This window comes from Natator depressus, chromosome 24 (genome assembly GCF_965152275.1).
Source record: "Natator depressus isolate rNatDep1 chromosome 24, rNatDep2.hap1, whole genome shotgun sequence".
Lineage (NCBI taxonomy): Eukaryota > Metazoa > Chordata > Testudines > Cheloniidae > Natator > Natator depressus.
This window is the reverse complement of record NC_134257.1, coordinates 3,541,254-3,592,328: the sequence shown is the minus strand read 5'-3', so window position 1 is coordinate 3,592,328 and position 51,075 is coordinate 3,541,254. Positions and strand designations below refer to the sequence as shown.

Here is a 51,075-nt window from a genome sequence, read left to right as displayed (position 1 = left end):
GTAAGTATTGGACAGACTTTGTCCTGGCCCTTAGCATGAGGGTGAATTTCAATCTCTAGACACATCTGCCATTGACATCACCAGAAATTCTGCACAGAGGGTTTGATTTTATACCCACTGGAATTAATGAGAAAGTTCCTGTTAATTTCAGGGTGGGAGAGAGGAAGATGACCCTTTTTATATAAGCAGAGGTGTCACACTGATAGCCCACCCAACCGAGCTAAACAGTAAAGCTGGTTGGGAAGTGCTTTGGATGGAAAATGCTGATTCATTGACAACAAAACCTTTTGTGGAAACACCTTGGTTTTCATCAGAAGGCTTCGCAGGTGCAGGGTGGGATTTTTGGTCAAAAGGAGAGACAGCAAGGCCCCAGGTCAGGCAATAGTCTGGGGGCGGGGGAGGGCACTCACCTGGATGTGGAAAACCCAGGTTGAAGTCCCCACTCCAAATCAAAGCACAGCAGGCCTTGATCCTTCATCTTCCACCGAGCAGGTCAGAGCCTTCATCACTGGTCTATGCTGTAGCTAACTTTTTGCAAAGCAGAATTCTCGTTTTCTGGCCAGCCGTATTAAGTGGACTGATTCCCTAGAGCAGTGGTTCTCAACCCGTGACCCAGGGCTGCTTGCAGCCCAATCAGCACCCAGCTGCAGCCCATCTGACATCCTCAGGGTCATAGAGGGTAGTATATATATGGTGTGGATGCAGCCTACATAACACACAGAGCTGCCTTTGTGGCCCATAATGGCAAATAGGTTGAGAACCACTGCACTAGGGCAATCCCGCTGGGTCCTTCTTTTGCTGCCTATAAATAGAAGCAGACAATACGTAGCCCGATCTATGGATTGTGTACTAATTATATCGATAACAGCGAATTCTTAAGTAATCGCTCTGAGGATTTTATTTTATTAAATCAGGCCCAGTTTTATTAAAATTACTGTTCCCTTGGGAACCCTGCTGTGCACAATTGTGACACTCACGCTTTAGGAACCCTTCAGTGTTTGTGATAACTCACGGATACATTTAGCAAAGTCACAAACACTCAAATCCTGCAAGGTAGGTAGAGACAATACCGAATGTCCATCAGAACATCCATAAACTTGCACCATCCCTTGCAGACCAACCTGAAATGTTAGCCATTGTCTTCCTCCTCACCTTCCCCCTCATCACCAGTGCCCAGCATCCAGGCACCTCCCCAGGGCTACATCTCTCTCCTCCTGCCCACAGGCTGGGATACAACTTTTATTATACATTATGCTGATGCCACTCTGTCTAATGCCTATTCAGTAGGGGTGTCTCCCCTCTTGTGTTTCCTCACCCTACTAATGTTGGGGTGTCCTTCTCCTACAGGTTAGTGTATTAACGAGCTCACCTTTTTGTCAATTTGTTCCTCCCTTACACATTCTGTTCCCAGTTCTCCAAAATTTAGGGGTGACTGTTGGGCCATTTATCTGTGCCAAAGTTCATAGGCTGCAAGCCTTGGGCTAACTGCTGAAGCCCGTGTCTGACAGGAGACATGCCTGTAGGGTCGTTGCATTACTGCTGAATAAAATAAATGCTAACGCTAGCTCTATGGGCTACAGACAGAAGTTGAAGTCCTATTGCAACCTGGCCTTGAGGCTGATTCTTGTCTTACTGTGCTGGTTTCAGCTTGAAATTTCAGCTCTTTGTGTTTCTAACAAGCGGAAATAGTCTAAAGGCAACTGCTCAAATTCCACAGACTTGGGCATCCGTCAGCACTTTCGGCTCCAGCCGAAGCTGTCATGTTACCGTAACGTGCGTTAATAGGCTGGTTTGCATGTGGAGACAATCTGCAGTGCGTGCCATTAAGGCTGATGCACTGGTTTGCTACATAGCAGTAAAGTTGCTCTCATGTCTTTGCACATTTCCATCATCAAAATATAATAAGGCACGTGGTAGGTGTTCGCTCTCCAGTCAGTTTCACAAGCTGGGGCTCTCTCTCTCAGCTTGTGGATTTCTGACTGCGGGTATCGATCTGACCGCGTGCGCAATGTGAAGACAACAATGTCGCCTGGGTAATGGTTAGTTCATAATAGTGTCTCTTCAGTGTTAACACCAGATCTTCCCAGTAACAGATGTGAACCACTTGGGGCTGAAAGTGGGTCCGTTCTCAGCAGGCATTGCAGATTCCCCATCGTTTAATTCGCTGCCAGTTCGCCGCTCCAGCCAGGTTCTAACTCTTGGAGACCGCTGGCTTCCAGCTACCGCATGTGGGAGCATCTTAGCATTCCCTTGTCACCGGCTCCCCTTGAACTCAGCAGCTTAAAAGCACTGGTGCGTCTTACCCGGCACATTAGCTCACTGCGTGAATTTCACTGCCATTGCTGCTGACATCAGTGATTACAAATAAGTGTTGTCTTGTTGTAGCCATGCTGGGCACAGGATAGTAGACTGACAAGGTGCGGGCGGTAATATCTTGGACCAAGTTCTGCTGGGGAGAGAGTCAAGCTTTCAAGCTAAACAGAGCTCCTCTTCGGGTAATAAACAATATTAGCTCCCCTTGTCGCTCTGTTTACTACTTTGACACTTCTGGGCCGTGCTGCTGAGAGCAAGGAGCTGGATATTACTGGACTTGTGGACTGCTCTGTGGGTGATGCACAAAGTCCCAGAGTTCAGGCAAGCATCCCTGTTCAGGAAAGAGAGCAAAGCCTGGGCTTAATTTTAGGCATATGCTTTCAAATTGTCGATGGAGCTTAATCACATGCTTAGAGTTAAGCGTATGCATAAGTGCTTTCCTGAATCGGGCTCTACGTTGCAATTACTGAGCCAATCAGCTACTGCCCTGTGCTACTACTGAGGGCATGATCATCTACAAGAGCAGATGGTGAGTAAAACCTTATGGCTGCTGATGCTGTGAAAGAGGGCAGGCTGAGGTTATCAGCCGGGCATTTCCTAAACTGCCTCTCCCATCTCACTTGTGAGCTGATCGCATCCGAAGCAGAGCGGCTGAGTCACAAGCACGCAGGCCCTGCGATGCCATTCGTAGGGTCACTTGAGCAGAGCCGTGCTGCAACTGGTCGGTCGGCCCACTCAGCCGGATAGCCAAGGCGCTGCTAATGGGGCAGATCTCAGCCGATGTGAATCAGCGTATCTGCACTGATTCCAACACAGCGCTGTTGGTTCACCCACGCAAGATGTGGCCTGTTTACACCTGTACCAGTGATGTGATGTGCAATGGAGAAATGTCCCCAGATTGGTTATTTGTAGCCAGAGCTTAATTTGTAATGGAAGAGATGCCGGGGCTCAAGCAATTTCATAACTGATGTGGCAAGCCCCCAGGTGCCAGGGCTATGACCTGCCCAGCCCCCAGGTGCCAGGGCTATGACCTGCCCAGCCCTGGCACTAATTAAGCACTGTTTAAAGCAGCTATATAGGATAAATGTTTGACCCTGGGGCCTGAAGTTTGACCCTGGGGTCTCATTTTCACCAAGGCCCCTTTATACCACTGGTGTAAATGGTGGATTCTATGTAACCTGAAGTCTTTAAACTATGATTTGAGGAGTTCAGTGATTCAGCCAGAGGTGATGGGAGTGGGTGGGTGAGACTCTGTGGCCTGCGATGTGCAGGTCAAACTAGAATCATGATGGCTTCTTCTGACTTTAAAGTCTATGACTCGGCCCGGCTGGGGAGGGCCGCGTTACAAGAGATGTGACTCCGTACAATGGCAGGCTGCAAGGCATTGTCTTGCAAGGACCAAATATTTTGGGGTTCCTCTGCACAGCTCAATGCCTCCAGCCCAGCACAGTCTCTATGGAGAGTGACACCGCCCCTGGGATTCTGCCCAACGAAGGGGCAGGTTAGCCGCGCTCCTTTGCATGGGGCTGCAGCCATTCCCGGCACAAAGGCAGCCAGCGTGCTACAGTATCCCGGCTGCAGGGGTGAAAGTAGGCTAGTACGGGCCAGCACAGTGTACCGCTAAGAAGCTGGTACCGACCCTTATGCAGCCGAGGTGAAAGAGCTGCCACAGTAGCGCCTTAAACATCGCTGCCCCTTTTGCCCCCCCCCCCCATTGGTGACCCTAGCGGCAGGGCTGCAGATGGGGGGGAGGGGCAAAAGGGGCAGCTGTCCCGGGGCCGGTGATTTAAAAAGGCCCAGGGCTCCCGGCTGCTGCTACTGCGGCAGCGGCCGGAGCCCCGGGGGGTGCAGGCCAGGCAGCGTGTGCCCGCGGACCAGTCAGTGTTTAATATCACTTTCATCCCTGCCCAGCTGAAGGAGATTCTGACTTGCAGCTGCCTGGACTCCGAGCCTTTCATTGGCCTCACTGGCTTGCTAACCTGTGGAGGGAGAGAACTTTGCTCCCTTCTATCCAGGGGGTGACGCTGGGGATTTCGAGGCCGGCTGCGCTCGCTCTGTGGCTGACAGTCCAGTACAAAAGGACCACAAATGAACAAACAGAGACGTCGGCGGGAGAAGTTGCTGGTGATGAGATGCAACAGAGAGGGGCGCCCACATCCCCGCCCTGCAGGGAGGGGGCTGCAAAGAAATCACTAGCTAGGCTGGGAGGCTTGTGGGTTGCAGGGGAGTGAATGGCGACTAAAAAAGAAATGGCCAGAGATGCGGCTGGTGTCAACTGCTGGAGTTCTGTTGACGTCAATGGAGCTATGCCGGGCTGTACTAGCCGGGTATATGGCCTGTTGACTGCAGTTGAGCTCCGTTCTTCGTTTATGCTAGTTTGAAGAGCGGGGCCATAAAACAAAACCACTGAAATGATTGCACTTCTCAGCTGAGACATAAAAGGGCTTTTGTCAAGAGTGGGGATGTGAAGCCAGGGGTCTGGTCGTTCTCGTGATTACAGTATGTACGCTCTTGTGGGGAACTTTCCTGGCTTCTGCACTACCCCGGTGAAGTGGGCTAGCGAAAGGATCTGAGTCCTCGCTCCCACTTCCTTTATCCAGTGGCCTCCCTGCCCTTGAGGACTCCCCTTCCACTCTCCTGTCTGGCAGAGTCCTTGTAACCCCAACAAGGCTGGGCCCAGGATTCCTGGGGGGCTCGACCCCAACCCTGCTGTGGTCACCTAGGACAGGGGCTAGGGTGTCCCCACTCCGGGGTACTCTCTCTGCCCTGGGCACTTCTCTGACCCACTGACCATTACGTACAAGTTAAAGCAAATGCAACTTATTTAATCAACAATTAATTTTAAAAAGAATAGGGAAAAATGGGAAAGGTGAAAGGAAACACATCAGCCCACTCTGTGGCAGGGAACATCACAAACAGTGTCTCTGGAACGTCCGGGCAGTTCACAGTCTGTTCCTTGTAAGTCCCAGGCCCCTTCTCCAGCCCTGGCTGTGCTGCAGGGATGCTGTGGGTTGGACACTCGCTCTGGTGGTGGCCACGTGCTCTTAGGCTCTAAGTGGTAGGACCCTTCTTCCCAGCAACACCCCCGCCCTGTCGGGGTTACGCTCCAAGCCTGGCCTGCAGAGCCCCTTGGCTGAGGCGTCTCCCTGTGCTGGGCCCGCTGCCCAGGGTCCCCCTCGCTCTCCCCGCTGCTCACCGCACCCAGCTCCGGACGGCTCCCGCCGCAACTCCACCGCTCGGTCTCTGCACTGCTGCTGCTGCCTCCAGCTCCCTGGGCTGCTTCTTTGGCCCCTCTGGCTCTGGTTGCTGCAGCTCCGCTCCCAGGACAGGTCTGCTCTGCAGGCTGCTTCTGTGACTCTGCTCCCAGCACTGACCTGCTTCCTGGGCTGCTTTTCTGGCCCCTCTGGCTCTGGTTGCTGCAGCTCTGCTCCCAGGGCAAGTCTGCTCTCCCTGGGCTGTGCCTCTGGCTTTGGGGCTGCAGCTCTGCTCCCAGGACAGGGTCTGCTCTCTCGGGATCTGGCACAGCTCAGCTTGGGGCCCTGCTTTCTCCTTAGCTCGGCCCCCTCTGTCTGACCCAGGCAATTCCAGGTCACACGGAGGATGGGCCCTCCTGACTCCCTGATTAACCTGCCCGCCCTGTCATTCAGGCTGACCTGGAGCATTGGCCTCTCCCCATTGTTCCTGGGGGCTGTCAGTCTCAGGGCCCTGATTCCCCATCGACCCTTCCCCCTTTTTAGTACCGGGAGCTAGAAAACCAAAACACCCCCCCTGAATGTTAGCAACAGTCCCCTTATAAGTAGCAACTACAGTCACCGGCTGAGATTGGGGGTCTATTGTACTAGATTCTGCATGAGAGTCGACGCCTAAAATGCTGTATTCATACACTGCAACTTGCTCAAGGAAGTGGTTTTTGACAAATTGTCACATCCTGCAAAAAGGGAATTCAACTCCTCTTTAGATTCTTTGAAAAGATGGCGACACCTGCCGCACTGCACTCCTCGTTAAAGTAACTGTTTTAAAATCGGTTGGCCTGTCTCTCATTTACACCAAGCCCTTTTTATCCCAGTGTAAAGGGGCCTTAATGCAGGTGTACCTGTAATTTAGTCCCGTATTAAGGCCCTTTTACACGGGTGGTGTAAGTGAGAATCAGGTCCTTTGACAACGTCACTTGATTAGAGGACATCCTGGTTTTAGATTGCCGCGAGGCTGGGGAAGATGGCGGCAGCCGGTCAAACCTTTGCATACCTGGTGGTGCTCAGCAGCTTACAAGGTACGCTTTTTGGATCTGGGTTGCAGATTTGGGCTGTGTGTCTGTTCGCGCGTGCTAGTGATTTGATTCTTTCTCAAATTCCCCTGCCTTGTGGTAGATAAGTTTTATCTTGGAGGGCTGGAGCAGGGGGAAAGGATATAAATTCTGATCCAGTGTTTTGCCAACATTTCTTTACTAAGTGGAGCACGGCTGCCTTGTTCCTTTCAAGTTACAGTTTTCAGGCTCATCACAAGAACAGGCTTAGAAACTTATTTTTTGTGTTTGTTTTTTAAATGAAAGCCCGTTTTTTCCATCACAGAGACCAAAGCCGAGGGGCTCGCACAAGTCGCTGCATCAAAGCTCCAGAGAGATTGTTAGAGCTCATTAACTGTATTTAGCTGGGTTGCTGGAACAGACATTTCCTTACCCTGCCTAGTTTTTCTTCACTGAAGTCAGCTAGAACTGTGCCCATGGGCTAAACCCAGGCCACAGACTGGAAAGCTCCAGAGAAAGCTTCTAGAGTATTTCAGTCTCCAAGGATCTAGAAGCTTGTCATTTTTTATCATTGACAACATCTGTTCCTGCACGCACTGAAATTAGGGCCATCAAAATCCACCCTTCTGGTCAGAAGGGGTTGTTTTTTTCCTCCTGCGTATAGCATTACAGTGATCAGGGGAATCAGACAGGGATTTGGCTCTACTTTCTCCAAAATAGGGATTCCGTTGTTGTCAACTCTTGTGAATTTGTTGCGAGTCTTGGTATTTTTCTAAAAATCCGCAGCTGCTGGAGCCCTGTGATTATGTAAGAATCTCACTTTTTTTTTTAAAAAAATGAATGCTAAATTTCTAGCCCTTGTGGTTGTGGAGAAAAGCTTGAAAACATGATCCATAAACATTCAAAACCCAGCAGGCACATAAAAAAGAAGCCAAAATTAATATTTTAAAAAAGGCAATGTCATGTGTGAGGGACCTCATTCGTGATTTTGGGAGGCACAGGGTTGGTAATATGATGGCGGCGGTGTGGGGGAGGGAAGGTGAAAGGCCCAACTTTTTAGAGGCGTTTCAGTGCCTTCAATGCTGGTGTAAAGGGTGGTGTATTTGTTAATCCTTATGTCATCCATTACTTGTCTAGGGCAGGTCACATGGTGTTTGTGATTCCCCCCCCCCATAGTAATGGCCTTTTATGGTAGTTCTTGCGTACGGGAGAAGATGGTCCAGCTTAGTAGGCGGAGTTGAAACAGCAAAATCCACTCTGTCACCATCACGCAGCAGCAACGGTGAAGCACACACAGCAAATCAAGAGACCATAAAGTGGTAAAAGGAGCTGAACTTCCCCCAGAGTCAGCAGCGGTCACGTGTAGGGCGTTTTGCTTGATCCAAACAAGAAACAAAAGTAAAAACAATCACCCCTAGCTCTTCTCACCCATGGATCTCAATGGGCTTTTTAAATGGGTACCGTTGTCCCAATTTCAGAGTGAGAGAAACTGAGGCACAGAAAAGGAAAGTGACTTCACCCAGCAGGACAGCCAAGTATAGAAGCCAGGTCTCCTGAATCCCAGTCCAGTGCTCTAGCCACTAGGCAATACTGCCTCCAGTGAATAGTGCACACTCTGTTTGCTAGATTACCAATTCAAAAGGTCCAACTTATAAATATGAATGTGTTTAACATACCTGATGTGTGTGTATGTCCGTCCCCTCCCACTCTGGTGATGGTGGGGTTAGTTAGTTACTCCTTTAGCCTAAGTGTGAGACTTTGGTTTTCACTGCTGATAATCGCTGACCCTAAAGATGACCCCTGCTGGGTTCGCTACTTGTGTCACTCATGAAAATGCTCTTTCTATGATTTAAAACAAAAAACTCCCTCAAAAGATGAAATGGCCTCTGAGACAGGAAATGATGGGGACAGGAAGTGGCTCAGCATAAAGCAGCCTCTCCTGCTAATTCTGGGCAATTTGTAGCTGGGGCGGGTCGGCAAAACAGGAAATGTAAAGGATGAGGCCATCGTATGTTGGTTATTGATTAGGACCCCAGAGAACAAATTAGAGGCAGGAGAGAAAATAAAAAAGGGTGCAATCTAAGCCCAAACTGGAAATAAAAACAACACTTTGCACTCCTGTAGCAACTTTACTTACCAAGGAGCAAAGGATGCAGACCTTAGCTGAGCCTTACCACAGTGATCTCTGGGAATCGTTATACAGAGGGGGAAACTGAGGCACAGAGAGAGGCAGTGACTTGCCCAAAGTCAGTGAGTTGGTGACAGTGCTGTCAGGGTGTAGCCGAACTTGGCAGGATCCACCTGTTAGAGCAAATAGGGGAAATATTGGTGCATGAATTAAATCTGCCCAGGCAGGAAGAATATTCTGTCCCACACATCCCGCTTCATGGCCGCAGTGGCACTTTGTGGGGACTCCCCTCTGCACGAACAGCTGCTGTGCATCGTGGGAGATGTAGGCTGGAGGAGAACAGGGGTGGGAGGTTCTGCACTAGCCCAGCTGGACACAGATGAAGGGCGAAACATTCCGTTTGGATTTTCCCGACAAGCCAAAGAAGTTCATTTCCCATGGAAAATGTCATTTTTTGCAGAAACCACATTTGCTGTTTAAACACCCAACACCGCCCCCTCCCCCGCAGATATTTCTAGGACCTCGCTGCCGAAGTAATCCCAATAATTTCAACATAAGAAAGCAGCATGGCAGAATCCTGCCCCTGGCAATAAACAGCCCACGCCCGCTCCCGAATGCCGGTTTGGGGCACCGACCCCAAGAAATGGGCGTCCCCTTCTTGCCAGTCTCCCTGATCTCTGCGCTTTGAGGCACAGGCAGTCAGTGTCCTTTCATCCCGCTGGGCAGACCTCATTTGGCCTGTGTCTCCCCCGCCACACCGGCCACCATTCTGCCCAGGGATCTCCATTTCCATTAGTGGTCTGACCTCTAAACGGCGTTTCTTCCCCTCCTCTCCAGCATTTTCTTTGCTTCTTCTTGCTCTTCCTTTCACTTCTCCCTTTGTGGGTCACTTGCATTTGTGCTAGCTCACCCCTCTGTGCAGGTTGTACCCCCAGGCCCCAGTTAGCTCAGGCATCAACTCTAATTTCCCCCAATGTTCTAGACAATCTCTTAGACGTTCGTCCTCGCTGATACCAAAGTCACAAAGCTCTGCTTGCTCCAGGCCCCCTTGGACACCAGCAGGCCCTTGTGCATATTATATTGTTGCTGGGAAATAAATGGTTCGACAAGCCTTTTCAGTACAAATATCAGAGTGGTTCAAGACCTAGTGGCCCACAATCAAGGCTCCGTTTTGCTACAACATAACAATACCTAGAGCGAGGGCTCTTTGCGGCTGTAGATCTGTGATACTGGGTCCGGACACCATAAGGGGAAGAACAGAAAGTTAGGCCCAAAAAGGAGCCGCTGAGCCCACTGATTGCATGGTGTATTGTTGTACTATGGGAGTATATTGAGTAAGGGCTTTTGTGAAAGCTTGGAATAGTCTGAACGTGATGGTCATTATGCGACATCGATACAGACTGGGGTTAAACCGGCCTCAAGAAACGCTCCATTGCTCATTTTGGGGGGGCCTAAATCTTCTGTTCTCCACTGGGGAGGGCAGTCTGGAACCTGATTGTCACAAGAACTCAAAGTCCTTCACAAAAGAGCCAGTAACATTATCCCCATTTTACAGGGGGAAACTGAGGCACAGCAAGAGGCATTTGCGCTAGCTTGTCCCAGTTCACCCAACAACTAACTAAGAGTAACGCTTGTTCCTTTGCTTCCCATTACAACCCTGATTTTTGTCTGTTGACAGCTTACGAGGCCACAGAGGTGCCGCACGATCAGGTGAATGGGATTGTCCGTGGTACGGTGTATCTAAACCCCAAACTGTCAGTCCCAGAGGAATACAATCAGATCATCTGGTGGGTCAATGAGACCCAAAAGATCCTAACTAAAAAATGGAATCAAACGTTTTACTTCAATGGCTCTTTTCATAATAAACTGCATTACCACGAGAATCACACCCTGGAAATTGTCCAGCTGCAGAAGCGAGACAGCGGCATCTTCCGGATAGAAGTGGAGGACACCCAGAGCAAGACGACAAATGAACGTATCCAACTGAACGTGTACGGTGAGTCGGGAGCGGCTTCTTCACACAAGGGTCAGGGATGGTGAGGTAGAAGGGCCCCAATAATGCACCCTCCTCTCTCCCTGGCCCGAAATGCCCACAAGGCAGGGGAAGGAGCAGGTAACAGCTTGGATGGGACAAAGAAATGGGCCAGATCCTCAGCTCAGGTTCTGGGTCCAATGCTCCATCGCCAGAGCTGTTCTTTCTGGAATCTTTGTGGCTGGGGCTTTAAGGGGATGGGTCAGGTACCGACCTTAATGACATTCTTGTTTTGGGACCTCCCACAACGGACCAAATGGGAACAGAGGCAAAAGCAGATTGCTGCCCTGCTGGCAGAAGGTGGGGTAATGGAGCCACCCAGACGTCTTCAAGGAACAGCTACACACACGTCAGAAAGCAGGGGAGACCAGCTAGTGAGAGCCAGGAAGGCCACCGGGGGAGGGGGCTCCATAAAAGAAATGAGTTGATAACCCCCCAGGCTAAGCTGGTAAGGGCCAGGAAGGATGGTCTTGTAGCCAAGGCACTGGACTGGCATCCAGGAGATTTGGTTTAGTCACTTAGGCCAGTGTTTCCAAAAAATGACTAAGGATTTGGGATGCCCCATTTTCTGGGCACACTTTAAAGGGACCTGATTTTCAGAAAGCGCTGAGCATCTGGGCTCTGAAAATTGGGATCCTACAGGGGATCCAGAATTGAGGGACACACAGTCACTAGTCACGTTTAAATATCTTGGCTTAAGGCCTTTGCCAGGGGTCTCTCCGTGCTTCAGGGTGTGAGGATATGGCCATGGAGTCCTGAGAGATGCTGGGGTGAGGGAGGTTATCTAAGCACCCAGACAGACCCTAGGGTCACATGCACTCTGCTAGGTGAGATGGTGGGTAGACAGGATGGGGGTTGGGGGATACACAGGGAATTTGGTACTGTTGATCTAATGTATGTGGTCCAAATGGGGTGTATTTCATCACCCCCAAAATGCTGAAGGAAAACGATGAGATCTGGAAAACATGTTCTCCAGTGGGAAACTTTTTAATGAGCTTATTCTAGTTAGCTTATCAAAGGGAAGGTAAATTGGTGACTCGCTCTCAAAGCAGTACTAACACACGGGGAAGGTCTCTGAAGAGCCCTCTCTTATCAATCTAGCAGATAAAGGTAGAACAAGATCCACTGGCTGAAAGTTGAAGCTAGAAGAAAGTTTTGTCTCATTTTGTGTTTGCATTTAACAGGGATGGAAATGAACCATTCACACAGCTCACCCAGGCATATGGGGGATTCTCCATCACTTGAGGTCTCCAGATCATGGTTGGACCCTCTTTCTAAATGATGCGCTCTCATCCAGCCACAAGTCAAAGGGTTGGAAGCAGAAGCCATTGTGTGAAATTGTCTGATCTGCATTACACAGGCAGTCAGACTAGATGAGCATCATTCAAAGATTCCAAGGCCTGAAGGAACCATTGTGATCATCTTGCCTATCCTCCTGGATAGCACAGGCCAGAGACCTGCCCCAAAACAATTCCTAGAGCAGATCTTCTAGAACAATGTCCAATCTTGATTTAAAAATTGTCAGTGATGGAGAACACATCACACTCCTTGGTAAATTGTTCCAATGGTCAATTACTCTCACCGTTAAAATTTTATGCCTTATTTGCAGTCTGAATTTGTCTCGCTAATAGACCCTTCTGTATAAAATCTATGCAAGCAACATCCCCAGCTGGTAGAAATCAGTTTCATTGGAGCACCACCACTTTACATCATCTGAGGATCTGGCCCACGGTTAGATCTCTGTCACGGTTTGGCCTGTTGTTGAATTTCTCTTTTCTCTATTTCCAGAGCCCGTCCCTAAGCCCAGTTTTAACGTCACTATCAGGGCCAACAAAGATGGATGGTGCAATGTCACCCTGGAGTGCACAGTGAACGCCGCCCAAGTGGCCTACCACTGGTACAAGAATGAAAAGGATTTTGTGGGCAAAAATAGCAGCACACTGGACGATCAGTTAAAGTCAGAAAGTCACGCATCTTACAAATGCGTCGTCCACAACCCCGTCAGCGAAGAGGCGGGCTTGGTCTATTACAGAAGCCCTTGCACATGGGATGGTAACATTCACTTTGCATTCATTTATCTTGCTGCGTCTATCTGGCTGTGCAGGTTAGCTATGCAGCCACTCTGCTTCGGTCTCAATTGCAGCAGGGCAGCCGTGGTTTTGGTGACTCTTGAGTGAGAGTCTCGTTCGCTGCTTCCCAGTGTGTATTCCCCCCCCCCCCGGGGGACCCCAGAGCAGTCTTCTGCTGACCTGCCCTGGGCTGTGAGTTGCTGTGAAGCTGCAGCCACCGTGGTGCCAGACTGGGGATGCCAGGCTGCTGGGGGTGCCGCGGGTGGGATGACGGATCCTGGCCACGCGGCATGATGCTGCCCAGGGTTGGAAGGGCTGTGCGTGCCTGTGACACAGGAGAGCCGCCTGCTGATGGGCTGTCGTTCGGGCGATGGGCTGAGTCCTCAGGGGGTCGAGGCCAGTGCTTTGGAGCTCGAGGTCGCAGGGACAGTCCCTGGCAAGGGCCCGACCAAGGGGGTCCATTAGAGGCACCAGTGCAGGGTGTGGTGTCTGTGTTAGCACAAGGCACAAAGTGATGCAGCGGGGGGGAAGGCACAGTGCAGGCGGTGTGTTCTAGGGGGATCCCAGACGATTAGCCACAAGGACGGTGCCATTGCAGCCGGGCACTGGGTTCCGGAGCCAGCTGTGAGGTTCTGGGAGCCTGTGTCGATAACTGGGGGGATCCTCTGGGGTTTGGGGCTGTCTCCTTGGCTCATTCTGCACAGGGAGGAGAGAAGTGTCATCCTGGGTGATTGAAGCAGCGGGGGGAGCTCTCTCTGCACCCACTGGGGGATATGGCGGGGGGGGCAGAGCTCTCAGGCCAGGGACAGGGCTGCTTTCCCTGTGTTTTGCTGTGCATCCTCTCCTTGCTCCCCGCTCCTTCGACCCCTGCTCATCCTTGCCCCTAAAGTCTACCGCCTCCTGTGGGTTTTCCATGGCAGGGGCGAGGCAGCCCATTTGTATTATTGTTAATAAATAGCCGGCAGGTGCTATAAATAACAGGCTCTTGTCTTGTTTCAGAGAAGAACTCAGCCGTGCCCTTGTCCTTGGCTCGGAAGACCGCCGATTCCATCCTGGCGTTTGGATTTCTCCTCCTCGTCCATAACTGGGTCTAAGGCTGCCATTCCGGTGAAAGCCAAGGGAATGCAACGATCTCCTCGATTGCCTGCGCTGGTCCGTTCCCTGGCAGACCTGGTGAAACACACAAGACCAAAACGAACTCCTGAAATAACTGTGTTAGACAGATATCCACCATCTTGGCCAGCATACTGGGGATTGAACCAGGGACTTAGAGAACTAAGGAGAAGATGATGTTGCGGAGACAAGGCCCACTACTTGGGTGCTATAATAGCCTCACTTTCTCTGCAGATGGAGGGGAGGGTGCGGGGAGGGATCCTGGCTGTTTGCTGGGTAAGAACAAAGGCCCTAAGTCAGTTTAAATTCAGGCTATTTATCCAAAAGTCCTTCCTTTATTTGTTGGGATCTGGAGAATCAGTTTAAAAGTGCAGCCGCTCCAGGTTGCGGGCATAGTTGCCAACTTTCATGCCATAAATAAGCACCCTGACTTTCACAATAAACCAAAAATCAAGCTAATCCCATTTCAAAACAAGGCCAAAACAAGCCAATCCCTAAGTACCTCAACACTCTATGTGACTAGGTCCCCCCGGCATGCAATCTGGGACTGTGGTGGGCCCACTGTGCACCCCTGACTCTCTCCCCACCTTGCCCCTGTTTGCCCCTTGCCCCCCTTTACGCCCCTTTGCCCCTGCTTGCTGGGAGCAGATTAAAAAAAAAAAAAGAAGCAACAAGCTACAAGCCAAAAACTAGCCAACAAGCAACTCGCAAGCCACTTAAGCCAAAGACAAGCCCAATTTCTGTGGGTTTTTTTTCACGGGTTGGGCATGACTGGTTGTCGGACCTCTTTGGAAGTGTTACAACCTGAGGGATTTTGCGTAACAACCCCCCACTGTTCTGAGTACCTGGAGAAGCTTTGGCCTCCCTTCCGGGAGGGAATTGACATACAAGCCAGAGCTGCAGAAGAGCTGGTCTCTCTCACCAACAGAAATGGGTCCAATAAAAGAGATAACCTGCCTCACCTTGTCTCTCACACCAACTTGTCCCTGGCACACAGCGATACATAAACTTAATTCAAGAAGGTTAACCTGTATTCAGTAGGGTTTGTCCAGGAAATTGCCACACCTGTGACAAATTATGAGGGACCTGGGAGAAAGGAAACAGACCAGGGAGAAAGAAATATCTGGGAAGCCTGCAGAGAGGTGAGGGTAAGGAAGGCTCTCTTCACAACTGGGGACGAGCTGGGAGAAGGGGACCAACATACTTCCTCCCAACAGAGGAGAGCTGCAGACTCCTGTTTTAAGGAGAGAGGTAACAACTGCCTGAATTAACCTGCTCCAGGAGGAGGGTGGGGTTTCTGCCACAAGGAGAGACTGAGGGGTAGCCCAGGCTGGGAACAGGGCTCATGGGGTGGGCTTCAGAACAACTCCAAAAGCCAGGAGAACCTCTGCTTTATTAAAGATGTTTGTTCTGGACTATTTGGCACCAGCTTTTATTAGGAATCTCGCCCCCTGGAGAGTATTATTGAGTCAAGAGGCCTGAAGTGGAGTTACTGGGTTCCTGAGAAGGGAAACTGAGGCAGGGAATGCCACACTTAGCCAGAAGTGGGTGATGCTGCAGGGCAGTCACACCCCAGGACAGTAACAAAAGGGGCAGAAGCATGAAAGAAAGAGTGAGCAGGGATCAAACAAATGCTCATGGCTAAGCTGCCAGTGTAATGGTGGTGCCCACAACTCACGCTGCTTGCTACTTCGGGGAAATCTCTCTGTCTAATTTCTGACTTTGGTGTGAAGTTATGAACTCGCTGTATGTACCTTTACCGATATGGAACGTGCAGCCTCTTGGCGTCTCTGTTGTCCTTTCAACTCCATGTTGGAGCAGTAGGGGGTAGGGGCAGTGGCCTAACATTTAACTTAAAGTGCTCAGCCATTGAAATGTGATCACTCTAGACAACGGACTGGCTCCAAACTAGGCTAGCTGGGGTGAGGTTGCCTGGCAGTGAAGACACCTATTGAGGGTGACAGGGGAGTCACCTGACAGAGGAGACTGGAAGGTTATAAAAAGGGAGGCACTGATCTAGTTGGGGATCGTTCTTCCTCAGCTCAAGAAAGATGGGAGAGAAGCAGTGCAACATGTAGGTGCCTAAGGTGTGAGCCCTGCCTACCTACCCGCACATAGATGGACCAGGCACTGAATTAGAGACCAGGGTTCTAGTCTCAGCTCTGCCTCTGGCCTACCATGGGCAAGTCACTGTGCCTCTCTGTGTCTCAGTTTCCCCTCCTAACTTTGTCTGTCTGGTTTCTTTATGCTCTGCAGATCGGGGACAGACTGCTTATAGCACTTAGCACAACAGGGCCCTGAGCGTTCTCGTGGCCTCTCACACTACTATAATACTAACAATAAAATTGATTGTGAATCGAGACCCTTTTTATTGGTTAGCAGAGCGTTACCTATTGCCCTCAGCATGTGAGTCTGTTTGCTGGATGCAAATAGCTGGTTTTGAGGAGCAATTTTCAGGAACTGTTCAGTTCCAGCTCTTTCTAATTGATGGTTAGTGACTGGTTGCTAGGTCCCATGATATCATTTTTGCGCTCTGGTTAGGTACCTGAAACTGTCTTTCAGAAGTATCTGGGATAACATTTTAGGTGACTAACCATTTACAGTAAAAGTCTAAGAATCTTTCAAGATTTGCAAACATTTTCATAATGACCTGGTAGTTCTCCAAATAATCATGACTAAGATAACAGTAAGTCCTACTGAATGGCAGACAATGCTGCAGAAATAATAGCATGCAATCATCTAATTAATTAAACTAAAGCAGACTCACTAGGGGCAGAGTTAAGGTTGCATGGACATCACCAGCTAGAGCATTTGCAGGCTTTCGAGTGCAGAGATGGGTGAAATATTTCAGGCAAAAAACTTTTATTTGACAAAAATGCAGATTTGGGCTGACCAAAACGATTTATGAATTCTGGTTGATTTTGGTGAATTCTTGCTCAAGAATAAAGAAACTCGGAAAAGTCAGAACAAGCTGTTTCCGAAACATGTTGTGGAATTTCCCTCAGATTTATTTTAAAAATTCTTTAAAATGTTTTTTAAAAACTCCAAATGAAACAAAACAGTTCAGGTCATGTGATAAGTTTCATTTGATTCAAAATTATTTTTTTTTTTTTGATTTGCTGAAAATTTTTTTGGGAGTCATCAAGTCCAGGTCCCTGCACTGAGGCAGGACCTAATAAACCTAGACCAGCCCTAACATAACCAACCTGTTATGTATTTTCCCCCACTATGGAATGCACGCATGGATGCTACACATACACACTCCTGTCTTTTGTGTGGTTCTGAATTTTCTCAATCAGTTACGCTCCAAACATCTTTGTCCTGCTCCTTCCCTATGTGTTTACATATTTAATGCCAGTGGCCCTCCATTTCTGGTCCTTCCTGTATGCAAACTGGTGCTTAGACTAAATAAATACCTACAAGGTCATGTTTCAGAGTAACAGCCATGTTAGTCTGTATTCGTAAAAAGAAAAAAGAAAAGGAGTACTTGTGGCACCTTCGAGACTAACCAGTTTATTTGAGCATGAGCTTTCGTGAGCTACAGCTCACTTCATCGGATGCATAGCTATGCATCCGATGAAGTGAGCTGTAGCTCACGAAAGCTCATGCTCAAATAAACTGGTTAGTCTCTAAGGTGCCACAAGTACTCCTTTTCTTTTTTCTTTCTACAAGGTCATGTTTTTTCTCTCTCCTTCTTTTCCTCTGGCAGGGAAGGGGTTAAATCGGGGGACTCTTTGAAGTTGGTGGGGAGGAAGGAAGCTGTTGGAATGTTCCATTCGCCCTGCAAGGGCGTGGGGCGTGGGGGAGAGCTGTTCTATAACACGGTTGTACAAACGAGCCATAAAAATAATCACCAGACTCACAAGGATAAATCACTAGACATGAGTGTACACAAATGTGAACTGAAATTGTGTGTGTGTTGGGGGGGGGTTAATAGATTCCTCTCCTCTTCATCCCCCCCCCCCAGTAGAGATGGTTCAGTCACCTGTTACAGGTGAGACATACCTGGATAGTGACTGCCATGGTAACTGCTCATCATGGGGAGAGGTTTGGCCCTATTAACCCTTAGAATGCTGGTTTGCCCCCGGGCAATTTCACACCTTGGGGACCAGCCAGTTCCTGAGGGTTTGGGAACAGGCCACCAGAGGGCGCTGTGCTGGGGTGCTGGCTTCTGGCCACCGGGAGCACCCGGTCCCTACCTATCTTCCCCCCTCCCGCTCCATCCATCGCTCTCCTGCGCCCCCATCCTCCAGGCTGTCCCCCTCCCATTGCAGAGGAGAGACGGGAGGAAAAGGAAACCGGCCAATGCCACACTGCTCCCCTCTTGCCCTGAGCGTGGCTGGCAGCAGCTCGTCCCTGCCCCCTATAGGGGAGGTACAGGGGGCAGTTTGTCTGTGTGGGCAGGACAGACAGGGCTTGGTATGCTGGGACTGTACAGGGGAGACAGCTGGGGGAGGGGGCGGGGGGTGGAGCTGCTATGGGGCTACATAAGGATGAAGGGGGGAGGAGGATTGAGTGGGGGAAGGAGGGGTCAGAAGAGGAGGGAGAAGGGACCAGTGTGTTGGGGTAGGGTGGTAACGGAGGATATTGGTGATATTGGTGAGAGCACAAGGGTATTACTCAATGGCTAATGCAAAGCATGGCCCAGTGACTGGGACACTAGCCAGCGACTCTGGGTCCAGTGCCCAGCTGTACCAGACGCTCCCTGTGTGACCCTGGGCAACCACTGAGTTGATTGATGCCTCAGTTTCCCCACCTCTGGTACCAAGGAGATATCAGCACTGCCCTGCCTCACGGGGAGCGGGGTGGTTAGGGTAACTATTAGAGACTGGGAAGAGCTCTGGTCCTAGGGTGATGGGTGGCCAGGTAAGTAGCTGAGACAGAATGTGAAGGTGGGTGTTTAGGAGCTAGCTCCCCCCTCCCCCAAAGTGATCTACAAGATGGCAACATCTGCGAGAGGCAGGTCTGTTGGGAGAGATTTGGGGCCCTGGTACAGGCCCCACCCCCTCTCGTTTAACCATATTTACACAGACATTAGAGAAGTTTGCGGTGGGGGGGCTGAGCTTGGGTCCCCCCTTTTCCTCCTGTCTCATCTGCCCTGGAGAGAGCTGCTCTGAGGTTGGCCACGGTCCTAGCCTAAGACAAAGTGGTGTACTGGTCTAGGCTGTCCTGATGACTTGCCGTGTGGACAAGGTGCTTCCTCTCTCAGGCATAATGCCAATCAGCTTGTGTTAGAGAACCTGGAGCATTAAGTAGTGGTCATGCAGCACTTTGAAAACCACAACACTAGAGATGGGCCGGGCCTAATCCAAACTCAGGAGCTTCTAGAGCCAAACTTTCAGCTCAGTAGGATGTCCCAGGTCTTGAACCCAGGCCTGGGTGTCCCTAGACAGCTGCTGCTGCATCCTGGCTCCGCCACCCAGTGTCTGCTGAAACCTGGAGTGCCCACAGGCTAGTAGGATGATAGCCTCAGCCAAGACTCCACGCACGGGAGCCCTGATTGGAGGATCGCCTGACTCCACTGATTGGTCCAACCACACTATTTAAGCCAAAAGGAAACACAGGAAGTTTGTCTGAGCAGCCAAGTGGTTTCCTGGCTCCTGCCTTCTCTCTTGTTTCCACCCTGCTCTTGCTCCATGTTCAGTTCTTGCCTTTCCTCCAGTTACCAGGCCTGGCTTCGACCCCAGCCTCCAATTTCTGACCTTGATTGTCTTGACCCTTGGTTCTGCCATTTGGTATCTGACCTTGGCTCTGACTCTGGTCAACTGGTAGTTGCTTCTGATGCTGACCCTTGGCTTCGTTCCCCAGCCTGGGTGCCTGCTCTGCCCACTAGACCTGATTGCTGATCTGACTCCTGGGCCAGGTCACTTACGGCCTGGTCCATAACAGTCGGTCCCATCCCAGCAACTCACGCACATTGGACTATGGCAGCAGGGCTAAAACCTTACAAAAATGGCCACTGGGTTTCTAATGACCCAAAGGGACCTTGGTTTTATGTGTCATCTTCCTCATTAGTTTAGAAAAATGAGGCACAGGTGGTAAAAGTGAGACATTCTGCTCTTGGAGAAGTAATGTAACCGGCTTTAATTGAGTTCCTCTGGATTTATGCTGGTGTGAATGAGAGGAGAGTCAGACACTAGGACTGACATAGCTGAAAGAGGCTGGATCAGAAAAGTTTGTGAAGTCTATCCACGACCTCCCGTGTCTTGATAAGTCACAGCGCCAGCCCCCATTACAGACACACTCAGCCTGGGCCCCTGGTCAGAGCTCAGGGTATTAGGGTCAGGATTAGAAGACCAAATGCAGCCTTGTGTACGTAAGTGCCAGACTTCTCCAAGAGCACTCAGCAGCTCCCACTTTGGCCCACTTCATTTGGGTGCTGCTGAGCTCTTGTGTAAATCCAACCCTCCAGCCTTCTTTTGTGAACAGCTGGGCTCCCAGATGCTCACCTCGCTTTCCTCTTTCCCCACGGAGAGGCCCCTTCTGAGTTGTCTTTTCCTCCTAGGACTCTCTGGGAATGTCTAGAAGAAGCTACCAGTTTGGTGTTAGGATGGTGATCCTGGGACTATGTTGGTTGCTTACATGCCTTATCCTTACAGGTAAAGTAAGTGTGTGTGTGTGTAGCTGGTTGAGAATTTTCCACTGGAATGAAGAAACAATTTCTGCAAAATGGAAACTTTCTGTGGGAATTCTTTAATTTTGTTAAAAGAAAAGGAGGACTTAGAGACTAACAAATTTATTTGAGCATAAGCTTTCATGAGCTACAGCTCACTTCGTCAGATGCATTCAGTGGAAAATACAGTGGGGAGATTTATATACACAGAGAACATGAGACAATGGGTGTTACCATACACACTGTAACCAGAGTGATCACTTAAGGTGAGCTATTACCAGCAGGAGAGCGGGGGGGGGGGGGGGGGGGGAGGAACCTTTTGTAGTGGTAATCAAGGTGGGCTATTTCCAGCAGTTGACAAGAACGTCTGAGGAACAGTGAGGGGTGGGGAATAAACAAGGGGAAATAGTTTTACTTTGTGTAATGACCCATCCACTCCCAGTCTTTATTCAAGCCTAAGTTAATTGTATCCAGTTTGCAAATTAATTCCAATTCAGCAGTCTCTCATTGGAGTCTGTTTTTGAAGTTTTTTTGTTGAAGAATTGCCACTTTTAGGTCTGTAATCGAGTGACCAAAGAGATTGAAGTGTTCTCCGACAAAATTGAAGAAAAAAAAATTCTGGTTATTTTGACCCAAATCAAAAATTGACCCAAAATGTTTAATTTCAAATCAGTTCAACAAACTGTTAAAATAGCATTTCCCTGTCAGTCAGTTGCCTCATGGGAGTTGTAGTTTGGCCCTCCATTCTCGCCTCTGGGCCTGGCTCCCTGGAGGACTACATGTCCCATACAGCAATACAGGCTCCCATCTTACCAAGCTGTGTGGTGCACCATGGGAGTCACATGATCCTCAGTACATTATGGGAGAGGGAGCCCGGCCCAGCCTATAGGCATCCAGCTCCCAAATTACAGCTTCGATGAGTCAATGTGCCTCAATGAGAAAATGCAGATTAATATTGAACTGACTTGAAACAAAGCATTTTGGGTCAGTTTAACCAATCGAAATGAAACATTGCCATTCAGGAATGTCTGATGTTCTCAGCCAACAGTGCTGAAACTAAATTCTTCAATGCTTCCAAACTGAAATATTCCAGGATTTCCATTCTGCAAAATAACTTTCAAATTTTGGCTTTTCATCTTGATGTGGGATGGAAAATGAATGTTGAAATATTGTCATTTCCCAGGGAATGGAAACTCCCAGTTTCACTCAACCTGTAGATAGGTGGAGGAACGTGTATGGGGATGGAGAGGTGTGCATGGGGATGGATGGATGGAGAGATAGATAGATAATATCGATCTGCATGAAATCAGACTCAGAAATCAAACTCACGTTAAAGAACTCAGTTCCATCAGTTTCCTAACCTCTCTCTTTCTTTCTGTGTTTCTAGATGCACGCACCACCAAATCCCAGGCGATCCAGCTGACTGGGATGGTGGGAGGATCGGTAGTTTTCCCTTTCAAAGTTCCCCCATGGGTACCCGTGGAGACCATCGTCTGGAATTCAGTCACAACCCTCGCCACATTTACCCCCCAGAAAGGGAAACTAGCTGTAGTTAAAGTGCTGGATAAACGCTACATAGGGCGGTTGAGGGTCTTGGACCATACCTATTCTCTGGTGATTAGCAACCTGAGCATGCTGGACAGGGGCGTGTACAGAGCGCAGATAAACACCGAGTTCACCACCACTGTGACGGAATACCTGCTGCACGTGTACAGTGAGTGTGGGGGTGGGATGGGGGGTTGTTTGCACCAGCTGATGGTTGAGCTATTGGTCCATGGAGTTGCTCCTGCTTTTCAGAGTTGCTGAAATCCTGGGGCTCTCCTGGATTTCAAGAGGAGATGCAGCTGCTGAGCATCTCTGGAAATCAGACCAGAGCGAGGGAGAGGAAAATCAAACTCCCGTTTCCTTTAAATTCAAGTGTCTGTTTCAAGAACTTTCTTTAAACAAAGACCCCTCAGGCCAGTTTCCTCCAAGGGTCAACAGGGAGCTAGTCAGCTCCTTTGAAGCTCTTTAATGAGTGCATGGCATTCCAGTGCTCAGTGTTAATGAGGGGCTCATGCTAATTTCTTGTCTTCTGCGGCTCAAATGTGGATATAACCGCCCTGTGGGTAGGTGTTTATTTCAACATAAATATATATTTTTAGAGAAATTTCCCATAAAAATATTTGTAACATAACATCTAGCCCCTTAGACACGTCCACATGTAGCGCTTGTCATCTTGAAAGAGCTTGGCAAATTGTGGGCCTACCCCTCCTATTGAAATCAAGGGCAAAAATCACATGGCAGCAGAATCACAAAGGCCCAGTGAAGAACCTTGCTCTGATATAGGGCTTTTCATTCATACGCCTCAAAGTACATTATAATGGTGGTCAGTATTGTTAGGCTTGGGGTCACTGCCCACAGAAAAACCAGCCCACTTGGGGCATGGTTACATGCTGCATATGTGGGTCTCCACTGCACGGACCTTTGAATCTCAGGGCAAACTTTCCTGGCCTTGGGGAGGCTGAGTGAAAATTTTCTGTGCAAACTGTTTTTTTTTTTGTTTTTTTTTTTGAGGGAAAACTAGATTGTTGAATAAATGGATTTTATTTGCCTAAAGTATCTGTTGGAAAAGTCACCACCCAAAAACTGAACATTTTTTGGTTTTCACCTGAAAACAAAGTACTTTGATTTGGCTGTCCTGCCATGGTGCCTCATGGGAGCTGTAGTTTGATGGCCTCACTGCCTTGTTCTCATCCACAGGCTAGGTTCCCTGGCCAAACTCTGTCTCCCATGACGCACTACCAACTTGCATGGCCTCCCTTCCCTAAGGTGAGACCATGATGCATCATGGGAAATGTAGTCTTACCAGGAAGCCCGGCCTGTAGAGGAGAATGGGGACAGGAGGCACCCCAGCTATATTTCAGTTTTCAATTTTTATCAAAAACTTAGAATATTCCATGTGGACCACCTCACCCCACCCCATCCCACGTGTATGCTGTGTAAAGAGATGAGAGGGCTGGGAACCTGTGGAAATGACCTGGGATTGCACAGACGGGATCAAAGCTACATGCAGCACAGGGAATCCTCACTGGTCCCTTTCCCGTTTCGTATTGCCTCCGACACGCAGAGAAAATCCCCGTCCCAGATATTGCCGTTGCCATCCTGAATGGAACCTGCAACCTCCTGCTAAACTGCTCTGTCGCCGAGGGAGCGGAAAGTGCCACCTTCATCTGGATGTACACCCGCAGGAGGATCAGCCAGACCAAGGAAGGACCCACCCTGCACATCTCGAGCCGTCCAAGAGCTAAAGACATGATCCACACCTGCCTGGCAAGGAACCCCATTAGCCAGGGCTCAAAAACAATCTCCATAGAAGACTACTGCGGTAACTTACTATCTAAGCATCCCTAGGATAAACCTGAAAGGCATGGGGTCCTGGAGTCAGTGCGGCCACGGCACAGCTGCGTGGGTTACGATCCCACTGCGTGAAATTCACCTCTGTGCAGAGAGCCAGCCACATTCCTTGGCCCCACTTAATCCTAGATGCAGGCCCCTATCCTTATGGGGCCATGGCAATGGTTCAAGCCTTTAAAACCCTGACCTGTGGGCATGGGCCAGGGCTTCATTACAAAGTTTTGTTGGCACAGAGTTGCTGGTCCATGCCCCTGACTGACAGATCTGTGCCAGCCAAACTCCCCGTGGAGGTGCAGCTGTACCGACAAACCAGTCCTCTTTGCTGATCTAGCTTGTGTCGTTCAGGGAGGTGGCTTAACTATACTAACAAAAGATCTCCTTGTGCTGGTACAAACTGTCCTCAATAGGTGGCTCTGCTGGACTAGTTATACCAGTAGAGCTGTCTCAGCAAATCTTTTCTAGTGGAGTCTGTCTCGCCAGCAGAGAGAGAGAGAGGGGTGGTCTGCTTCTCCATTGTCCTGCCCCTTGCCCTGTCACTTACACCAGTGGAGTGTCTGGCCTCAGGAGGTCCCAGATATCCCTTTCTCATTTGGTAGCAGTTTATACCCCTGGTGTAAATGCTTGCACCAGATTGTGAGCTGTTTGGGGCAGAGACTGTCTTCTTGTTTGATGTTTGTACAGTGCCTTGCACCACGGGGTCCTGGGCATTACCGCAAAGCAAAGAACACATAATATTCAGAGCAATAGGGAATGGGGATAGGCAGGAGCGAATAGCTGCTTTCGTAGGCGGAAAATAACCCCAGAAACCTAGCGATGCTCATTGCAGAGGCAAATGTTCATTGTGCGTTTGTCTGTTTCAACAGAAAGTGGCTCAGCGACATCCATTTTCCAAGCGCTGAAGGCAACGTGCTTCTTAATGTTCTTTGGACTCCTCTTCAGCATGACCAATATTGTAAAATAAGGACCACACGCTGCCTTCGAATGCAGACCGGAGTGACGGGAACACACGCAAAAGGAAGATTTGTTACTGAGGGGGATACAGAAGATCTCATGCCAACTGCATCCAAATGCCACCAACCCTTGCTGTAAGTTACCTTCTAACGCAAAGAGCTGCCGCGACAGAACTTATTACTGTGGCTTTTTAAAAAGCTACTGTAGATTAAAAGTAGCAAGAGAAGATGCTGAGGCATTTCACGTCTGCAGGCAGAAGGTGATAATCTCCTAATATCTCCTCCTTGTGGGCATGAAGTATCACACCTGAGATCCAGCCAATAGTGTGATTGTGTGGACTCCTGTTTACCAATAAAATGCACTTCTCAGTCAGGCCTGAAGTTACTGATCTGCTCATAAAGATGTGGGGCTTTTTTTCCCGTTATGCCAAGGCTCTGGGTGTCGCTGTAATTTATGCTCGTAGTGGAGTAAAGGGGCCTTAGTGTAAATGAGAATCTATCCCCCCAAGATCTTCAGCTAATAAAGACCTCTCTGCAAATCAATGGGCCTGATCCTCCCCTGGCTTGCACCCCATGGGCTTGACTCACTATTGTACTATGCCAGTGGTTGGTGACTACTGTGGTGTGGTGCAATCTGGTGGGCAGGAAACCCCTCCCCCTTTAACTGCCAGCTTCCTCTCTCGCTCATTTCTGCATTTGATTTCTCAGTGCATTTATCTGGGCAGGATGGGGAAGAAAGCCAATTAGGTGGGGGCAGTGGTGTTTCCAATCCCCCACATTCAGAAATCATGGGCCAGGCCATCCAGAACTCCTGCTTTGCGAATCACAAGGGTTTGTTGCTGTTTTTTAATACTCAGTGTTTGCCGGGGGGGGGGGGGGTTCTTTGCCTTCTGTGTTTTTCAGCTTTAGGGCTCTCGCTTTCAAGCCTTCCTCTGCAAGCACGGGGGGCGAGATCCTTTTTATTTTTTTAATGAAAGCCGAGATTCTCCGGAAGCCACCTTCATCCAGGAGCTGGGCATGCAGAAAACCAGGACAAAATCGGGAGAGTTGGTAGCACGGGCAGCAGCTTCCCTGATGCCCAAATAGTTAATGAAGGGGAGCAGAGGAAGGCCCTTCCTAAGTGGAGAAGAAGGGGAATCCTTTATCTTGGCTTTTACACTCTGGACTGCCATGTGGAATAGCCCTGGGAAACTTTCTTACCTGGCCTTCTCAGAAGCTCAACTTGGGCTCAAGGGGACAATGAAGTTTCACCCTGGGGCGTGTGGTTTCCTGGGTCTCAACTCAAGTCATCCGTCCCCACTCCTGGAGGTACACAGTGAAAAGAACATCAGCACTGAACAGCTCGATGCTGAGGGTGCATCCATGCAGCGAACGCTGTGCACGGGTTAGCCGGAACCAGCTAGCGTGGGTTACGACAGCAGTGAAGACAGAGCAGGGCGGGCTTCAGAGCAGGTCAGGAAGCAGTGTATGTGCCCAGGTTCTGTGCTGGGCTGGCACTACCCATGCCAAAACTGGCACGGTGCTCGCTTCACAGCCATTGTGCCCCGCGCTGGCTGGATTCAAATGAATCACAATGACAAGGTCCATAGCGGACGTCATAGAGTCTCTGGTCTGTCTCCCTTTTGAGAGTCAAAACTGCATAAAAGCCTCATCCCCTAGTGCTGTCATGGTGCCGTTACGATGATTAATCATCTCTGCTGTGGCAGCACCTAGGAGCCAAGACCCCAAGGTGTCAGGTGCTGTACGAACACAGAACAAAACGCCAGTCCATGCGCCCAAGTGCTTCCAACAATGTGTTAGGGACACAAGGCGGGCGAGGTCATATCTTTGATTGGACCAACTTCAGTGGTGCAAGGTGCAAGCTTTCAAGCTACACACAGCTCTTCTTGGGTCTGGGAAAGGTGCTCGGGGTATCACCGCTACCTACAAGGTGGCACAGATTGTTTAGCGTAAGGAGTTAACACCTGTTGCAAGAGACCCTTTGAGGTGAAGTGGGCCATTAACACCTCTGCAGCCACAGGACAAAGGGGGCTTAGCGGGCTGCAGATTGTTGTAAGAAGCCATAACTCCAGTGTCTTTTTAGTGTCTAGTGAAGTTATGAATTTAAGCTCCCAGGGCCCAACAGAGAGACAGCAACATCATACGCAGCAGTCTCTGCTAGTTTGCAGGCCCAGGAGACGATGTCAAGCTCTAGTAACATCTTGCAAGCTAATGACTAGCAAAAGTGGATCGATCCCCTATATCTAAGGATGAGTGAGCACAAATAATTATCGCCCCTTCCCCCCGACCCTCATGTGACCCCTCTGTAGAAGAAAAGTGCCACCGTTTACAATACAGGGTTTACTGAGGGTCAGCCTGGCCGCTGATATAAACCAGTGTGGCTCCATTGACTTCAGAGGAGTGGTGCCAGCCTACTTCTGGCACACAGATTTCCGGGATCAGGCATCACAGAGTTTCCTCAGCTGACTTTCTGAGTTTCTTTAGACTGACCCCCTACTTGGTAAGGCAACTCCCATCTTTTCATGTACTATGTATATATACCTGCTACTGTATTTTCCACTGGATGCATCTGAGGAAGTGGGTCCTAGCCCACGAAAGCTTATGCCCAAATCAATTTGTTAGTCTCTAAGGTACCACAAGGACTCCCCGTGGTTTTTTCTTCAGCTGCAATTCCCCTCCCTGCTATCTCCACGGCTAAAATTCTCCTCTGAGGCACAGCTGGGCCAGCAGGGGTCCATAGCAGCGCCTGACAAATGCAACCTGCCCGTTCTGTGACATAGGAGTTTGTTGTTGTTTCCTTCTCAATCTGATCCGGGGCTGCGAAATCTCTTTTTATAAACAGCTTTCCGCGGCAATGACTGGATTCCCTGAAGTGTGGGCTGGGCTACAGTTAGTACTGGGAACTCCATCCTTTCCACTAGCTTGGTTTGCCCTTTAGCCATTGGCTCTGACATCTCTCGCACAAACAGAAAGCTATGCTACCTCGGTGGCGAGAGGCAATGGTGCTTCCGGTACCCCAGCTGCTTCAGAGGAAGGTGCAAGGTGCCCCTAGTGGACAGTTATGGAATCGCTTGACCCAAGCAAACATTCTTTCCTAATCTCTATCATTAGAGGTGAGTTTATGCCCTGAAGCGTGAGGGTATATAGCCTTTCTAAAAGATTATGCAGCCTAATGTAAGGGTGGATAGTCTCTTTATCCATATACATGTCTAATCTATTTATTAATCCTGTTAAACTCTTGGTCACAATATCTTGTGGCAAGGAGTTCCACAGGTGAACTATGCAGTACGTCAAAAAACTTTTCCTTTCATCAGCTTTAAGTGAGTTGCCTTTCAGTTTAATGGAACATCCTTTGTCCTGGTAGTGTGAAAGAGAGTGAATGTTCCCAATCTCCCTTCTCTGCACCATTCATTATTTGCTACGTGTCTATCCTCTTCCCTTAGTCAGGATCTTTTTTCAAACTAGAAAGCCTCAAAGGAGAGTAACCCTCATCTGGTATAAATCGCTAACTCTCCATCAAGGTTTTTCAATCTCTCTTCCTAGGGAACTTTTTCTAAGCATGTTTGAAACTCCCTATATGTCTCCTAGATACTGTCTGAGACAGAGTGACCAGACCTTTACACAGCATGCCGAAGACCATTGGTTTATATAATGGCATTTGCGTGCATGTGTGTGAAATGCAATATTTTTAGCATGGCTGGTTGAAATGTTTGAGATGACATGCTTTTTAATCCAAAAAATGGGGTGGCAAAAAAGAATTTAGTTTTTACAACAAAAATTCATTTTTATGCAATTTTTTATTTTTCAGGAAAAAATTCAATGTGAAACATTTGAAAAAGATTTTCTCACTATTGTTATTTTTGACATTTTAAAATGCTTTTTGTTTGGAAATTGTGGGGAAATTCCCACTTCCTCTCCATGTTTGGGAAGGGGGGGGAAGTAAACATAAGTAAGAATTTTTTTCTCACTTTCTCTTACTTAAAAAATATTCTATTGGCAAAGTGTAAAAACCTTTCTTAAATTGCTAAAAAGGGAGACAGCATAACCCCTTCACTTACCTTTTTACTTTTCTCACACTTTTCCAGCAGGGAAAAAATTAAAAGAGGAAGGGAAGCGGGTTCTCCCACTTTCACAGTTTTACTTTCCTACCCGTAGTCTCTCCGCTGGAAAAAACGGGGACGGGACCAAAAAGGGGGAAACATCAGATAACTCAAAACAATTTTTGAATGAGAAAACCCCCCAAATGTTCAGATGTTTGTTTTCTTTTGGAATTTTTCATGTAAAACGAAAGTACACCTGGTCAGTTGTAATGCTCAGTATTATTTTTCATCCCACTGCTCCTATGGCCTCAGATTCTGTTTGCTTTTTTCACCTCTGCTCCTCCTTGAGTAGCAGCCTTCATTGAGTTGCTCACCGTGATATCTAGGTCTGTTTCCTGAGTGGTTCATAAGTGAGCTATAGCTCACGAAAGCTTATGCTCAAATATATTTGTTAGTCTCTAAGGTGCCACAAGTCCTCCTTTTCTTTTTGCGGATACAGACTAACACGGCTGCTACTCTGAAACCTGTCATAAATTTAGAAGTTTAGATTGTAAACTCCCTGGGGCTGGCACTGTTGTGAAAACTGGGCCTTCAAATTTACCTTGGTTAGGCGCTCAATCGTGAAGAGTGAGTGAAAGTTCCTAAGGAATCACAATAACCCGTCCCAACAAATGTAGATGGGAGAAGTTACAAAAAAGAGAGAGACTGAATTAGGCCAAACGAAAAGGCCACCTGATATAGCTCAAGGACTGTGTTAGATCATGCCTGAAAACAAGAAAAATTCTGGGCCAGAAATTATCGAACCAAAATTGGTGGCTTGGAAATTAGGCCTAACTGGTGGACAAAATAATGAGGGGACGGGATATTCCACTTTGGGGCCTTAAAGAGACTTCAAGAGAAAAACTGACTACAGGAGCCAGCTTCACCACCATGGTTGCCATCTCCTGGGACCCCGGGCCTTCATCATCCTGACCCTAAGATATGTGCTGACCAGAGAAGGACCCAGATGACATCACCACCACCACTAGCTCCGGCTGAATCCTGAACACCATCTGGGATGTGAGACGGTCTCCTTTCCCCCCACCCTCCGCTGCCCCAACAATATTTCCCTTTTCTTCCCCACATTTCTTCTGTTTTCTATCCCTCTCCTTTTTCCTTCTGTCTAATAAGGGTCAGCCAAGACTGCATATTTTACAACACTGCTGTGCCCTGTGACCACAAAGAGGCAGCTGATGCAATGCCCTAAACAGCCCAACGTGCCAGGTGGCAGCCCATGTACTGTGTCGGTGTTTTTCCAGCTGTGAGGTTACACAGGAGCCTCAACACCAAAGGCAGAAGCTGCATTTTCTGTTCTTTCCCCCTCCCCCCGGTTGTGTGCGTTTGTCTTGTCTTGCCTTCTAGGAAATGGGATCCGCCTTGAACACCACCAGGAACAATGCCAGCGCCAGCTCATCTCAACTAACTTCTCTTTTTTCCCCAAAGGACAGGTAACCGCAGCTTTCATACCATCGGAGACCGTCAACGCAGGCTTTCCTTCGAAAAATGAAACCGGGAACAAGAAATGGTGCTAAAATAAAAACTGTACTTAATATTTTAAATTTCAAATTCTTCCATACTTTTTCTTTCTTTCCCCTATCTTTAATAAAGTGTTAAAAGGAGGTTTAATGGGGTGTTTGCTATGGTACTAAGCAAGCTGAGATCTCTCTATACCAAACCCCAAACCTTGTCTAACGTTGTACAGTTTCAGGGTCATGTTAACACCTTTGACACTTTGGGCCCATTTGGTCCATCTAAATCAATACAACAGCCCTGTTCTGTGTTTGTATCGTACCTGGTGCTGTGGGTCCTGGTCCTTTAGTGGGGTACCTAGGCACTGTATAATTATAATTAAGGCCCCACTTGAATTGCAGGACGATTGTCAAATCATCGCAGCTGAATTGCGGACAAGACGTGGAAAAGGAATAACGGCCCTTTATTCATTGCAGTCATTTGGAAAAGCTGGAGAAGACCTATATGTTTAAGAAATATTTGCTGGAACAATATAAACACTCAAGTATTATCTTATGCCTGCTCATTTTTTTGATAACCAGACATTTTGCTGCAACTAGATTACAGCCATTAACGCGCGGGGCTGACAGTGGGAGTCTGAGTGGCTGGTGGCCGGGGCTCCCGCTCTCAGCTGCCCAGCTGACAAAATTGCAGCGGAAGCCGAATATTGCAGGACTCACAATTACCACAATATCGCAAATTCAGCAAGAACAGTCAGTACCCTGGAGCTTCCTCCCAACAAGTGACCAGGGAAAGGGCAGAATCTTTAGAGTGCCCAGGGGTTAGGGCATTAGCCTTACGTAGTTTCATACACGTTAAGGCCAGAAGGAAGCATTAGCTCATCTCTCCTGATTTCGTGTATATCACGGGCCATTACATGACACCCAATCAAACCTATATACAGCCCAATGATGCTGGACTAAAGCATTTCAGTCATCAAAAGACGAACCCATTGGTTGCCAAAGGCGGCAAACAGTGCCCCTGTGCCAGAGATGGTGATTTCCTGCAATATCTTTGGGGGATCTTACTGTGTTAGATTAATGTATCAGTGTGGGCCAGGGATTGTCTGTAATCCCATAGCGGGAGAGAGGGACCGCAGCCCTCCAGGCTCAAAGAACAGTGTGTATGTGTGGAGGGGGTGATGAGGCAAATGGAGGGTGGAGGGGGTGTGTGTGTGTGGGCGGGGGTGATGAGGCAAATTCACTCAGGTTGTAACACCTCCAGGGAGGTCCCACCATCGGGAGTGGGTGCATATTCTGGTTCAAATTGGTTTCTCCAGAGACCAATGGGCAAAGGAAGGACTTTTGGATAAAGAGCCTGAGTTTAAAGTGACTCAGGGCCTGCTTTCGGATCCAGCGTACCGAGAGGATCTTCTGTCCAAGGGGGTCCCCAATCCTTCCTGGGAAGGGTAGGAAAGACTTTGGCCTACAGAGGCCCTGTGAGGCTGCGGGGTAAGCTTTTAGCCACCAGCGAGGAACTGTTATTGTTTGATGTGTTTTCTCTGTAATGCTTTTACTTTAAAAATAAAGGTGCTTACTTATAAAGAGCTGAGCAGTAACTTGTGACTACTGGAAATTCATCTGCTCCTAACCTCTGAGGAGAAAGCAGAATGCAGGCGCTGGCCTGGTTAAGCCGTCTGGCTTGCTGGGCAACCCAGTGTAGTCAGGAACTGTGCAGCCTGGAAAGGAGGGCCGTGCTTCTCACAGGCATTGTGAGGCTATTTGCAGGTAAAACTAGTGTAGTGCTCAGAGAATATAGTGCATACAGCAGATGGTCTCAGGCTGGTGAGTCCTTTACACAGCTCCCACTTAGTGAATTCCTGCAGGCTGGCTTTTCACATGTTGGTCCTGCACTGGCTTAAGCAAAGCTGAGGTGCTCAATCCTGGTTTGTGTTGCAATAGGAGGAGGAAAGGCCGCAGCATCCCACCTAGAAAGAAGGCACAATGCCCTCGTGGGTCCTGACAAGACTAATGTAAACCCTTAACTCTGACCTCTATTTGGGGCTTACCTTAAAGCTCCTTGTTTTAAAAGCTTGCAAGAAAATCTGAGTTTTCATTTCTTTAAAGGTAAGTTTCTAGCCTTGTGGTTGCAGAGAAAATCTTGAAAACATGAATCGAGTGACTAGAAGTGCTGAAACAAAAGGCAAAGAAAAAGAACTGAATGGCAGTTATTTTTGTTTTTACAAAAATCTCTGGCTTTATAAGCCAGTCTTGTGATTTTGTGGGGCCTGATTTATGGGGTTTAGATGCTGATCTATTGACACGTGCAGTTTACATGGTTCACTCTTTATGTTCAGGGGATGGTATGTGTCTGTGAAAGTGTGAGGTTGAAGTTGAAGGTTTGTGGGTGTTAGAGGAATAGGGGTAGTGCTTCTATTGTCTAGGAGCTGACAGCACGCTTCATGGTAGGGGATGGTTAAGGTGACAGATAGTTGTTATTTTTGGAGAAGGGAGCTTCCTAGTCCAACTGGTCATTTCTTTGCTTTTCAGGAACTGAATTGGGTGGGTTTTTCTTTTAAGCAATCTTAGCTGTTACTTAACATTGGCTTTTTGTTTTGTTTTGTATTAACTGTCTAGCTATCTATATATCGACAGACATCACATTCTATTTAGCTGTGAGCTGCTGGAGAGCTGTGCAGTAAAGGATTAAGCAGTGTGAGTCTATATACTTTGAATACTTTCCACCCCAAAGAAAAAAGGAAAGACACAGCAGACCAAAAACAGGAAATATGCATGGTCCCACGAGAAGCTTGCGTCTTATTTGAATACACCTGGTCTTACTGTATGCTGTATCAGCAGACCTTTAAATACTAAGTCCACTGCAAGCAAAGTTTCATGCGTCGAGAGATGGACTGCAGTGAATGCATTTTGCTGATCATTTCTTTTTGCTGTGCTGGGGGTATGTACGTTTTCCTATGGTTAAAAGTCTTGGTGCAAATTGATTAGAGGGCATATGCTGTTCAGAGCTATATGTGACAACTGCGTTTATCAAGCATGAGGCAGATGCTGCTGTGCTTTATAGCCAGAATACAAACCTGCATTGAAAAGAGGAACAGCTTTCTGCAGAGGGTGTAGAGATCATATTGTTTTAATCTGTGGATGCTCACAGGACTGTGAAGGGAGCTGAGAACGAAGATAGAGAGATCCAGCAAGGAATCATTTTACAATGTATATTAGAGCTGGGTGAATAATTTCTAACAAATCCTTCGGTACCTGTCTCTGCCACCCTTACTCACGGTGTGTGTAGTGCCTGATTTCACAAGTAGTCCCATTGACTTCAATGGAACTATTTAGGGAATCTGTCACTTACTGTCATTCACAGGGAGCTGAGCCGCTAGGGGTCCTAGTCTGTGACTGGGGGTCTGAGATGCTACCACACTAAATAATAACAATTAATTAATGCCTAGGAGGAATGGGGTGAAATTAGCACCAGGGAAGATTGAGGCTGGCTGTCAGGTGAAGTTTACAAATGGTGAGCTCTGTCTGTCAGGCTGTTGAATGGGGGGTCAGCCCCAAAGTTTACATCACTTAAAACTAGATGGCTCAAAGTCTAGAAATGGATTGCGTTGCAAACCTCCATGGAACAGCTTGTAGGGAGCCAGCATGCACTGGCCAGGGTGATGCTGGTGGGACGGATGAAATTACCCTAATTCTGCAGGTCTTTGCGATCTCGGATTTCTATGCAGAGAAGACTCTGTTCTTTTCAGGGCTCTGGAGGTGGCTATACTGGCTGCTATATGTCCAGGGATGCATGTACGGTGTCTTGCTAAAGGGAGCGTGTGTCTAGTGGTTAGATTGGAAGTCAGCACTGCTGGGATCTGTTCCCAGTTTGCGGGGGATGTGTGTCTAGTGGTTAGAGTAGGAGAATGGGAGTCAAGACTCCTGGGGTCCTATTAGGATTTTTCTGTTATTCAGGGCAGGCGTAACAACTGTCAAAACTGAAGATTAAAAAAATTTTTCCTATTATTTGAAGATTGTTTAAAAAGCAAAGTACGTGCAGAACAATGAGGACGTGCCTCACGTCAAACAAAGCAACGGGAACCGGAGCTGAAGTTGATTCTCTCTCTGTAACTCTGTTATTGTGCCTCCATCTTAGACAGGGCTCAGTGAGGATGCTTTGCCCACCCCTAGCCCCTTCCATTCATGGGTCTCTAAACCCCTTCGAGGCATTAATGACAGAGGCGCTCAAACTCTTTGGGAGGGCGGCCAGTATATTATCCCCATTTCACAGAAGGGGCGGACCAGGAAGGCTGACAGATTGCCCATAATTACACACCCAGGCAGCAGCAGAGATGGACATAGGACCCCTGACTCCCAGTCCTCTGCTCTAACCGGTAACCTAGACACTAGTTCAGAGCCAGATCTAGAACCCAGGAGTCCAGACTCCCACGCTCCTGTTCGAGCCACTAAGAAACATTAACAATGCGCAAGACACCATCTATTGAATGGGCTGCAATATGGGGCAAAATGAGATGAGTTCAAGAAAAGGAGAAGACCATGAGACAGCCTCAGTTTGGAATTTCTCATTGGTTTGGTTGGTTCAAAACTGGCTCCATCCCAGGCGAATACAGGCTGTAACTTCCCCGTGGGTTTTCCTGTGTCGGGGGCATACCAAAAAAGTCCCAGATGGCATGAGATCCGCTTTAGACTTACTGCCCATCTCTGATTCCATCGGGAGCTTTTCCCTTGGAATGCTGCTGGTCCTGGACTCTAGCCAGGTTTTAACCTGGATTCTGTCTTACTTGGTTTTGCCTGTTGTCAGAGTTCAAATGAGATGCCTGCTTCATACTGGATGTGCGCTCTGGCTGGGAACTCTGCCCTGGCAAAGGGATTTTCGAGATGATCTAACAGGGCTTTTCTATCAGTCACTATTAAGATCCTAATCATAACACACCGCTCTGGGGCCTGATTCTCATCTACACTCTGTGCTATTAGCATAAATGAAAATCAAGATCTTTGTCTATTCCTGCCACATCCTGGTAACACACAGCTACATGATAGGTTAGCTATTTTGTTTGTGGTATTTACTGAAAATGAACAACCGTGTGTTTGCAAACTAGGCAGGATGGGGATCTGCTATCTGGGGGGGCAGAACCCCCCTTTGTTGTTTCTCTGCGTTGGGGCAAACCCCCTCCTCTCATGGAAATAATTCACAGGAAAGAGCAGGTGGTAAAATGAGTTGGTTTTGCTTCCAGTTTAACTGACAACAGCAACACAGTCAACGATGAGCTGTCATCCCTCACGACTAATGTTTCCTACCAAAACAAAGCTTTGGTAATCAATAGGATGGGTGAATGTGATTCATTGTACCCTAGGTAAGGGGTGGAAAAGGGCTCTCAGGGACTTCCCCCAACCAAGGAGGACTGACGCCTTCACAAAATTATTTCCAGGAGAAATGGACAGTGCTATGTATCCACACACACACACACACACACACATCAAAACAGGGAGGCTTAAAATTGTTTTTATTAACCAGTTTTTCCATAGCGCGGATCAGTCCATTGTCTGAGCACCTAATGAGAGTTCAGCCTTACAGTAGCCCGGTGTGAAGAAGAAGTATTATGACCCTCCTCTCACAGATGGGGGCCTGACATTTGCAACAGGCCTTTTGGGTGCCCAACTTGAGACACTTGAAAGGCACTTGCCTTTCAGAAGGCAGGTGCTCAGCACTCTCTGACAAGGCAGTTCCTCTGAGCTGTCTCACGTTTCATGGATTTTAAGGCCAGAAGAGACCATTAGATCCTCCAATCCCACAGGTCATTCAATTTCACCCTCTGACCCCTGTACTGAGCCCAGTAACTTGTGTGTGGCTAACACATTTCTTCCAGAAAGGCCTCCAGTCTTCATCTGAGACGTCAAGAGACGGAGACACCACTACTTCCCTCGGCACTTTGCTCCAATGGTTAATCGCTCTCCCTGTTAGAAATCTCAGCCTTATTTCTAAAGTTGGGTACCCAAAATCACGAGCCACGTTTGAAAATCTTAGCTGGGGAAACCGAGGACCAGAGCTTTACCTAAGGCCATGCAGGGAGTGTATAGCAGAGGCAGGAATTGCATGTGGATTTCTTGGTCTGCAGCCTAGTGCCTCAAACACAAGATCATCTTTTCCTCCCTCAAAGGCTCCGTTCCATCGGCTGATCACTGCTGAATTCCATCCGCTGTGAGATTTCATTGCAAACATTTTGCAGCGCTCCCTTCTTGAGAATTGAGCCCAGTCTAGTTTTAAGGGATTCAAGTGATGGGTCTCCTACGTGACCCCACAATCTAACAGACCTTGCTGAATGGAGATTTCCCTGGGAGACTCCATCGAAATTTCCCCTTGCACAATTTCAGCTCATTCCTCCTGGGCATTGTTCCACCCAGAACAATTCCCCTCCTGTCAAATACTTGTAGACAGTGACCTGTCTCCTTACCCGCATTGCTGTGGTGGTGAATGCCTGCAGCCCCTCATATTAAGGTTCCATTTAGGGTGAATGAACAAATCGATGATGCAAGCATGTTACAGACATGTGCTATAGATGAGTGGTTTTCAAGCTGTGGTCTGCGGACCCCTGGGGGTCTGCAGACTATGTCTAAGATTTCCAATGGGATCCGCACCTCCATTTGAAATGTTTTAGAGGTTCACAAATGAAAAGAAGGTTGAAAACCATTGCTCTACATGGTCCTAAGCACATCAGCTGAAGGTAGTCTAGCAGGCTGGGCTGTGTAATCATCCATTCCAATAGGTCATTTATTAAAACAACGGATTCCTCATTTATTAACCTTTTATCAGTTATTTATAGCTAACCCTTGCAACAGTCATTTTTTTCCCTCTGAACTTATTCGGATTTGTCATCTCCTTCCTGAGCCCACAGTTCCCAGAAAAGAGCACAGTAATCTAACTAAGCCTCATGTTGCCAGGGACTGTCACCTCCAGCATGGAGTCTGTCTCAGAACTGCTCTGAGTCAAGCAAAGGCTTTCCCCTTTGTCCTGCACTTAAAGGCCTCCTCAGAGTCCTGGGGGTTTCGAACGTCGGCTCCGGATGCCTTCAAAACAGGGCAAGCGCCGCTCATCAATGCAGATGCTTTGATGCTTTACTGAGTCAGGGTCTCTTTGCACGTTCTGCTCTGGCTTTGCAACGGGGCCTTCGTCCGACTCTGAACACAGTTTTTATACTGGTTTAGCTCTTTCATTTAGGGCTGTGAGTTTGAATTCTACCAGTGTAGTTAGACCAGTGCCACCTGGGGTAATTAGACCAGTACAATCCTTAGACCAGTATAACTTATTCCCCTTCTCTGGAGGAATAACTAGCCCAATATAAAGCACCTTTCTACCTGTCTAACTGCATTCACACTGGGGGGGATTGTATCGCTTTAACTAGCCCGGCATCGTTAAAGTGGTACAAGCTGTGAGTGTAGACAAGGCCTTGGTGTGATTAGCAACTGGCCCCTCAGCTAAGCAGGGGAATGATGAAAGCAGCAGGGAGATCATCATAGAGCTGCCATTTTTTTCTGACAACCTAAAAGCACTTGAAGAAAACCGTTGCTGAAAATGAAAACTTTTTCACTTGTGTCGATTTTTCAAGGGAACACAACTCATTTCCTGTCAGCCCGCGAAGGGAGCGGGGGTTCTTGAGACGCGAAGCAGCCCACGCGTTGACCAGCCGGGCCAGCCCCTGCCGCCCTGACCTTGCCGTGCAAGCATTGCCACTAATTTCAGCACGACAACGGGCCAGATCCTCAGCTGGTGTCACGCGGTGTCACAGCGCTACATCAACTTACAGTAGCTGGTCTCTGAGCTATAGATATCAGTGGAACCCTGGCCAAACAGCACGGGCTGGAGGTCTGGCTGCCATTGACTTCAATGGAGAACAGCCGAGTGACAGCAGGTGCAGACTTCTTAGAAAGACACGCGGTGCAATTGTTCCTGTTTTTAACCTACTCAAATAGAGAGAGAACATCCATTGAAAAGGTTTTCTGTTTCTTGACCGAATGGGCTGGTGTGTTCTTGGCCCTGGCGGATATTGGGGCGTTCCCAGCTTTGGACCGCCAAGCGTTCTCGTTACTACAAATCGAAAGGTCCGTCAACACTGCACCCGCCTTTCAGTGGCACGTGGAGTCCATACACCGTGCTCCTTCTAGCCCGGGTATAAACAGCTGTACAGCCAGCGAGGCAATGCTTAGGCAAGTAGAATAAAGACATGCCTGAACCCTAAGGTATGTACCCTACGTTCTCTCTACATACCCAAGCTGGGCCTCCCTTGTCTACGCTGTGATTTTTTCGCAGCCTAGTGTCCCCCTGCCTTCCCTCCGCCAGAGCCTTTCATTGCCACTTGTAGACAATGGTTCCTTCTCGGGAACAGAGCAGGGGAGGGAGAAATTCAGAGAGGCACAATCGAAACCCTGCTTCCCCCTTCCACCAGCAGCACCATCAACAGCCTCTGGCCCTCACTAACTGTGCAGCGCTGGGTGGTGTGCTGGGGGCAGAGCCAAGACTGCGCTCCTCCCTGCCCACTTGTCTTACTCCCCCTTGTGCACAGTCAACTTGTGGAACTCCTTGCCAGAAGATGTTGTGAAGGCCAAGACTATAGCAGGGTTCAAAAAAGAACTAGATAAGTTCCTGGAGGATAGGTCCATCAATGGCTATTAGCCAGGATGGGCAGGGATGGTGTCCCCAGCCTCTGTTTGCCAAAAGCTGGGAATGGACAACAGGGGCTGGATCACTTGATGAGTCCCTGTTCTGTTCATTCCTCTGAAGCACCTGGCTCTGGCCACTGTTGGAAGACAGGATGCTGGGCTGGATGGACCTTTGGTCTGACCCAGTGGGGCCGTTCTTATGGAGCAGCAGTGCCACCCAAGACACAAGCACACTCTTAGTAATGGAACAGGGCTTGCTAGTTGGTGGACCTTGGCCACCAAACTTTTGCTGGCTTGTTGCCAACTCTTGTAATTTTATCATGAGTTTGCTTTTGGTGGAGGGGGAGAGAGGTTTCTTCAAACCCCAGGTCCTGGAGTCACGTGATTAGGTGAGTATCTCCGCTTTCATTAGAAATAATAATGAAAGTAAGTTTCTAGCGCTCCTGTTTGTGGAGCAAAGCTACAAAGGATGTAACCCTAAAGGCTCAGCAAGCAGATGGCAAATAAAAGAGCTCCAGAATGTATAACTTTTGAAACATCTCATGGTGTTTTTGAGGTCTGACTCGTGATTTTTGCACTCTTGGGGTGGATGACGCCGTGTATGTTGCCGTCTGTAAAACATCAACTCGTGTCTGTGCTAACTCTGTGTCATTGCTCCTTGCAGGCATGAGCTCTGGGTCGGAAAAAACGGTCTACGGAAGCCTGGGGGGCTCAACGCTGTTGAGCATAACGCCGGAACTTCAGAATTTTACTCTGCAATTTGGCAAAGCTCTATGGAAAGTAGGTGCGTCGGCTAAAGACACAAAGACATTTATCGTCGAGTATTCTGGAAATCTTACCAATTTAATGGCAAATAAAGCGCGGATCAAGTTTCATCCCGAGAACTTCTCCTTGGAAATACTGGAGACCAGGAGAGAGGATGCAGGGCACTATGAATACACGGTGAACAAACGCTTTGAGGAACAGTCTTTGCAGTTCCGGTTGGAAGTGTATGGTAATGAACACAGCATTCGTATGCGGGTTTGGGGACCTACCCTGGGTCCCGATCGCTGGTCTAGCTCTGTGGCTGGTCAGTTCCTAGGAGAAAAGGCTATTGGCCTGATGAAAATGGTGCATGCTTTCAGTTATTCCAGCCTCAGATAGCAGGGGGTCCTGGAGGGAGTGGGGCAAGAGTGCTGGCTGTGGGAGGAGCTGCTACCTATTCCAGTCCCAACCTCTCCCTGCAAGGGGTGCTGGAGAGACCCTGGCACTCACCCCTCCATCAGCCTCAGCATGGTTCAAACACCCTCCAGCACCCAATGGCCCCCACGCCCTTTGGCACCCACCCACCTACCCAGCACAGCCAGACACCCTCCTCCCCACCTGCTATGGACACCCCAGCACCCAGACACCCTAGCGAGAGGGCCCACGTTTTGTGCAAGCCTTGCGTGGAGCAGATAATCTGACATTCATGGCTGTATGCAAATTATTCACAAATATGCAAATGATCTCATGACATAATTTGCATAAAACACGACTCATGGAGCTGCATCGAACTTGGCAGCCAGGGGAGGCCTTAGCAGCTAGGACTTGCTGCTCAGTCCAATGGCGCCGATGTTGCCGGCATCTAAATGCCCTGGAGATGGGATGACCCAGAGCAGGACTGGGAGCCAGATCAGGCCGGCAGCATTTCACTCAGGGCTGTCAGTTCCATCCTTCCCCAGATAATCAGTTTGTCTCCCCTCCCTGTCACTCCCTACAGAGCAGGTGTCCATCCCCAACATCCAGATGGTCAGCAAGACCCTGGGGAACGAGAGCTGCGCCATGAACCTGAGCTGCCTGGTGACGAGCGGGGACAACGTGACCTATAGCTGGAACTGCAGCGAGGGCAACACCTCCCAGCTGCACCCATACAATGACAGCTTCCTGCACCTCTCCTTCACCCCGGGGGAGGGCAGCGTCTCTTGCACCTGCACCGCCAGGAACAGAGTCAGCCAGCAAGCCACCAGGCTCAGCTTCCCCGTGGAGTGCAGCAACAAGCCAGGCGGTAAGTGGTGCTGGAGGAGAGAGGGGCAAATCCCCTCTTACTGTGCAGTGGCTGGGCCCACCGGTGCCAAGGGCCGCTTGGCTGTTGGCTGCATTGGCACCAGGGTTTGGTTCTATGGGCCAGATCCCCAGCTGGCTTAAATCAGCTGCACTAGGCCTTGGCCCAACATCCTTACCTTGCAGTGGGTCTCCCAGGCAGGCTCTGGATCCATCTATACCCTCAGGGCCCATGTCTCTGAGCTCAGAACTGAGCCCTAGGCCCTGCCAACCTGGCTTAAACTCACGGGCACTGCCCAAGACATGGACATTGAGACTGGCTCTGAAGGAAGCATTGGTACCTAAGTGGGCCAGATCCTCAGCTGGTGCATATCAGCATAGCTCCATTGAAATCAACGGGCCTGATTCTCCTCTTGCATATGCCCACGTAAAGCAGGACTAGCTCAAAGGGCCCATTTCAGCAGCCAGATGCGGGCTTCGGGCATTCAGAGGTCTGGGTAAGGAGCCATCTGTAGTGGTCCTACAAACCCCCAAACTACACCTCATATTCTTGAGCTCCATCTGCTGGCACCTTATCTACTCACTATTTACATCTAGACAGACACCGGGACTGGTCTGTTTCCTTGTGGGGCTGAGGACATTGAGGGCTGATTTACACCAGGGTCTTTTACACCACTCTGGCTGCATAAAGCAGCCTTAATGAGGGCCCTGACTGTAATTTGTATCCACTTTAAAGACCTCTTTGCCCTGCGGGAGCTTTAATGTAAATAAAAATACCGCCTCTGGTTTCATGGTCGCTTGGTTTTCAGCAGCTACAGTACAGGAAAGCCCAAGGTTGGACGTAAATCGCACCTAGACTGTAACATTAAAACCCTCTGTGGGAACTTCCTCTCGAATAGCCTCTGAGGGATAGAACTCTCTCTCTCTCTCTCTCATTGGGGTTTTTCTGACACCTCCTTTATGACGCGGGGGACTTTTATGGGGTGTTTTAATGAGATATTTAAACCTCAACCTGGGACATTTTTCTTTTAAGTCTCCATTCCTTTGAATGAACATTGTCAGAGGCCACAAGCCTCAGATTTCCACCCTGCCCCTTGCTAGCCTGTGTTGGTGGGGGGAAACCCACCCCCTTAATTAGCTGGACCAGGCCCTTTACAAACATAGACCATATGATAGTCCTACTGCAAAAGTAACTAGAGCATCAGGGCTGGGAGCCAACTCCTAAGGAGCAGAACCAGTATAGACATAAAAAAGGACAACAAGGAGTCTGTGCCTGATTTTCATTCACCCCAGGCCTCTTTACGCCTCATGGTAAAGGGACCTTGGAGTGAGTGGGAATCAGATCCACGGTTGTTTGAGACTAGGACTCCCATTGTCTCCTTGGTTCCTTGTGCTCCCCTCTTTGACCTGTTGTCTCTTGTGTTCTACATAGATTGGAAGCTCTTTGGGGGCGGGGCAGTCCCTTTGCTCTGTGTTTGTACAGCACCTAGTGCCATGGGGGCCCGGTCCACGACGGGGGCTCCTAGACACCCCCCAGTACCAACGATAGCTATTAATAATGAGAGATCAGCATTCGGTGTAGTCCATCCTCCGTGGCATCACCCCGCCGCAGTGGCGTCCCTGCCCGTGGGAGCTTGGCAAGCCAGCTGTGTGAATGGAGTCAGGCCGCTGTAAAACCAGAGCGAAGCAGCGATGGGTGGAGCAGCTCCAGGCATTTGGCACGTGATTGGGAAGCGTAAGAATTCGGCCCCTAGGACCACATTTTAAGAGCGCTTGTAAGCGGGTGCTCTCACCTTTAGGGTGTCCCCTTGTGCCTGGACACAGGGTTACAGGGGCCTTCACCTCTCCCGTCCTCCTCCCACTGCCTTGGCCCCGCGATGGCCAGTTCCAGCCGGTGTCTTCTTTCGACTTCCCCTCCAGGGTCGTCAAGGGCCCAGCCCTTCTGCCAAGTCACGTGACAGTTCACGCCCCTCCCGGGGTTACTAAAGCTCCAACTTAAAGTGCACGAACAAACAACGTCCCCCCTCTCTGTTCTGCCCCTCTGGGACTCGACTGGACTCCTTGGCTTCTTGGCCCCGGCCAAGGTCCTCCTAAACGGCTTCTTCCCCAGCACAATTCCCCCCTTCTCCCTCCCCTACGCCACACCCTGGGGTACCTCAGCCTGGCCTCCGGCAGCTCCTCCCAGAGGAGAACTCGCCTTGTTCCCCCTCCAGCATCCTCCTTCCTCCACTGAGGTCCCAGCTCCAGTTAAGTAGCTCTGGTCCTGCTTCACCATCGCAGCTCGGGTCACTAATTAACCCTTACGCTGCCAGCTCACCAGTGAGGCTGAGGGACAGCAAGAGACTTAGGGCTGGATGTTTAAAGGTATTTAGGTGCCCAACTCGCATTAGTTTCAATGGGCATTGGGTGCATAAGTACCTTTAAAAATCCAGCCCCTAGTGACTTTTGAATTTCAATTAGATTTAGGCTTTTAAAGCCCAGACCCTCAAAGGTATTTAGGTTCCTAACTTCCTTTGAAACCAATGGGAGTAAGGAGCTTGAATTCCTTTGAGAATCTGGGTGCTTGGGCTCCTAAATCATTTAAGTGCTTTTGAAAATTTTTCCCTGATCTAGCAAAACACAAGCGAGCTTAACTTTAAGCACATGAGTAGCTCTAGTATATAGACAATGGATCTGACGCTCAGCTACACTGAAGTCTACACATGTGTAAAGGGGTTGTAATTGACTCCCGCTTTTATGTCCCCTTTACTCTGCCAGAGAGAGTCCCAATGGGGCTATTTACACATTTAAAGTGAAGCCCGGATTGGGACCTTCCATACCTTCTGCTGATTCTGCACTTCCTGTGTTTTCTGTCTGTTGTGCACAAAGATAATAAACTGCGATTAAAGAGATAAATGAAGCGGCAATGTGATCTGAAAGCCGCATGAGCCCTCGCTCCTGTTTAACGATCACCCCCACCCCCTTAGAACAGTGCACCAAATTCAGGGACCAGTTATTGAGCATCTTCTTTTCTTTGTAAATTACTTTCCAGGCTCGCTCAGGAATGAGCTCTTGGAATTCATCGTGCCAATAGCCATTGTGGGGGTTCTGGTCCTCTGTGCAGGGGTCACATACCGGCTACGACACAAAGGTAGGATTTCAAGGCATTGGGAACTTGTTATGGTCTTAGGCCAAGTCCACACTGTAAACCTAACTTCTGTGCGCACACAGCCTTCGGCACAAGCTTGTGCGTGGCTACACCTTGCCGGTACTGAGTGTACTATCAGCATGGGGCATTGTGGGACGGCTCGTGAAAGCCAGTAACAGTTGATGTAAGCCATGGAGTGTCTACCCTGACACCGCGTCCGCCGAATTACACCTCCCGTGACGCTACGCCGCTCGGGGAGCTGGAGTTAACTGGGCGCAGCAGGACAGGTAAATTAGCGGGAGCCAAACTGAAGCGTAGCCAGTTCCAGCGTTAGGTTGAGGTGAGCTGCTGTGCATTGATCGGAGACCAAGCCGCTGCCCTGGTCAGTGCACAGCTTTGTACCAGTGTGATGCGGCCAGCGTGGGTTCTAGTCATTTACACCAGCACAACCCGAGTGATACTGGTCTGAAGGCATCTTAGTATAGCTTATTCCCCTTCCCACACGACACTAAACACCTTTCCTACTGGCCTAACTTTGTCCACTCAAGGGGCGGGGGGGGGGATTTGTAGCGCTTTACGCCAATATAGTTAAAGCCATACGACATTTGTGTTTAGATGAGTCTTTAGGGTGAACTTTATCCCTGTGCAAAGGGCCAGCACGCAGTCTTTGCACCACGTAAGTCCGCCTTCATTAGCCTGTGGAACTCATTGCCACAAGGTGTCATTGAGGCCAAACATTTAGCAGCATTCAAAGCAGGGTTGGACACATACACCAGATAATGAGAAAATCCAGAGTTTTGTCTGTCTAAGGTACTTACCTGGCGCCCATCACTGCAGCAACGGGGCAGCTCATAATTTTTAATACAGTCATCCTCGCAGCACCCCTGTGATATAGGGAAGTGCTGTTTTTTTACTCATGGGGGCCGCAGGTACGGAGAGATTGAGGCCAGGCCTACACTGGAAAAGCTTTGCGGGTATATAGCTATCCTGACAAACCTTCCTAGTGCAGATGCAGTTTATGCGGCAAAAGTTGCTTTTGCTGGTGTAGCATATACTGGCTCCCCAAAGAAAATAAGCCATACCCACAAAAGCGCTTCTTTTCTGGTGCAATTGTGCCTATGCTAGGGCTTTTGCTGGTGTTAAAACGTCATTAAAAATCTCACCTCTAACCACTTGACTACTCCAGCAAAAGGTTCTAGTGCAGACCTGGCCTTCAGCAGCTGGTGCTTGGCCGCTGTCAGATATGGGAGCGTGGGCTAATAGACCCTGGGTCTGACCCAGTCTGGAAATGCCTGCATGCGTCTCTGCACATGAGTGAATTTCACTTGTATTGAGCGGTCTAGCATGAGGAAGAGACTAGCCATGCATTCAGTCTCAAGGGAGCTCCACCTAGTAGTTATTTTAGTTTTAAAGAGAACAGAAGCATACAGAGTTAAGAGGCAGGAAGGAAGGTTTAAAAAAAAATGTAACCACTCGAACATCATGTGAGTCAGATATTCATAATATACTCTTCTGATATGATCTCCTCTCATGACTTCAAGGTGAAGTGAGGGATCCTAGCTTAGATATAACATGCTAGGTATCTACATACATCTTAGATAAATAGAAAGGCATGGTGCAAGTAATTTACCCTTGTGCTTCACTTTGTGCAGGCACTTATGTTAGTGCAACGTGAGTGCAAATCAGAACAACAGTGTTTCACATCCACTTTGCATAGGTGCAAATGTCTGCACAAAGTGCCAGGCAATGGCTGATCCTCCTAGAAGTTGTACTTTGGGCACCCCATGCGCCCATTGTCCTCTATAGGCCAGATGCCTGGTTGAATTACGTGTCCCATGATGCATGGCTCTCTCCCATCTTCATGAGGAGAGCAGGTATAGCATAGGAATCCCATGGCAAGGTGCATCATGGGAGATGCAGTCCAGCCAGAGAGTTCAGCCCATAAAGAAGAATGGGAGCATAAATCATCTGGAACTACAACTTCCATGAGGCCATTTTAAATGGACATATTTCAACTTTTGGCTTAAATATTTTTTTCAATATTGTGACAAAATATTGAAATTTTCTGTCAAAAGCAGATGCTTTTCATGAAAAATTTTTGTTTGAGAACCTTAATTTTTCTGTCAAAAAACCCTATGGATGGAAAAATTTTGACCTGCCCTGTCCATCAGCCTTTCACGACACCCAGTGGAGTTGAAGGGGGATGTGACTGGTTTCAGGTGGCTGAACTTCCGAAAGCTTGGGAACTGCTATCTTAGAGGAAGCCAGAATTTCATTAGGACCTTATTGGGTGACGAACGCTTAGACTGCAAGAATTGTGATGTATTCTGACAGGTCCTTGCCTGTATCTCTACCAATCTAGATTGCAAGGCTGACATGGTCACATTTGTGTGTCTCCTGCCCTAAAAACCCTTGCAATTGTTTTTCCAATCAGGCCAAAAAGAGCATTCTCATCTGAAGGAGGAAAAGGAAAGTTGCACAATTTATTCACAAGTCCAGAGGGTGGAGGTGAGTTTGGGCGTTTGCTCTTTGTGTGCGACAGAACTTGGGTGCAGCCCCCCCAGCCCCCACCTAGGCGGCCATGGCCTTCCATTGCAAGGTTAAAGTCCCATCTACAACATGGGTGAATTCTACCCAGGGAAGCGGGCCACAAGGCTCATGTATCACTTACGTCCTGCTTTGCTAGAGTTTGAGTCGTGCATAGGCGTTTCCACACAAAGGGGAGTTGACACCCTTCTGGGACTGATTTTAAACTGCATTAGCGTCCAGCTGTACTCAGAAAACTCACCATGTTCACCTAGCTTAGGGCTGCCAACTCTCCAGGATTGGCCTGGAGTCTCCAGGAATTAAAGATTAATCTTTAATTAAAGATTATGTCAAGCGATGAAATCTCCAGGAATCCATCCAGCCAAAATCGGCAACCCTAACCTAGCTCCTTCCTGCTCCCTGGACCTGCGCCCGAGTCGTGAGTCACTGAGTCTTCTCATTTTACCACCCTGAAGAAGTTTACGTCCCGTCTGCCGAGAAGGGACAGACGCAGCTATGGGGTGTGTGACGGATTCCACTCTGTCTCGCGCAGCAGCCCTGGCCCCAGTTGAGTTTTCACAGGGGCAATTTCAGAGAAGCCTCTGTGGGTATGTCTGCACTGCAGCTCCGTGGGACCCGGGCTTGTGGACTCTGTATTTACAAGCCTGCACCTGAGCATCCAGGCTGTATCGTAAACCTGGGCTTCCAATTGCTGGACCTGGGTCTCACAGCCTTGCTAACCCATCCATACTGCATGACACGGACCTTCTGACTCGGAGCTGCGGCCTGAGCTGTGTCCAGGCTGCAAAATGACAGGGCTTGGACCTGAGTCCCAGCTGGGCTTGGGCTCTGAGCATCTCCTTCACAGGGCCCTGAATGCTCGCTGACCCGAGTCAGACTGATTTGTGTGTGGATGGAAAGGGGGCTAGGGCTCACACCTGAGTCAATGCCCGGCCATAGCATGGGGTGTATTCATGCAGCTCTGCGGGACTTGAGAACTAGCCCCATGTTTCTCACCTCTCAGTGACTCCCTGATCTAGTCACTAAGAGGACATTTTGCGTTGGTTTCCTAGCAGCCAGCCCGGCTACATTCCCTGCTGGGCAAGCCATGCTGAGTTCTTCCCTTCTTGCAAATCACCCGAGGTTCTGCAGGCCAAATTCTGCCCTCAGTGACCCCCGTGCAGCCCTGTTGCCTGCCACAGCCATGCGATCGCAGGGCTCGAGCGCACTGAGCAAGAGGCACTGAGCGAGAGGCACTTCACGCACCGTTCAGCTGCTGATGCATTTGAAGGAGTCGCCTGGTGCAATGTTGCAAACTTCTCCCCGCCATAACATGGCTGTCGTGCATGAGGGCTGGTCAACGAAAATGCTTCCAAGGCCCCCCGTAAGGAGAATCTTACCTGCTGCAGCATAAATTCTGATAACATCAGAGACAGACCCAAGGACAGACCTGAATGGAGAGCAACTAGCTCTGTCACAGTGTCCTACTGGAAGCGGTTCCTGACCACTAAACCCCCTACCTGTCTAACGCTGAGGTCATTTCCTAGTTCAGTGGGAGTTTACCCAAGTAATGCCCCAAAACATGGCTCTGCTCACTGGGCGAGTCTCAAAGAGAAGGCAGGGAGCCCTGCAAGCCAGACACTTTTGGCCACTGGGTGTCGATAGAGGCTCATCATTGAATCCGTACATAGCGTGGACCAAAGGACGCACTATGAGATCAAAAGGAGGACTTGTGGCACCTTAGAGACTAACAAATTCATTTGAGCATAAGCTTTCGTGAGCTACAGCTCACTTCATCGGATGCTGTAGCTCACGAAAGCTTATGCTCAAATAAATTTGTTAGTCTCTAAGGTGCCACAAGTCCTCCTTTTCTTTTTGCGAATACAGACTAACACGGCTGCTACTCTGAAACCTGTCACTATGAGATCAGAATCAGGTTTTTTTGTTGCAAAAGCTGAGGTGGCCAAAGCAGGCTGTCGGGGACGGTGTGGAGCGGCTGTGCAGTGCCTGGGGATTTCGCCTCTGGGCGGCTAGCTTGGCCCCCAGTGGCAGTCATGCTCCAGCGAGATGAGTTTGGTCTCTGGCCAGGCACTGGCAGGCAATGGGCCATGGCTGGGAGCTCTCTGCATGTCCTGCTGGGAGAGACTGGGGCGGGAGCAGCAGGGAGCACCCTCAAATCAACCCCTCTTTGAGCATGCAGCCCCACTGCACATCTGGCCAGTTCTGCTGGCTGGTGGTGGTGTAGAGAAGCATGCTGGCCTACATGCTGGCCTGGGGGAATCTAGCCCGTAATTCAGAAGCGGCCAGTGTAACGTCAGCTTCGTCAGAGACAATTTCTCCCAAGACCCTCACAGTCACAGGTGGTTTCCTGGCCCACCTTTGAGCACGGTCTCCAGGAGGCTGAGTGCCGCAGCTAGCATATGCCGCTCTCCCTATCTGGGCAGGAAGTGGTGGGTTCCTTCTGCTGAAGACGTTGGGCTCACAGGTTTCTCTCTTTGCACAGCAGCCAAAAAGCCCTCGCCCCCCTCCCGCGGAGGAGAGGTCTGAGTGCACCACCATCTACGCCTCCGCCACCGGGCTACCTCCAGACACTACTCAGGTGAGAGGGAGTTCGTGTGCCTTTAATTGCCAGCCCTGCAGCTAAAGCATCCCCTTGGAGGAAACGGCTGTCATCAGCGATCCCCTCCTGCAAGGAGCTCCTCACTCCTATTGCGTCCAGCCCTTCGCTCTAGGAGCAGACGGTGGGTCACCACAAAAAAATTGGGCCAACCCATGCTGAGCAGAAAAGAGGTTGGGCCCAATCCTCCACTGGGTTCAGTGGAGTTACTCCTGATTTACATCTGCCGAGGGGCCGGCCCTGGAGGTGCAGATGAGCGTGTCTGGGGATGTTTGCCCAACTCATTCACTGGCACTAGAAACGTCCGGCCTGGGAACGCAGGCAAAGCACCGGGAAACTTTTTCGGCAGCCGAGCTGGCCGTTTGCACAACAGCCCCGCAGCATGAGGTGCCAGCGGGTTTTCATCCCTGAACGTTCAGCCCCACAGCACAAATCTCTGACCCTGAGCTCCAGGATTAGATCGTAACGTAGGACCAGCAGGGACCTCCTGGGTCCCAGAGGCCTGTCCCTGCTCTCTCAGCCACCCCCCTCGCAGAATCCCATTCATAAACTTGATCAAATTCCATCCTCAGACCAACTGGGTTGTTTGCCCATCCCCCTTCCCCTCTCCCCACTACTGAGAGGCAGCCCCAGAACCTCCCTCCTCTGATGGTTAGAAATCTTCTCATCTCCAGCCTCAATTTACTCCTGGCCGGTTTATCCCCATTTGTTCTGGTGCCAATATTGTCCATTAGTTTCAATGGCTCTTCTCCCTCCCTGGTGTTTCCCCCGCTGAATGCACAGAGAGCAATGAGATTCCCCTCTCAGCCTGCCTTTGGCTAGGCTAAACAATTTGAGCTCTTTTGGCCCTCTCTGGAAAGATCAGCCCTCCATTCCCTGCTCACCCTGGCAGCCCTTCTCTGCCCCTGCTCCAGTTTGAATTAGATGGCAGCAGTAGTAGGCTGTTATCTTCCAGTGGCCCACCACACACACACGCACACACACTCTGCCAGCATATTACACGTCTCCTTCTTCCTGCAGGGCTGGGAGCAGGACAGGCAATTCTTGAACTCAGCTCCCCAGCTGATGGGCCAGAGGGTGCTTTGCTTCCCACTCCCTTTAATGCTGGAAGTGGCAGCAGAGGCCATGGGGCTGCAGGGGGGTTTGTCGGCTCATCAATCCATGAGCGTTACTTGGTTTGCGCACTCACTGTCTGTTCTTGCCCTATTTTCTTTCCCAGCCCCAAGATCCAGGGCTGATGACCATTTATGCCAGTGTGATGCCCATAACAAGCTGAGACCCTCCCCGGGGACTGTGCAAAATTGTAGCTGCTCTGGAGACACCGACGGACTTTTACCCTGCACGCAGCAGAAACCCATCTCTCCAGCTGGCTGAACTTTTACCCATGTCCACGTGAAACCCCCTTGGCGCCACAGAAACGGGATAAAACTCCACCGTGCAATAGCGTTTGGCATAACATGCCTCATTGCATCCCAACCGAGTCCCAAGGCTGTAAACGAGAGTCACAGAGTTTGTAACAGCAGAGCAGAGGGGAAGAATCTAAGTGAAGCGAGATATCCATGAGGGACTTTGCTATTGACTTTACCTGAGAGGCTCCCAAAGACAATGATGATGGGTGGCCGTATAAAACCCTAGGTTGGACAGATAGAGAGACAAGCACAGGAAAAAGAGGGAGGATTGCAGGTGAGACTGGCTAGGTGAGGAGACAGAGGGAGATACAGAA

The 51,075-nt window shown here is 49.3% G+C and overlaps 2 protein-coding genes across 2 annotated transcripts; both read left to right on the top strand.

Moving 5' to 3' along the window:
* Positions 1–6,270: 6,270 nt before the first annotated feature.
* On the top strand, positions 6,271–14,168 carry CD48 (CD48 molecule). The gene is made up of 4 exons (XM_074938583.1): positions 6,271–6,583; positions 10,363–10,680; positions 12,505–12,768; positions 13,785–14,168. Exons 1-4 carry the CDS (start codon positions 6,529–6,531, stop codon positions 13,877–13,879), a joined length of 732 nt encoding a protein of 243 aa, XP_074794684.1. The 5' UTR covers positions 6,271–6,528; the 3' UTR covers positions 13,880–14,168.
* A 19,075-nt stretch (positions 14,169–33,243) lies between these two features.
* Positions 33,244–50,628, top strand: LOC141977481 (signaling lymphocytic activation molecule-like). The gene is made up of 7 exons (XM_074939001.1): positions 33,244–33,343; positions 39,725–40,054; positions 40,802–41,086; positions 44,114–44,212; positions 46,644–46,717; positions 49,239–49,334; positions 50,572–50,628. The coding sequence occupies exons 1-7, from the start codon at positions 33,280–33,282 to the stop codon at positions 50,626–50,628; spliced, it is 1,005 nt and encodes a 334-aa protein (XP_074795102.1). The 5' UTR covers positions 33,244–33,279.
* Positions 50,629–51,075: the final 447 nt, after the last annotated feature.

What these genes read in the sequence shown, in the direction of transcription:
- LOC141977481 (XM_074939001.1), top strand. Translation starts at nt 33,280, where the DNA reads ATGCGTCGAGAGATGGACTGCAGTGAATGCATTTTGCTGATCATTTCT. An exon ending in TTCTTTTTGCTGTGCTGGGG is followed by an intron (nt 33,344 to 39,724) that starts GTATGTACGTTT and finishes TGCTCCTTGCAG; the next exon opens with GCATGAGCTCTGGGTCGGAA. An exon ending in ATACCGGCTACGACACAAAG is followed by an intron (nt 44,213 to 46,643) that starts GTAGGATTTCAA and finishes TTTTCCAATCAG; the next exon opens with GCCAAAAAGAGCATTCTCAT.
- CD48 (XM_074938583.1), top strand. Translation starts at nt 6,529, where the DNA reads ATGGCGGCAGCCGGTCAAACCTTTGCATACCTGGTGGTGCTCAGCAGC. An exon ending in GGTGCTCAGCAGCTTACAAG is followed by an intron (nt 6,584 to 10,362) that starts GTACGCTTTTTG and finishes GTCTGTTGACAG; the next exon opens with CTTACGAGGCCACAGAGGTG. An exon ending in TATCCAACTGAACGTGTACG is followed by an intron (nt 10,681 to 12,504) that starts GTGAGTCGGGAG and finishes CTCTATTTCCAG; the next exon opens with AGCCCGTCCCTAAGCCCAGT.